Source organism: Ascaphus truei, chromosome 11 (genome assembly GCF_040206685.1).
Source record: "Ascaphus truei isolate aAscTru1 chromosome 11, aAscTru1.hap1, whole genome shotgun sequence".
Taxonomy (NCBI): Eukaryota; Metazoa; Chordata; class Amphibia; order Anura; family Ascaphidae; genus Ascaphus; species Ascaphus truei.
The window spans coordinates 20,350,526-20,422,614 of NC_134493.1; the positions used below are offsets into that span (position 1 = coordinate 20,350,526).

A 72,089-nucleotide genomic window follows, 5' to 3' on the forward strand; every position below is an offset into this window, starting at 1 on the left:
TGCAGACTTATCTGAAACAGGTGGTATTTTAAAATTGACTAAGAAAGATATGAAGGTGCTCCTGAATATGTGAATAAAGACCTAAAAGGTCTGTGATAAAATTAACAAATATATAGTGACAATTGCAAAATATATATTTATATCTCTCTCTCTCTAAAAGGGTAGACAGGTAGCTTGCGTGTGTGCGCAGGACTCTTCTTACCTTAGCGTGGTGGAAGTTTGTGTGGCTGAGCATACTGTAACGCGTAGCTCACCACAAACGAAGCGCGACCGCGGTGCTGAGGTAGGGAATTGGTTAACGCCGACCCGCGGGCGCGCCTAGGATGTAGAGTAGTCGTTCAAGCCAGGTCAGGGTTATAGATTGAAGAATAGTAGGAAATACTTGCCAGGTCAGGAGTGGAGAGTTGCGGATCATCAGGGTACGTAGCCAGGTTCAGGATAGAAGAGAATCGGATCGTTGGAGTACTTAGCCAAGGTCAGGACTGGAGACAGGAGAATGGTCGTTCTTAGCCGGATCAGGAGTTGAGAGTTGCGGATCGTCAGGGTGCGTAGCCAAGTTCGGGATTGGAGAGTAGCGGATTGTTGGGGTACGTAGCCAGGTTCAGGATAGGAGAGTATCGGATCATTGAAGTACTTAGCCAAGGTCAGGACTGGAGACAGGAGAATGGTCGTTCGTAGCCGGATCAGGAGAGGAGAGGTGCAAGAGTGATGCAGGCTCAGGCAACAAGAGATCAACAGGCAAGGCAAGTTTCACAAGATCTGGAATGCAGCAAGGCACGGCTTCACACTAGACTATGCTCAGCAAAGAGTGTATGCAGCAGGAAGATATATAAAGAAAGAACCTCCAATTGCCAGCCAGGGCGGAACCAGGAAGTAGACTCCAATAGGCTGCTGGTGCATAGAGGTGTGCCCTATGAAGCAGCCTTAATCAGGAATGGGGGCGGAACCGATCGCGCGCCGCCCCGCGAACGTCACGGAGGTCAGTGGACAGAGCCCGAGGCGCACGTCACTCCCACGCCAGTCCTGTATATCATTAGCGTGAATGGGGACGGAACCGACCTCGCGCCGACCTGCGCGCGTCACGGAGGTCAGGGAGCGGAGCCTGAGATCCGCGTCATTCCCACGCCGGTCCTGTCCATCATTAGAGTGGGGGCGGAGCTTGGAACGCACGTCAGCTGGGAGGCTGGACGAGCTCACCCATCGTGCATCAGAGCGGGGGATGGAGACAGAACCCGCGGATGGAGGATCAGGCTGTGCATCCTGAGTGTCAGTCACGGGAGGGTTATTGAGGTGAGGAGACAGTCTGCGACCACAGGATGGCGAATCCTCACAGTAGGACAGTTTTGCTAATGAAAATCTGCTCAAGAACGTCAAGAGAGGCAGTATAACCAAATGCTCGCATGAGAGTCTTCCAACCTGGGGACCAAGTGATGATGTTATTACCGACTTCGGAGAGCAAACTCCTAGCAAAGTGGCAGGGTCCATTCCAAATTCTCTGCCGCACAGGGGAGGTGAATGATAAAATCTCTCAATCAGGGTCCAGGACGGGTAAACAAATCTACTACGTGAACCTCCTGAAACTCTGGAAAACTATGAGATCTCTATTCATCCACACCTTGAAAGGGGAAATGGATCTGGGTCCACAGCTTCCACAGGGTAGTACTTGTAATGGCTGTCAGGTCCCTATGGAAGGTTAGTTAATCATGGACCAGAGTGCAGACCTACAGTATTGGAATTGTGTAACCAATTCCCAGATGTGTTTTTGGAGTTGCCAGGGCAGACTGATTTAGTGTCCCATAGGATTGACAGAACCTGGCGTAAAAGTACGGTCCCTACAGATTGCCAGAAGGCCGCAAAGCCTGTGTAGAGAGGGAAATATTAGACATGTTGGAATTGGGTATGATTGAGGAGTCCCACAGCGAATGCTGTAGCCCCATAGTGTTGGTCCCTAAACCAGATGGGAAGATGAGATATTGCGTGATCCTGCAAAAGGTAAATGCCGCGTCCAGATTCAATGCATACCCAATACCAAGGGTTGACGAATTGCTTGACTCCCTTGGTAAGGCAGAGCATATATCCACTCTGGATCTCATGAAGGGATATTGGCAAATACCTTTACCGGTGGAATCCAAATGCAAAACTGCCTTCGCCACCCCTCTCGATTTATACCAGTTCATCACTATGCCGTTTGGGCTACATGGATCTCCAGCCACATTCCAAAGATTAATGGACAAGATGCTATGACCCCATAGGGCATATGCTTCCGCCTACTTGGATTACATCATCATCTATAGTAGGCACTGGCAGTCTCATATAAAAATGTTAAGGGCAGTACTTAGGTCCTTAAGAGAAGCAGGGCCCGCTGCAAAACCAAACAAATGTGCCTTAGGAAAAGCCACTACCAAGTATTTGGGCTGTGCCATTGGGGGAGGGATGGTAAGGCCACTCGCCAGTAAGGTATCCGCCATAAAGGAAGTCCCAAGCCCGTAGACAAAGATGCAGGTTCGCTTCCTTTTGGGGTTAGCAGGGTACTACCAACGGGTTGTACCTAATTTTTCAGAGATCACAGCACCACTGACAGATCTGACAAAAAAGAGAGAAGGGATTGGGGGGAGAGAAGGTATTGAGAAGAGAGAAAGAGAAGGGATTGGGGGAGAGAGAGAAGTGATGAAGGAGAAAGAAGGAAGGGATGGGGGAGAGAGAAGGTTTTGGGGAGGGAGAAAGGATTGAGGGAGAGAGAAGGTATTGAGAAGAGAGAAAGAGAAGGGATTGGGGGAGAGAGAGAAGTGATGAAGGAGAAAGAAGGAAGGGATGGGGGAGAGAGAAGGTTTTGGGGAGGGAGAAAGGATTGAGGGAGAGAAGAAAGAGATGGGGGAGAGAAGGGTTTAGGGAGGGAGTGTCAAGACTTCAGGTGCAGGTTGGACCTCAATGACAGGAAACGTAGGGGCCAGGCAGAGCATAGTCTGGTTCACAGGCAAGGGTCCAAGGCAGGCGGCAAGAATAATAGTTGGATCACAGGCAGAGGTCAGCAGCAGGGAATTCACAGGGACAGAGGCTATGGCAGGGGCAGGACAAGAACAGACAGGACAAGCATGGTTGCAGGTAAGGACCTATATTGGAAGGGACAGGACAAATACAGGAGCAGTAACAGGTTTAGGCACAGAAGCCAGAAAACACAGGAACACCAAGCAAATGCAAAGAGGAGCAGAAAACAGGAGACTATAAAGGCAGGAAGGGACAGAGGACAGGAGAACCAAGAGGAAACAGACAGAGGAAACCTAGAGCAGATAGAAAACTGGGAGCAGGACATCCAGGAAGAACCTGACATTACTCCCCCCTTTTAGGAGAGTTCTCCAGCTCCAGGCTCTTAAGGGAGACCTTGATGGAAGGAAAACTCAAGGTGGACCAATTTCTCCATTGGGACACCAGAGCATGATGCAAGAAGCACAGAGGATTGGTTAGAAGCATACAACGTAAGTTTCAGCAAAGCAACTCCGCTACTCAGCTCAGCAGGCAGATGTTCATGAAGATGCTCTGCCACAGAGGGTGTCTGGCCATAAGACAGCACCAGCAATGACTGAGAGGGTTCAATGAAAGACTCAAATACTATCCTCTTATCAGAGTCTAGTCCATTTACACATAGCCATCTATTAGCGACAGGCGAAGTGACTACATAGTTCTCTGTCCTTGGATTGGCTGTTAGGAAACTAGTACCTTGGAACAGTTGAATGTAAGAAAGCATGAACACAGATGCCAGCTAATCCTTAATCAGTAAACTGATCTTTGCAGAGGGGGCCACAGACTCGGAAGAGGATGCATCCTGATGAGCAAACAGAAAGAAGTACGCTCGTCTTCACAGCAGGAACAAAGGAACCAGCAATGGGTACATCAGACTTTTCAAAAGAATCCGTGAGAGATTATTCTCCTTAACCCCGCAGAGGACTACTTGCTCAAACTAATCTTCCCCGGGTTTGGCAGCGAAATGTCCCAGGCATTGTGCTGTTATCTTTTTCTTGTTGACGCAGCATTATAGATCTCCAACAGCTCAGCCTTGGTGGGACTCTTATTAGCTCTGACTGTATCCCATGGCATCTCTCTTTCTCTGTGCATTCATTTCTTCAGACAAAAGCACCACTGAATACCCAGTGAAGCCCTTCTCATTCGAATCACAGACTGAATCGTGATGGTGGAGGCTTTCATAACAAGGAATCTGCTTTAGATCATTTGGGCAAAGTAGATTGACTGGGTCTGAATTATACTTCAGTCGAAGCCTGGTTCTTCTTTCCAGCATTCAGTGGAAAGCAGACCATAGCACTAAGATAGCATAGTGAATGCGCCTACAGGAATGCACAGCTTGCTTGGTTAGGACGCGTGAGCTGTATCCAGACTGAATCACAGTAGCAGCCTTCTTCAATTTCCTGTATCGACTTTGTTGCTGAATCCTTCTAACATTTCACTGCAGTACCATCACACATTGTTTCAAATGTTCATATTTCCTCCTTTGTTGTTGCATTCTCCAAATTGACTGAAGTATGTAGGCTGCTTTATTTTGGCGACAAAGCTGATGAACTTTCATCCCTCTATAGGCGGCCTGTATGATGACAGCTGCGGAGTGTTTGCACAGATAACTCTGTCTCTCCAGCCTTCTTTGGATGAGGGCTCTGTAGTATCTCTGAAGTGTTAGGATGCTTCTATTCTTTCTTTCAGATTCTGATTTGGTTTTAGAAAGTTCTAATTGGCAACATAGGGAGTTACCTCTTTCCTTTTCCAAGGCGCCCTCTGCTTCTTCCAGTGCCAATTGCATCCTTTACTTTTCTTGTACCAACAGTCTTTTCTCATTCTAATTCATGGTGTCTTGTATCTCCTTCACCGACCTGGACAGAGATAACTAAATTATTTTCTAGCAGATTCTTGCACTCTTGGTTTATAGTTTATAAACCACTACTAAACCCTTCGAAGACCTCTTTCCATGAATGCACCTCTGAGTCACAGTGGGGAATCCTCTCCTGAGAAGCTTTCAGCTTTGTACTAAGCCTGTGAACTTCCGTCTGAGATGCATCCAGCACTGCGCCAACTTGATAAATGAAACTCTGGTCCTTGGCAGCATCAGCGTATCCTTTCTCCAGCTTAATGAACATTATCACCATGTCACTCTCCCACTGACGCTTTTCTTTCTCCTTGAGTACTCACTTAGCAATTTCGGTGGACAGACACTTTTGTAGTGCAGCCTTGGCCTCTTGCTCTTTATCTAGTTGTCCCCAGAGGCAATCAATCTCATTCAGAATGAAGTGCCTGAGTTAAGGCATCTTTACCTCAGTTAAAGGCTTCCTCTTTCTTTTGCCCCACCTTTTTCTTTGCTACTAGTCCTGGGACAATACTGGTAGTAATCTTAGGCTGCAGCATCTCTGTTGCCTTCTTACGCAGGCTTTTCGGATGTTGAAGGGTCATCTTTAATTACTTCTGCAACTTCCACGTTAAGCTAAAAACCCCTCTTCTTCTTCCTCTTTAACTTGGAAGCTCAGAAACATCAGCGTACTGTACTCACACTTATTGCTCCAGATTTCTGTATGCTTTGTGTATCCATCATGCGTAGAATCAGACAAGGGTATCTTGTGCTCTGTACATGAGTCAGTGAGAGAAAATTTTAGGAGCGACGTAATCAGAAATAGGGAATTCAAAACCCCCAGAAACACCACTGAAAAGTGAGTGTGTCTTTGTGACAGGGTAAATAAAAGCCACCAGCTATATGCCTGGCAGACATATGTTTAGTCTGCAGTGCAGAAGTGACTAGGTTAACTTCAGCTGGGAACCTGAGGACAATTAGTTGGATCCCAGCTGCCTAATCAAGGTGTGTTAAAAACCCCAGGCTGTAGACACATGCGGCCTAGCTGTTGAGGAGAGAGGAGTAAGCTACTGAAGAGATTACTGATATAAGGTCTGTCTTTTTGTATGCTGTCTGAAGCAGGGAAATCCCCTGAAACTCTGGAGAGAGAACAGCTTGATTTAAGGTCTGTTTTGCAAAGTACATGTTTTATGGACTGTTGTGTTTACCATGCTGAAGCGAAGCTATTTTGTTTGCATGCTGAAGACAAGGAATTTTGTTTTGTCTGCTGAAGAAAAGCTATTTTTGTTTTGTGTGCTGTATAATTTAAGGCTAAATAAATAAGCCTTACCAAGACAACCCCGCGTGTGTAGTTGCATGTACCCTGCAACATATGGTGTCAGAAGTGGGATTTTCAAAAGGCTCCTGCAGTTAAAGGGCCACACACACACACACAAGAATGGAAGAATTTTTTTAAGAGTTTCTGACGAGCAGACCAGACAGCAGGGACAGTTAATGCAGGAGCAGACCAAACAGCAGGGACTGTTAATGCAGGAGCAGGCCCGGCTGCAAGCGGAGAGAGATGAAAGACTACAGGCAGCACAGGATGAGCAGATTGCCAAGCTGCTGACCCAATTCCAAGGGTCTGCCAGTCCAGAACTTGCAAGCAGACCCCCTTGTACTCCTGAGGAAAATGGCTCCGAACGAGGATCCAGAGGCTTTTTTACTGACATTTGAAAGAGTTGCCGAAGCTCAGGGCTGGGCTACAGATCGCTGGGCAACTGCTTTGGCCCCGCTCCTCATAGGAGAAGCCCAGGCCTCATATCAGGGCCTCCCAGCAGATCAGGCAATGGACTACCGACAAGTAAAAGCCGCCATACTTGATCGCTTAGGTCTGACCCCAGAGACCTACTGGCAGCAGTTCCGGAACATGAAGTACACCGCTAAGATGAGACCCCGGGTCCTCGCTCAGCAATTATTGGACTTGTGTACGCGCTGGATACAACCCGAGGAGTGCACTAAGGAGGCAATTCTTGAGCAGGTGGTTTTGGAACAATTTCTACAGATAATACCCCCTTCCGCACGCTTGTGGGTAAAACGCCACGCTGCTGAAACCCTAGCTTTGGCGGTCTGACTCGTGGAGATCTTCCTTAGGGCTGAGCAGCAGGCGAGTGTCCTGGACACGACTCCACCGACACTTGCGGACGCCTAAAGAGGGAGGTTGGATCAACGGGGAACCTACGGCCCGTCCATACGCAACCGTCAAGTCCAACGGAAGGAGCAGTCGTTCCAGCAAGGACGGAGTCCAAATACTGGTCCCCGCCGAGACCCTCATCTCCTTCTGATGTCGGCTCGTCGCAAAATGAGAGGAACTTCCAAGGACGTCGCCCAGAGGACCCACCAGATGCCTGGTCTCCAGTATCCGGTCCAGCGAAGCGCTATCCACAGCCCCCTCCTGCGAGGGAACCCTCTCCATGTTCCGCCTGCGGAGAACAAGGCCACCGGTATGTGGACTGTCCACTGATGGATTGTTCATTCAGCAGGACCGTCGCCTCGGCCTTCACTGGAGAAAATTACAAGCCCTGGCTACTTCCAGCCCTGATTGGGGGAAAACCATCCAGGCCCTTGTAGATTCGGGCTCTGGGAAAACTCTGGTCCTCCAGGAACTGTTACCGCCTAACGTGTTTTCTTTTGACTCCCCATGGAGTATAGAATGTATACACGGCGATGTAAAATGCTATCCGACGGCCAAAATCCAGCTACAGGTAAAAGGTCAGGAGGCTTACCTCGAAGTAGGAATCGCTCCTTGGCTCCCTGCCCCCGTTGTGCTCGGCCGGGACTGGCCTTTCTTTTCGGACCTAATGGCTCCAGTCTCTCACGAGGAGCCTCATTCTATGGCTCAGGAGAACCCTGGTAAACTGTTCCCTTCTCGGCAGACCTTTTTCCCAGTAGACACCGGGTTCAAAAGACTTGGGAGCAAAGAAGCTCTGACAAACAGGACTGGTTGCAGAAATCTGGGTCTCAAGGTGACCATTCGAGTAGTCAGAGGTCACAAGTGATGGCTGGGGATGGCCAGAGGGAGGGGATATGGGCCCTGGAGATTTACCAGACCTGTACCTCCCTGACTTTTGCCAGAGGCAAAGTGAAGACCCAGTCCTTGCTAGATAGTATGACAAGGTGGTGAAAATTGATGAGCAGATTTTAAATGCACAGGGTGTGATAGTATTCCCCCATTTTGAGCTATCAAATGATATCCTGTATAGGGTGAATAGGCAGACCCAAACAGGGGAGGTCACCAGACAGATATTGGTTCCCAAGGCATTTGTTAAATCTGTGTTCACTCTAGCCCATACTGTCCCTTGGGGTGGTCACCTGGGCAGGGATAAAACATTGGACCGTATTTCATCCCGATTCTATTGGCCAGGGATGCATAGTGATGTTGCTAAGTTATGTGCGGCATGTCCGGAGTGCCAGCTAACTAGTCCAAAGGGACAAAAACCAGCCCCTTTGGTTCCTCTACCCTTGGTGTCAGTTCCCTTTGAGAGGATTGGGGTAGACTTGGTAGGACCTCTAGAACCTTCTGCGAAAGGACACAGGTTTATTCTTGTAATAGTTGATTATGCAACAAGATATCCTGAGGCGTTCCCCCTGAGAACAGCAACGGCGAAGCAAGTAGCCAACAAGTTGTTGGAACTGTTCTCATGGGTTGGACTTCCCCAGGTTATGTTGACAGACCAAGGTACAAATTTTATGGCTAAACTGATGTAGGATGTCTTAAAGTTACTAGAGGTCAAGTCTGTTCGGACATCGGTCAACCATCCACAGACTGACAGATTGGTGGAAAGATTTAACCGAACTCTAAAAGGGATGCTGAGGAAATTTGTAGATTCAAAGAAGAGAACCTGGGATGAACTTCTCCCTTTTCTGCTGTTTGCAGTGCGGGAAGTTCCCCAGGCCTCCATGGGATTCTCTCCATTTGAACTGCTCTATGGCCGCCAACCCCGGGGTATCCTAGTCCTCCTAAAGGAGTCCTGGGAGGAACAGCGGTCCCCTTCTAAGAATACCCTGCAATATGTACTAGACCTTAGGAAGCGCCTAGATATGGTTGGCCATTTTGCTAGGGAGAATCTTAGATCAGCCCATGACAGTCAGGAGAGACATCACAATCAGAATGCTTGCATGAGAGTGTTTCACCCGGGATACCAAGTGATGTTATTGTTACCCAGTTGCGAGAGTAAACTCCTGGCCAAATGGCAGGGCCCATTCGAAGTATTCCGCCACACGGGTGATGTGGATTACGAGATCGCTCAACCAGGGTCCAGGAAGGGTAAACAAATTTACCATGTGAACTTGCTGAAACCCTGGAAGATGCAGCGGTCTCAATTCATCCACCCGGTGGAGGATGAAACGGACTTGGGTCCTCAGCCTCCACGGGAGAACATTGTGAGTGACGATAAAATCCCAATGGATAAACAGTTGTCCTCTGAACAAAAAGGGTACTTGTTAGCAATAATTACACAATTCCATGATGTTTTTTCTGATTTACCAGGGCAAACTAACTTAATTTCACATGCGATCAAGACAGCACTTGGGGTAAAAGTACGTTCCTGTCCTTATAGGTTGCTTGAAAGTCATAGGGCTCTGGTAGAGAAGGAGGTACAAGAAATGTTACACTTAGGAGTTATTGAGGAATCATGCAGTGAGTGGTATAGTCCACTAGTTATGGTCCCTAAACCCGATGGGAAGGTAAGATTTTGTGTGGACCTCCGAAAGGTCAATGCGGTATCCAAGTTTGACGCATATCCGATGCCAAGGGTGGACGAATTAATTGACGCCCTTTGTAACGCGGAATATATATCCACGCTGGACTTGACAAAAGGATACTGGCAAATACCCTTAGAGGAGAAGTCCAAGTGCAAAACAGCCTTTGCCACTCCCATGGGTTTATACCAGTTTGTGACAATGCCATTTGGACTGCATGGAGCCCCAGCCACATTTCAGAGACTCATGGATAAGGTACTGAGACCCCATAGGACTTATGCCGCAGCCTACCTAGATGACATTGTCATTTATAGTAAACACTGGCGGGCCCATCTAAATAGGCTGAAAGCGGTCCTCAAATCTCTAAGAGAGGCCGGGCTCACAGCCAACCCTAAGAAATGTGCCTTGGGTAAGGTGGAAACCAAATATTTAGGCTATGCAGTGGGAGGTGGAAAAGTAAGGCCACTAGCCGACAAGGTAGTTGCCCTGAAAGAAGTTCCGACCCCCCAAACAAAAACGCAGGTACGCTCTCTGCTGGGTTTAGCAGGGTACTACCGGCGGTTCATCCCCAACTATTCGGAAGTGGCAGCCTCATTAACGGACCTCACAAAAAAGTGTGCCCCTACACAAGTGGTATGGTCAAGGGATTGTCAGAGAGCCTTGGAGGACATAAAAAGGTGTCTATCAGAGGGTCCCGTCCTTAAAAGCCCAGACTTCAACAGCCGTTTTGTAGTGCAAACAGATGCATCAGAGATAGGGCTAGGGGCAGTGTTGTCACAACAGTTTGAGGGAGTTGAACACCCTATCCTGAGTAGGAAATTGTTTCCGAGGGAAAAAAACTACTCAGTGATTGAGAAGGAGTGCCTCGCAGTAAAGTGGGCAATCGAGGCTTTGAGGCATTACCTGGCAGGAGTCCATTTTACTTTGGTGATGGACCATGCTCCACTGAAGTGGTTAAATAGTATGAAGGATTCCAATGTTAGATTGACTAGGTGGTATATGGCCCTCCAACCCTTCTCATTTGAGATTCAGCACAGGCCGGGAAAAGAGAACACAAATGCTGACTTCTTTTCTAGAGAAGGGGTGGATGGTCGGGCTTCAGCCGTGCGTAGCCCCAGCCACACACTAACAGGGGAGGAATGTGACAGGGTAAATAAAAGCCACCAGCTATATGCCTGGCAGACATATGTTTAGTCTGCAGTGCAGCAGTGACTAGGTTAACTTCAGCTGGGAACCTCAACAATTAGTTGGATCCCAGCTGCCTAATCAAGGTGTGTTAAAAACCCTAGGCTGTAGACACATGCGGCCTAGCTGTTGAGGAGAGAGGAGTAAGCAACTGAAGAGATTACTGATAGAAGGTCTGTATTTTTGTATGCTGTCTGAAGCAGGGAAATCCCCTGAAACTCTGGAGAGAGAACAGCTTGATTAAAGGTCTGTTTTGCAAAGTACATGTTTTATGGACTGTTGTGTTTACCATGCTGAAGCGAAGCTATTTTGTTTACCATGCTGAAGACAAGGAATTTTGTTTTGTCTGCTGAAGAAAAGCTATTTTTGTTTTGTGTGCTGTATAATTTAAGGCTAAATAAATAAGCCTTATCAAGAAAACCCCGCGTGTGTAGTTGCGTGTACCCTGCAACAGTCTTTAAAACAGAAACATTGGCATTAGAATTAAAAATATCACACATTGCGGGGAAACCACAGACAGAGGAACTTGATTATACATTTGAGACTTTAGAATCAATAGTAGGAATATAACACATTGCAGGGGAATCACATACAGTAGTACAAGAAAAACAATGGGAAGTACACTTGTTTTTTTTAAACACGGGAACCAGTGAGTCAGCAGTGTGGTACTAGGCAGTGCATTGGAATCAGGGAAAAGCAAGTTTGACTTTGAAGTGGAAATCTGAAAGACTGCAGTGGTTATATCAGGTACTGCAGAGGAATTAGGGGAAAATATACTTGTCTTTGAAATAGATTCTTCTAAACCAGCAGGGGTTAAATCAGGCTCTGTAGGAGAGTCAGGAAAAATATTCTTGTCTCTGAAGTGGTAGTCTGAACATCAGTGATTGCAATAACAGGCACAGCAGGGGAACTTGTCTTTAAAGCAGGAGACTTAGGGCCCATGCTATAAGCAGCAATAAACCCCGTATCGCCAGCTTATCGCCAAAAAAGCTTACTGCTATTCAGTAAACCCCGATAAGCTGGCGATAAGAGCAAAAATCGCACCTTCTTTTTGCCAAAAAAAAAGCCAAATGTGCCGCGATAAGACAGCTTCTCAAACTAACTTCATTCTAGTAGCCGCGATCAGCTTATAGAGGCTGATCGCCGTTCTAGAATGGAGATTTCCCACGGGTGTCTGGGGGCCCTCGGGTGGTTATCACGGGTGTCTGTGGGCCCTCGAGTGATCCCTGCGGGTGTATGTGGGGTACTTCAACCAATCATATTGTGAGAACTATATCCCCAATCTGATTGGTTGTAGCAGACCACATGACGGCAGCCATGTTTGATTTGGTGACATCATATAAAAGGGAAATGAAGCACAGCCATTCTGATTGGCTGTCTTCAGCCCCTTTCATGACGTCACATTAAAAAAAAAAGGCCATGGTTTTCATAGATGGCGTGGTTCCCACGCCCGAATGTGACGTCACAGGCCATATTTAAGGCCGTGACGTCTCATTTGAGCTCAAAAAGCCATCGGGTCAACAATGTGGATTAAACATGGGGTTATTGGATTAACAGATGAAGATAAAGACAGAAGATAAAGAAAAACAAGACATAATCACAGATGAAGAAAGAAGATGATGGAAGATTACAGAAAGAAGAATTTTGTTACCTGTCCTTGATCTTCACGGTGGATGGCGTTGGATTGTGTTTTGTGACGTCACAGTAAGTGTAAGGTCTACAGACTTGCAACCGTCCCGCGCATCCTCCCGAGCACCACTGCGCACGTGCAGGTTGCCAACAGACTGCATTCCTTACCAAACGCACGCAGCATGCACGCACACCAAAGTGGCGTCATCTGACGCCGCGGACTCATGCTCCACCCCCGGATCGTGCCGCACACTGACTGCGCAAGGAGCTCGCACGTGACACGTGCGCCACGCCCCCAAGCCCCGTGTCAAGATCCACTGGCTGCCAAGCAGCTACACCTGCTCAAAGAAGCATTCATTAGCGGCACAAAAAGCTGCACCTGCTCATAAATGCATTCATTAGCTGCACAACAGCTACACCTGTTCTTGGAAGCCTTAGACCTATCACGGGTGCCGTGGGGGCCGCTCCCCCACTCCACCCCTTTAGGGGCTGGCTGATCCTGGCTATATATGCTCACCAATGTCACAGGAACATTGGCTGAGCATAGATTCTTGTTACCTGTGTTCACCCATGCTGCTCCTGCCTTGTTCCTGTCCTGTTGCTTTGTTCCAGTTGATCTTCTGTGTACCGAACCGGCTTGCTTTGACTACCCCAACCTCTGGCTCCTGATCTTGGCTATCTCCTTCTCCTCGCTCCTCTCTAATCCTGAACTCGGCATTGTACCTCGACCACTCTCCACTCTCCAACCCTGACCTCGGCAAAAGTACCTTTTACGCTCCGGATATCTCCTACGTTGAACTCGGCAAGTATAAAGACTACTCTGATCTCTACATCCGTGACCCGGCTGTCAAGGCAAACCTACACTCTGGACGTGGCACCCGTGCCTGTGGCTGGTGTTTGTTACTACTCCCATCTCAGTACCCGGGTCTCGTCTTGTTTATGGTGAGCACAACGTGACAGTATGCTCAGCTCCACAAACATAGACCCTGCTGAGGTGGGAGATGTGGTGGCATCTCATGCCGCCATGTTCTCTAAACTGGAGAAATATCTTGATCAGTCCGACCGTCACCTAGACTCCCTACAGAAAGACCTCCAGACCCTCTCTATATAAGTGAAACAATCCAGCACACCCACCTTCCCTAATCCACAACCCACACCACTGTCTTGCCTCACACCGTCTGGACCACGACTCTCGACGCCTAACCGGTACTCCGGAGACCCTTTAGAATGTCGTGGCTTTTTTTGAATCAGTGCTTCATTCAATTTGAGATTACACCCTCCCGGTTCCTGACCCCAACGTCAAGAGTGGCATACATTATCTGCTTGCTCACGGGCGATGCATTGGCGGGGGCCTCTCCTATCAGGGAGCAGAGAAGAGACCTTACTCAAGACATCGGACAATTCACCAAGGAGTTCAGACGTGTCTTTGACACCCCAGGGCGTAAAATTACTGCAGCATCTTCCCTTTTTCATGTTTCCCAGGGCGATCGTCCGGTGGCGAGATACGCCTTGGAATTCCGGACAATCGCCTCCGAAACAAGATGGAACGAGGAGGCCTGCTCTTCCGCCTTCTGGCAAGGACTTTCGGAACCCCTGAAAGACGAGCTCACCGCGCAGGAGCGCCCAGCGGACCTGGAAGAGCTCATCGCAGTCTGCATACAGGTAGATCAACGTCTGCAGGAGAGGAAAGCCGAGCGTTCACAGAACCGTCAGGTACCCGCCAGGTCTTCACTTTTTCACTCCTTCGTTCCAGAGACACCTATGACCGAGGTCCCAGAACCCATGCAGTTGGCTGGCAACAAACTCTCCTTCTCTGAGAAACAACGTCGCCGAACCTTCGGCCTGTGCCTCTACTGCGGTAATCCGGGCCACCTAGCCCTCCGCTGCCCACTCAAGTCGGGAAATGACAAACTCCCACAGAGGTCTAGAGGAGCCCCCATGGGAGTACTTTCCAACTCCTCCATCACCAAAGAACCCCTACCCAACAGAGTCCTGATTCCTGTATCCCATCAGGCTCCAGGCCTCGCGGTGAGCGCATCCGCCTTCATTGACTCTGGTTCTGGAGGAAATTTCATAGACCGGGAATTCGACACAAGGAGCAACATCTCATTGGGAAAAAAAAACCCTGGTGGGATTGGAGGCCATTGATGAACGTCAACAAAACACAGAACCCCAGCAAGCTCGTTTTGGAAACCCCTGAGCCCCCCCAAAATATATATATGTATATGTGTCAAAATGGAGTGCTATTGAGCGTGGCATATGTATACAACAGACGACAGAGAAGCCCAATGCTACATCCAACATGACAGAAATACACAGTAAAATACTTATATATTCTCTTGAAATAGGGTCATTTAGTTTAACCCTTTGGCCAAAGCGTTGTAAGCTTGCGAGCCACGTCAAGGCAGACACCTGTTCACAAGTCCTAACACTACCAGATAAAATACTAATATACCTCTATTAGGATTAAAATTCTCATTTACCTCTATTAGGAGGGAAAAAGACCACAGTGGGTCTATATCCAGCAGAATGAGGAACTTGCAAACTAGGGAAGTGGGGAGGGGCGGGCTTAAAACCTGGGAAGGAGGAGCCACAAACCTCCATCAGCTAGAACAGCTGAGAATGGGTTAACAAAACACAGAACCCCAGCAAGCTCTTTTTGGAAACCCCTGAGCCCCCACAAAATATATATATGTATATGTGTCAAAATGGAGTGCTATTGAGCGTGGCATATGTATACAACAGACGACAGAGAAGCCCAATGCTACATCCAACATGACAGAAATACACAGTAAAATACTTATATATTCTCTTGAAATAGGGTCATTTAGTTTAACCCTTTGGCCAAAACGTTGTAAGCTTGCGAGCCACGTCAAGGCAGACACCTGTTCACAAGTCCTAACACTACCAGATAAAATACTAATATACCTCTATTAGGATTAAAATTCTCATTTACCTCTATTAGGAGGGAAAAAGACCACAGTGGGTCTATATCCAGCAGAATGAGGAACTTGCAAACTAGGGAAGTGGGGAGGGGCGGGCTTAAAACCTGGGAAGGAGGAGCCACTAACCTCCATCAGCTGGAACAGCTGAGAATGGGTTAACAAAACACAGAACCCCAGCAAGCTCTTTTTGGAAACCCCTGAGCCCCCACAAAATATATATATGTATATGTGTCAAAATGGAGTGCTATTGAGCGTGGCATATGTATACAACAGACGACAGAGAAGCCCAATGCTACATCCAACATGACAGAAATACACAGTAAAATACTTATATATTTTCTTGAAATAGGGTCATTTAGTTTAACCCTTTGGCCAAAGGGTTAAACTAAATGACCCTATTTCAAGAGAATATATAAGTATTTTACTGTGTATTTCTGTCATGTTGGATGTAGCATTGGGCTTCTCTGTCGTCTGTTGCATTGATGAACGTCCCCTGCAGCCGGCCTTCATCATCCTACAGACCGCGGAAATCTCCCTGGTGTGCGATCAGACCCACAGTGAGAACATCACCTTAGACGTGATCTACTCACCATCCGCCGAGATTATCCTGGGCCTTCTTTGGCTACAATGCCACAACCCACTCATTAACTAGGTCAATCAAAGACCCATCTCTTGGAACCAACAATGCTCCGCAACATGCACAGTTCCACCTCAAAAGATCTACAGCATGAAGACCTCAGAGGAGCCACAAGACTTTTACCAAACGTATACACAGAATTCAGAGACATATTCGACAAAGCCAGGTCAGAGGTACTACCCCCCTATCGATCCTTCGATTGTCCTGTAGATCTCCTGCCCAGTTCTACCCTGCCTAGAGGGCGCTCTTACTTTCTTTCCCTCCTATAGACCAAAGCTATGTCCGAATACATCCAGGAAAACCTCCAAAAGGGTTCATCAGGAAATTCTCGTCACCGGCAGGGGCTGGATTTTTTTTTGGCAAGAAAAAAGATGGTACTCTAAGACCCTGCATCGACTACCGAGGACTAAACAAGATCACCATAAAAAAACGCTACCCACTACCATTGATATCGGAGCTGTTCGAACATTTCCAGGGATCCACCATATTGGATCTCCACGGTGCCTATAACCTAGTAAGGATCCGTCAAGGAGACGAATGGAAAACGGCATTCAACACAAGAGACGGCCACTACGAATACCTGTGTTACGCCGGTGCTGCCCGCAGACCAGACCCGTCCCTTATACTGAGGTGGGGACGTATATGTGCACGCACCCTCAGCAGAAGGAGTGTGTCCAGAGTGTGGTGATTTGGGCGTTGCCAGGCCAGGTGGAAATAGCTGAAGCAATACTTGCCGGTACCGGTGAAAGAAGAGACGTAGTCGTTGCCGTTAGCCAAGGTCTGGGAGAGGAGAGATCCGGAAGGTCGGGGTCCAAGCTGAGGTCAAGGGGCGTGAGAAGCAGCGAGGTCAAGTGAGAGCCGGGGTCCAGAGCCAGAGAGTGAAGTCCGCCAAGCCAGGTCGTAACCTGAATAAACGAAGACAAGACAGAGAGCCAGAATAGACATCCGCTAGTAGAGACTATATCGAGCGATGTGGGAATAGCAAGACAGGCATTATATAGTGTGGCTGGCGAATAGAAAGAGGAGGTAGACCTGGAGGAGTGCATGGAGTCGTCCTGGATAGGCTGCCTTGAGGAGCATGCAGGTGAGCAGCTTTGGGGCATGATTGCAGCCTGTGTGTGAGTTGGGGGCGTTAAGAATTGTAAGCCTGTGAGCCACGACAAGGCAGACCCTGTCCACAGGTCCTAACACTACCAGATAAAATACTAATATACCTCTATTAGGATTAAAATTCTCATTTACCTCTATTAGGAGGGAGAAAGACCACAGTGGGTCTATATCCAGCAGAATGAAAGGAACCCACTGACTTGGGAAGTTGGGAGGGGCGGGCTTAAAACCTGGGAAGGAGGGGCCACTAACCTCCAACTGCTGAGACAGCTGAAATTAACATATGGTGAGTCGTTCAAGGTTGCCTTTAGCCGGAGCTAAGTGCTGGTTACCCTGCATACATAACTGCATGTGCTGATCCGCTCAGGAGGGGCCTTCAGATGGGAACGGTTGCCGGTATCACTGCATATACAGCTGCCTGTGCTTGTTCGCTCAAGGTAGCCTTCGTTAGAGCTGATTGCCGGTGCACTAGAATCCTTATCATTCACCCGGATCCATATGTTTGGAATTGTTGTCATGTGTCACCATCATTGGTGATAGCCTATACTGGTGTTCAGCCACGATCAGCCACTTAGTTTATCCTTGCATGATTATACCTTTATTTAGACTTCTAGATAGCGGTTTGCGTGCACGTTATTGGGACTTTCGTGTCGTCTCCTCTCTTTAGGGGAGCTTTTGCCAACAGGAGTCCTTTCCTTTGTTTAGCTTTTGTTATACTTATACTGATCAGAACAATGATATACAGCACACACTAGAAAGCAAAATAATTTTTGCAGGGTGCAACGGACTACGGAGGACCCAATACCTCCAATATACAATATAAATAACACAAAGCCCAGCACACACTGTCTATAGATAATAGAACAAATGAAAAGGGATAATGCCAAGAAGAAATGAAATGACATTTAATATGTAACACAAACCACCAGTATAAGAACCTAAATCCACTACATCAAAAATTATAACATGCAATAATAAAACAGGCAAAAACAGAGGGAATAATGGAGGGGGGAGAGGGCAGTGAATAAGGTACAAATACAATAGGGTCAAGACAACACATAGGTGGGTACAAACAATGGGGAAGCAGCAGGGGGGCAACGTTTCGAGGAACACCCCTTCGTCAGGCCCGTTCCCCCTCTCTCCAATGGAACAGAGGGGTACTTCCCTGTCCCCCATACCCACAATAAAAACTTCAAGTCCCACAAAGAGACTGAAAAGGGGTTATTCAGTCTATTTGTGGGACTTGACGTTTTTATTGTGGGTCTGGGGGACAGGGAAGTACCCCTCTGTTCCATTGGAGAGAGGGGGAACGGGCCTGACAAAGGGGTGTTCCTCGAAACGTTGCCCCCCTGCTGCTTCCCCATTGTTTGTACCCACCTATGTGTTGTCTTGACCCTATTGTATTGTACCTTATTCACTGCCCTCTCCCCCCTCCATTATTCCCTCTGTTTTTGCCTGTTTTATTATTGTATGTTATAATTTTTGATGTAGTGGATGTGGTTCTTATACTGGTGGTTTGTGTTACATATTAAATGTCATTTCATTTCTTCTTGGCATTATCCCTTTTCATTTGTTCTATTATCTATAGACAGTGTGTGCTGGGCTTTGTGTTATTTATACTTATACTGATGTTTTGCTGATCCTTGTAGGTACGGTGACCAGGTGTCCCAGTTTTGCCGGGACGGTCCTGGTTTTTTATGAGGTGCCCCAACAATTGTCAAAATGTCCCAGTTTAGTCGGGACAGTCCCGATTATTAATGAGCCGGTGTCCTTCTGGTTTGGGTGGGTAGGAGGAGATCAGAGGATGCGGCGCCGGCTCCTGATCACAGAATAGCTGTAGCTGCTCCTCTCTAGATCACCTGGTTTCGTGTGTATGTGTTGGTGTGTGTGTGTGTATGTGTGTCTGTGTTGGCAAATGTGTGTCTGTTAGTAAGTGTGTCTGTGTTGGTACGTGTGTGTGTGTGTATCTGTATTGGTAAGTGTGGTGGTGTGTGTATTTGTAACGCATTTGTGTGTTTCATGCATTATGTGCATTTATTTGTTGTAAATTTAGTGTTTGTATATGGTATGTGTGTGTGTTACACTAATGTTACATGTTTGGTATGTGTGTATATGGTGTAGTGTTTGTGTGTATATATAGGGAGGGAGGAGAGAATGGAGGGGTGGGAGGGGATGGAGGGGTGGGAGGAGAGGATGGGGAGAGAGAGAGGATGGGGGAGAGAGAGGATCGGGGAGAGGGAGTGAGAGAGGATGAGGGAGATAGAGAATAGGAATAGGGTGAGGATGGGGCAGAGGGAGAGAGAAATGGGGAGAGATGGGGAGAGGGAGGGGGAGAAAGAATGGAGAGAGGATGGGGGAGAGGGAGGATGGGGGGAGAGAGAGCAGATGGGGAAGAGGGAGGAGAGCAGATGGGGGAGAGGGAGGAGAGAGGATGCGGGAAGAGAGAGTGGATGAGGGAGAAGAGAGGATGGGGAAGGGACAGAGGATGGGGGAGAGGAAGGAGAGAGAGGATGGGGGAGAGGGAGGATAGAGAGGATGGGGGAGAGGGCGGAGAGAGGATGGGGGGAGAGAGAGGAAAGAAAAAAAAGGGGGAGCACAGTTTGAGATTTAATTTGTTTTCTAAATATTTTTTAATGTGTCCCGGTTTTTATATTTGAAAATCTGGTCACCCTATTGTAAGGTGATGTCAGACCATGGGTCCTATTGAGTGCTGTCTCTTACAATTTTTTTTAAATATTGTTGACTTTTACAGCCAGGGTATTCTAGACTAGAGACAAGCACCAAATGACATTTGTAAATATTTTGTATTAACGTTTTCCCATTTGATAGTATCTTTTTCACTTGTTGTAGAGGACTTGGCCCACATGATAAAATAGTGTAAATGTAAAATACAGCAGGAGGCAAAGAACACTGTTATTTATCATATATGCTTTGTATAAACCTTCCCTTCTGTTCCAAGTAGTCACTCCCAAATCCCCGGTATGCAGTTAACAGTAGGAGTATAAGTGCAAATTAATAAGGATTTTTTTCCCCATAAATGCTATGTAACAACAGGTCACTGTCAGATTAAGGGCTCACTAACTTCTGGACATATTAGCCAATATTGAATGTGCTTGCTTTGAATTGGACTAAAATCTTAACCTAGCAACAAGAAGAGGGACTCGCAGAATAATGAATAGGGCAAATAGATCCATGTATGTATATCTTTATTTATATAGCACATCCATGTACACAGCGCTTTAAAGCAGTAACACACGTGACATAATAGGAATAAGCACTTGATACGTAAAAGTAGACATTAGGAAAGAGTCCCTGCCCCGAAGAGCTTACAATCTAAGGCTGCGTCCAGGGTTGCACCAGCCGTACGGAGGCACGCTGAGGCTGAGGGAAAGCGGGTGATTTCCCTGGCCTTGGTTAGCGCGCCATCCGTGGGCGTGTCGGGGGGCGGGCCAGTGACGTAACGGAGCTGGTTCGCCCTCATTGGGCGAACCGCTCACGTGACCGGCCCTGCGCTCCCTTGAGCGATTGAATCTAAAATTCTCCTAAGACCCACGCTTCCGTACGCCTGCGGAAGCGTGCGCGAGCCCCTGCTAAAGCCACTCTCATTGCGGCTGCAGGGGCTCACTGGTAAGCACCAGCGCGCCTCAGCACGGGTCAGCGCTTCCCGAGGCCTTAGTCACAACACAGCACCTTATAGTTTCCATTGCATTGGGTTGCAGTATATTTGCATTCAAGCATGCAAGTACACATACTCCACTTTTACCTACCGTATTGTTCAGACACTGTACATATCTTTAATCTTACACATAACCAGCTGAACCTATCCCTGCCTGTGTGTGAGAGCAAAGGAGCCTGCTTATCTCCATAGGTGGAAGCTTGGAAGGAACCTTAAGTTTATCATACTGTAGCTGCTGGAAGATTGATGATGATTTCATGTGTTTCAGCTTGTAAAACTAGCTGTGTATATAACACATTGCTTGTGTTACAGGGCCTTCACAGGAGGCCTTTACTTGATTGTAATCTCCTGTAGGCCACAATGACAAAGGGACTGAAGTGTACCTATTGTGGTGTGCCCAGACTTGAAGGGTCTGTAAGGATTGTCATAGTTATTGTGGATGAGGTCATAGTTATTGTGGATGACGTCATAGTTTGGAATGCAACCTGTGACATAATTACAGAGGATTGCAGATGTACAAGGACCCCTCCACTGGTGGAACTCGAAGTCTCACTCCCATCATTGTTCATTTCCTGACTCCTTATTCTGTCCATCATTGTTCATTTCCTGACTCTTTATTCTGTGACTTTCATCCATAACATTAGTGTAAAAGCAACAAGCACCCCCAGGCCCCACACAACGCGCATGCGCAATGCCAAACCAGTCCCCCCCTCTCCCCCTTCCAACTTGCTTACCCAACCAATCTTGACCCACCTACCCATTGTGACGTCATTTGACATGCACCGCAGCTCTCCAACCCAGTCCCCCGTCTCAAGTTCAAACCGGTTCCAAAGAGACAGGCCAGCCAATGGCAGCCGCCGCAGCAGGGCGGTGGGCGGAGTCTTCCTGCCAGCATGCACTAGCAAGCTTACACTTAGTGTCGGGTCAGCGGCGTCACAGGTTCAGTTTGTTTGGAGTCAGCGAGGAGGCAACATGGGGGCGCGGTAGAGACGCCCGGTACTTTTTAGTTTTTATTTCTTTTTTTTAGTGCGATTGCATTTGTTATTTTTTCATGACGAGGACTCTCTGCCGAGCGCCTACAGCTGTGACCCGAAAGCACCCGCAGGGCGGCGAACTCGCGGTGACACGCGCCGCCCCCTTCCCGGGAGTGGGGAGGAGAGACGGGGGAGTGAAGACGGGGGGTGGCGGAGGGAGAGAAGGCGCCCGGCGGAGCATGGAGGACAAGAAGGAGGAGGGCGAGGCGGAGATCCAGGAGCACGGGCCCGAGCACTGGTTCACCAAGTGGGAGCGGCAGTGCCTGGCCGAGGCCGAGCAGGAGGCGCAGCCCGAGGAGGAGGCCGAGCAGGGCCCGCAGAAACTCTGGCACCTCTTCCAGAACTCGGCCACCGCCGTGGCGCAGCTCTACAAAGGTCAGGGGCGGGGGGTGGGGGCATGGAGGAGAGGGTGGGTGTATGTCGGGGTAGGCGGGCGGGGGGGGGGAGGGTTGGGGGTATAGGGGGGAGGCGGGTGGGGGTTAGGCTGAGGCCTGCTTGGGATCCGCGGGGGCTGGTGAGTAGGGGAAGCTGTTGTTGGGAGAGCCGCAGCCTCGCCCAGCAACAGAGGCGGAAAACAAAATGGCGGAAGTATGTACCCAGCAAATCAGCACAGTGACAGGACCCCGTCTCTCCCCGCGGGCTTCGGGGGCCGGTTGATCTCCCCTTCCCTTTTGTGGGCCCTTAACCCCTTGTGAGCACGAAGGGCCTGCAACCAAGTCCTGTGTACTGTGCGCGGTGTTGCCCCCGTACCTGCTGCTGCAGGCAGTGCTCTGTGTATTGCGCTCCTGCCACGGGGCGGGGGTATACACACACCTGGCAGCCTCAGCTGGGCTCGGGGACCCGGTGTGTTGGTATGAGGGGCAGTAGAAGCACAGGTCGGGGTATCCGTGGCACCACCCCCCCCCCTCCCTATGTTGACGTGTGGGGGGACATTTTCACGGGCCCTAGTAACAGGATGTTACTATGTAATTACACGTTCTCCTGCATTGGGCGGATCTGGGGGGGGGGGGGGGGGGGGTGTTTATACCGTATTGCAGGAGATCACCCGGATACAGGAAATAAATGGCGATCTGACAGATGTTTATAACCAAACATCTCCGCCCTGGAAGTGTCGCTTGCTCTCCCCCCCCCCCCCCCGTGGAAGTGTCACTTGCTCTCCCCCCCCCCCCGTGGAAGTGTCACTTGCTCAACCCCCCCCTGGAAGTGTCGCTTGCTCGCCCCCCCCTGGAAGTGTCACTTGTTACCGCAGTGTGTGGCAGACCCTGTGTCTGGACACTGACATGTGTTAATTTTCAAAGGGTTGCTCTTGTAAAACAAAATGGCGATTGACTTCTTCTATTGTGAGGTATCCGGCTAAGCCTCCCCTCTCCTCCTCCCGATCCCTGTATCAGGGATGGGGAGGGGTCTCCCTCCCGTAACCGATGTCACCCCCACTTAACCTTGCCTCCCCCCCGCCCGCACAACATGCAGGGTTTAATGAAAGCGATTCCCACCCGAATTAACAAAATGGCGAAGTCAAACATGGCCGATCAGCCCAGGATATGATTACATATGATTTTGTGTTTACATGTCACCCTTTCTCCTTGTTCTCTCACTTGTAGATCGTGTGTGTCAGCAGCAGGGGCTTTCACTCTGGGTACCTTTTCAAAACGCTGCAACAGCTGTTACCAATCTATATAAAGGTATTTTTTTTAGTACACTGTATGTTGAATTGTAGTCACTATCATATTTATGTGGAGGTGATGGATGGGGGTGTCAGAGACCCAGTATTGTGATGGCATACTGGGTCTCGGTCACCAGCTAAGGGTGCAGTCTAGGGCAGTGTCAGTTGTTCTAAAGGGTCCCCAAATAGTTCTGCCTGAATGTTCAGGAATGTGTATCATGCATTGTTGATGACACCAAAGTGCCTGTTTATGTTGATACAATATAGGGCAGCAGGTTGCAAATCCAGGTCACAGCTGACACGTTTTGTTTGAAAGTCACTCACTGTGGAAGACATACTTGGCACATGTGGACTGGTGATCTTTATTTGTTAAGGGAAATTAATGTGCTAAGAAGTCGCTACTTGTACTTTGTATTTAACACTTAAAAAAAAAAAACACTAATTTTTGCTTCCTTTTTTTGCATTCTTAAACCATATATTATTTTTCTTGCACAGTTTTGCTTGCCTAGGTTTCCTATGTATCTCACACTTTCAAAGCTGCATAAGTACTCTGTTATACAAATTTTGGTTAATTTCAAGGTGCTTTAATAGCTAATGTTCAAACCACTCTGGCCATATATAAACTGTACTGTAGTTGTCAGATTAAAAGAACATGGCGATTTTCATGGCTAAATGTATCCAATCAAAATGACATAACTTCATACCCCAGAGATATGTCTGCATGTTGATGGTAACCATTTTCAGACATTTTGTTAGAATGGAGGTGAACTGGCGTTGCACTTATTATTTTTTTATATATATAAATCGTGTGTACAGTCAGACCCATGTGCCATTTTTAAATTATGGAACCATGCAAAACCAGGCCTTTAAAGCAGCATTCTGTGCTTTTTATTTTAATTATATATTTTTTTTTATTATTGAGTGGTTTGTTTACCTTAGAGATTTGGGGGTGGAGGTACAGCAGAGCTCAACCTGTCCTGACTGCCCCTCAATTTACCCCTTAATCTTCTGGACTTGTTCAGAAGGGGGCAATATGGCCACTGGGTTGGCAAAAACCCCCTACCAATAGAAAGCTACAATGATGATGATACCACAGCTTTCTATTGGTTACTCTGCGACCATATTTTTAATTTTTTTGCAAGAAACTATAAACATATATATATTTATTTATTTTAATTGGCAACCATGGGTCCAAACAAACAAACACTGCTCTTGAGCTTTGCAGGATTAAGGTAGAAAGATGGCTTGTGCTGCTGGTTGCAACTTGAGGCTTGACTAGAATGCTTTACTTGTAGCTCAACAGTTTGCCTCGAACAGAAATGAATATTGCAGTAATTTGAACTTTTCAACTATAAGGTCTTCTACAAAGCAGTGAAGTCATATTGGTAGCCATTTTTAACATTGCAAGAAAAAGTGCCTCCTTCTTGAACAGCGTTTAATGGATAAGCAGAAGGCAGTTCTTAAGATGCAGAAGTCTGCAACGGAGGTACCGTACCTTTTCAAGCCATTGTTCCACTTGGTATGTTCAAAAACGTTTCAAAGAAATGTCATCCTAATTTATTGAGCAGTGTAATTTTGAAAATGTCATATCTTGTGTTGTACAATAAGTCGGTTTGCATATGTTTGTTTTCATACAGACTATGCATAAAGACAGTGGTAGTTTAGGGTTCCAACTTGACTCTTTGGCAACTTATCTTGTGACCAAGTTACCTTAACCTGTTCAGAACCATGGGCATTTACATTGTCGTTTTCTGTCCACCCTGGGACAAATCACTTCAATGTCTCATTTTTTTATTTTTTATGTCTAGATAGAACCTGATTTGCGACGATGCAAAGTTTTTAGCAGTTCCTATTCTTACAGGCGTGTGCGTCAGAGCGGGCTAGTGCTGGCAATGGAGCAACTGAATGATTCAGCAGTATACAATGCAAGGAGTTGGCAAATAGCTTGGTATAAATTAGTACTCAAGGAAATGTTTTGGGTGGGTTTTTTAAAACTTATTTTTTGCCATATGAAAGTTGATCTCATACTTGAACAGCGTCTAATTAGAGCACATGCATCAAATGTTTCTCCTGCACGTGCTTTTGTGTCTAGGATGAAGGGTTTCACCTATTGGGTGAAATACTTCTGTAACCTGTTTTAGATTATATTTATTAGTCACGCTTAACTGTATATAGACTGATTTGCCTATGTCCAAGGCTATGGTTGAGTTCTTCATTGGAGCAATATTTTTCTACATATATTAAGTGTATTTTGAATTTTTTTTTATTATATGTTGACCAATTCTGATTTGTAACAGATACATTGACTCAAAGATCAGTCCTGTTTAGCAATTGTGTAGAGGTTGAGAAAGTTAAGGCACTCCATTTAATTCATTTTGCTACGATTTTGTAAGGTTTATTGTGGTTGAGATGTTTAATTGCTCAAAAATTATTACTATTACTTACGAGTCCATATAAATAAGCTTCGAATATATAAAGTGCAAAAGACCCTACAATATGTTTAATGACAACTCGAAATAAAATTATATAAATCAATTTACTCACAGACCGGTGTTGTCTTGAGGTAGCTCAACTATGGGTCCTGGTGACGTCATCGAGTGGGCTACAGGTGCTTCAATCGACCAAACAACCCAACGCACGTTTTTCAGACTTTTCATCCGCTTCATAAGGCCGTGCTTATAGCGACGGCGATGCAAATTCGCCCAAAAACAAAGGCATTGCTGCCGCCGACGGAGTGACGCCGCCGCCGTGAAAACCAGCCGACGGCAAAATGTGATTTTTCATGGGCCGTCACGTGGCGGTCCTTGAACAAATCAAATTGCGGGAATCCTGCGATGCAGCCGACCGGCGAAACATAACTTGCGACGGGTGACGTCACCCATCGTTTCGTTGTCTGCGGCACTATAGGCAAAGCCTAAGCGGTATAATGGTAGTGTTGCTTCCTTGTTACTTGCATTGTAGATCCTCAAATAGCTGCTTATCCCTTATTGTACCTCAAATGCACATGTGTAAAATCACTGACGTACTCGGCTGGGTGACACCACCCAGGATTACTCGGTAGTACTCCACAGGTATGTAATCCATACATATACATATAAAACTATATAATATACAAATAAACTAGAGCAGTAAGAAATGATTGCACATATTACAATGTAACACAATATAGCAATAAATTGATGTGTAAATATGTAAAAGCTTCACAGAAGGGGGAAGACAATTGTATTAATCTTTGGTTACTGCATCCGACGAGAAGCTGGGCTTTGACATGTAGTTAAACATATTACACTATTGGAGGATTTTTTGCGCTTTTAATATTTGCCACTTTTTTCTTCTGTGAAGTAGACGAACCCTCCATCTATAAAGAAGCATCTGAAGACCTTCATAGTACTGCATCACTAATTGTCATATTGGTTATGAAACCTTTTGGATTGGTTGCAATTGCATATAGTATCCTTCATTTTTGGGTCAAGAGCCTTTCTGTCATTTATTAACAATACAGCCATGTTTTTTCGATGCCCACTCAGAGCGCTCGTTAGTACTATGTTTTTGTAGACCATATAATTGTCTGTAGTTATGGGCTGTTCGGGGAAGACTAACTTGGAGTAAAGTTGCAGGTATTTTAATGGTGTAATTGGGCAGTTGATAAAAATCAGTTATGACTCGTTTGTGAGAAACACAAAAAGTAGTTAAGTTGGGGTTAAGCAATAAATAGTTAATGACAAAACCGTTAAGACACGGCAATAAATATCGTGATGAGTATCTGAATTGGAACAGTCTGTAAACCGCTGATGAGCTCTTGTGATTTCTTATCATGGTATATTACTATCATGTTGGTATATTGCCCAACTGTTTTTAATTTGTAATGGTAAAGCTACATTGTGGTCGGATGGAAAACAACCCTGTGGTGATTTTCTTTAAAGAAGTGTTTAAAGTATTAACAAAATATATAATAATAATTCCTCTCTGCAGACCCACTGCCACAAAAGGTGCTGCTGGTTGGTATCTATCCGAATGCAGGTTTAAATGTGACGCAGGCCAATAGGAGGCCGTTGGGGATGGCATTGCTGCTTTCTGTTGGGCTGCTGGCCCTTTTTAAACAGCTGTATTGCTTGCCCAACGAGGGCTGCTATCGACAGCACCTTGAGAAGTATCTCGGGAAGCAAGGGATCCCCCGGGCTGACATTAATGTGGTTCAGTTCAGGAGACCCCCTACTTCTCACATAGGTTAAAAAAAAAAACCTCCCCCAGTCGGAAATGCCTCATTTAATCTTATGTTGACGTTCACTTGTGGAGCAGAAATGTTCAACGGTATTATTGGCACCAAGTACCCTAAAAAATAGTTGCCTAAAGATTTTTAAATGTTCATTGGAGCTGTAAATTTGTGGCAAACAATTTGAATATCATTTCTTTAGTAACAACGGTAGGAGCTTCCCTTTTTTTGTTTTTTAAATTTTATTTATTTTGTCACTGACCTGTAATCTATCTATACAAGGCTACTGAGCTGACAGGTTGACAATAAAAATGTCTTTAAATAACTTGATTGGTGTGAGTAAGCATTAATAGATGGCCTCGAAAGCGTCCCACTGAACTAGTGAACTTGAGTATTCTCAACAAACTACATTTTATGCATCGCTGGATGCTTCCCAATTCATTGACTAGTATACTCTGATTTGCATGTAATCTTTATGTATACAGGTAGTCCTCGCTATCCAATGCTTCACTTTACAACGAATGACATATCCAACGCTTTACAATGCAACCCTATGGGTCGTTTTTCGACGCCTGAATGCGTTATCCAACGCTCACCGCCACTGATTAACATGGGATTCATTTTACAACGGTTTCACTATCCAACGCAACTTCCAGAACGGATTCTGTTGGATAACCGTGGACTGCCTGTATATGCTTTACAATAGTTGGCAGTATATAATTAATAACCACATTATGAAGTGTGCAATTGTATTAGAATGGCGTGATTTTTAGCTGTGGTGCTGTTGCTGTTCTAGTGGGATTTCATTATAGATTTTTAACTGCCGCCAAACCCGTACGTGCTGTAAAAAGTTCCTGTGTACTGCGTACCATGCGCTATACAGTAATTGTGATGCGCTTTGTCCCATTGGGGAAAAAAGCGCTATATGAAATAGTTTAATTATGTTTGTAGGTTTGCTGCAGAGCCATAGAAAACGTTACTGCTCTGGGATTTGTTCCTTGGGAAACTTAACTAAATGGCTTCTGCCTCAATTTAGCAGAATGTATTGGTTGCAATATGAAAATTGTTGTATTTCATGCCCAACCCTTTCCCATGCTTCTGGATGTAACTGCTAAATTCCTAGGAGTATAAATTTAACAACAAGAAAGTACATTTGGGAGTGCTATAAAACGTCCATTGGGCAACCGGTTAGTGTTTGTACTAGTATCATGTGCTCTATTACTTTGATTTTCTTATTTGTGCCATATGAAATGTTTTTTGTTTTAATTTAATGATTAAGCGGCACTGCAACTTTCTAATCGCTTTTTCCAATCTGTTGAATATTTTTTTAAATTTATCTTTTATCTTTATCATTTGTTCTGTACAGTAAATATTTTGTACTGGAGTATTTTAATATAGTAATTCCCTTAATCCCAATCTACCTAATTATCATTTTGGAAACAAATATATTCAAGGTGCTGTGAGCAAAACCCAAGATGGCAAATGTGTGAATTAGAACTTCAGTTTACGAAAAAATTTGCCAGATTAGTAAAGTGTTTCTTGTAGGCTAGTGAAACTATTCCCAAATTAAGGATTTGTATCTGCAGTGCTACATTAGAAAAGTACTTATTACTGTATTGTATTTCTTTCTTCCATTCTGACACATGGGTATAATCACTGATATTCAAGATTTTGGTTAGTCATTTATTTTAACAAATATCATTCCTCCAAATGATGTTTCTGGTATTTACAGCTAACACGAGACCTGACTTAACTACCTAATGACTAAGGGTTCTTTTTGAAGCAGTTGGATATCTATGTAGTACTAATTAAGAGGTCTATTCATGCATCAGATGTCTGTCAGCTTGGTACATGCCATTCCAGCATACTAGACTCGCAGAGCTTTTGGGCTAGCTACCAAAGTTGCAGTGAAAAGGTTGGAAAAATCCCCCCCGCCCTACTAAATGTCCTAATTATCTTGGCAGTGGCTCAGTGTTGAGAACAGACAACAATGTACTTCTCAAATGTGCAGAGTCTGCACATTTACAATTCAAGAGGTTAGAAATGCTGAAACATTCTATTCAAATCTATATATGGTTTTTTTTTAACCACCATTTTATGCTGAGTAAGAGAAGGAATAAAAAGGCTTCAAGGTAGTAGCATTATGTTCCATTCAGATTTATCAGGATGTTTAAACTCAGTTACAAAGTATCAAATCATTCAGCCTTTGCTATGCAGTATTACTTTTTTATTTGTAGCATCCTGCAGACTTTTATAGGAGCTTTTAAATAACAATACATTTTGCATTATGGAATATTTGCAACTTGTTTTTATGATTAGAGTTTAGGAATGTTATCACCTGTGAAACAAATCCACCATTCCTTCAGTAGTTTTATATAGCTGGATGAGTCATGTTCTAAACATTGAAAGTCCTAGGATGGGCTCCAAGCTTTAACTCATGCATGGGCTAGTTATCCAAGATTATATATCCCTATGCTAAATTATCAATGTTCTGTTAAACACACGTACAATGTTAATGTCTTTCTCAAGTGAATTTATTCGATTATCTTTTGTGTGAAATTGCCAGCCAGATAGATGTACAATATAGACTCAATGGGTTGCAAATTCTTAATCTGCTATTGGTTTTATGCCTGTTAGTGCGTTGGAGCAGTTTTTAAGTTGGTTTTACATATTGTACATCCTGTTAGTGTCTTCAATATCATAATGTAGATATTTAGCTTCTGCATTTGTCACAAACTAATACATCCATTTGACTTAATTTGTTGGTAATTAATGTTTTTGTTTACAGTAACTTTTACTTTATGTAAAAAAGGGTGTCATTTTGATCTCTAGTTCTGTTTAGGGTACTATAGAAATTACACATGCATTATCCTAGTAGTTTTATATTCAAAACAAGTGTGTGTGTGTGTCACATGCAAACCTATGGGTGTATGTGTTTTGATTATATAGCTATATATTTGTGTTCATTCTAATAAGTAAAACACTGATACAGAAGACGATAATGAACCATAAGTAACGATGTTCAGCAAATGGGGATTCTACTTTAAATAGCCTCAAGTGTTGACCAAGGGTCATAATTCTGTCTTTGTTCAGTGTTTTAATGCATAGAAAGTTTTCTTGCCATTTGTGCTCCAAAGCCTAGCTAACTTTTTTTTTTTGTTTTTGTTTTTGTTTTTCTCTCGCGTTACAGAAAGCGTGGATGCCCATCAACGGAGTTTTGACTTAGGAATTCAAATTGGCTATCAGCGACGCAATAAGGACGTGTTGGCCTGGGTAAAAAAGCGCCGACGAACTATTCGCAGAGAGGATTTGATCAGCTTCCTATGTGGGAAAGTTCCACCTCCACGGAACTCACGTGCTCCCCCAAGACTGACTGTTGTATCCCCTAACCGAGCTACTCCGACGGAAACTAGCTCATCTGTAGAGACTGATTTGCAGCCCTTCCGCGAAGCGATAGCTCTCCATGGTAACTCATCCTGTTTATTTTTTTTTTATTTTTCCCTCTAATATATTTTTTTAGGTTTGCGACATTCCCCATTGCCTAACAGTGTTAGTATTGTGCAGCATATGGGCAGTAATTTGAAATCGGATATGCTTTAAAAATTGTGTGGGTGGGGGTGGTGTATTTTTTTTTTTTTTTGGAAGCCAAATGAGACTGGAATAAAACACCAATACTAGTATTTACATGAGACTATTAGAATCCTTTATTTGTATCGGGTAATGTTGTAACAAAGTTGATATTCTAAAAGATCATTATGATTTGCGTGAACTTGGGACAAACTTTGGCAGTGCAATTACCCGCAAAGCTATCCCTCCTGATTTAATTCTGCTTTCTTGGCAATATGATTGACCATGAATTTAGCATACTCATAAATGCCATAAGAATTACTGGAGTTCACGAGAGCTGTGTGTCATTGGACTGTGGGATCAGGTTGATAAAACCCGTGTGTGTCCCTTTACTTTCCGTTGTGGCTTTCAATTGGATGGCCATTTAAATCCCCTTGCCAGGAAGCGGTACTGATTGTGTCACCCGTAGGTATCTCTGGAGTCAGTGGGTGAGGGGGAGCATGGTTTGTTCCGGAAGACCCCTCTGTTACAATCTTGAGGGGGGAAAAACTGTCGCACTTGGTTAGGCAGAATTTTGTTAACTTTGGTTTAGGTGACATAAATGCCTTCAAATTAGCCCATTTGAATGTTTGCACCCTCATTATTCGATTTTTGAATGCAGTTGCACATCTTACGTATAAATTCTATACACATCAGATGTTGAATTGGAAATTGAACTATCTTTTGCTTCTCTTGCATTTTATGTTTAATACTACCGCATGGTCCTTACACTTGATATTACAAACACGTCATGAAGACGTGCAATTTGTATGAAAGGGGCACTGAATTAAGTTGCCATTAATGCAACTACATATGAGAACTTCATGGATTGTAGGGTTTTGAATGCACTAGAGATACTTGAAATTTTTTCCTCAGAGCCTGCAACAGTGATTTTTTCACAGCGGTTCCTAGGAACCCTTGGGTTCCCTGGGCATCCCTAAAGGTTTCGTTGCAATTTTAAGGTCATTTCAAAATTGTACCACATACATATGAATTTACAATACATCTCAGACACGCTATTAGAGAGCGTTGGAGGTCTTCAGAATGTCAATATATAATCAAAAAAAGTTACTCTGGCCTACAGCAGGAGCTGTCTTGTGTTGATTCCTGCTATTGAACTGCAACTGAAGGTTCTCTTTAACCTTGGTTAAGGGAGATGCTTATTTGCATACATTTTTAGTATTGGTCCATTAAATAAATTAACGTGCTATGTTCACATAGTGAACATGTTTGTTCTTGATGGAGAGTAGACTTCAAGCCTAGTTTTTTTCCAGTGCCCTCTGTTGGAATGTGCATTTGCTACAAAGACTAATGTTCAGCTGAGTCAATGATCATGTTACAGAGCGTTGTATTACTAGCTGGTTCTAAAGTTCATATACTGTTACATCTTGCAGTTATGATTAAGTCATCCCCTAATATGCAAACCATATGTATCTGAAGTGGCCAGATTTTTTCCAGGGGCCAAATATTCTTTGAGGAATATTTATCCAATCCTAAATTTGCTTCAAAAGGTTTATGAAAATGCATTGCAGTAGCTTTAACAAAACCCATTTAAATTAAGGTTTCTAATGGTGAATATATCATTTTGCTATCCACAGATCTTTTACGTGTGTCATTAATACCAATATTCACCTGCACACTGTATGCCATGTGTATTGTAGCGAATGGTGACACTTACAAAAAACTGATTTTTAAAGCTGATAAAAAAAAAAAAAATCCCAATTCAAAATGTGCATCAATACAATGTGCACACTGACAAGTGATTAGCTAAGCTGCAGATCGATCTGTTCTCCTATAATCGATCGCTTGCTCGGGCTATTTCAGCATTATGGGAAATGTTGTTCCTGGAATATGATTGACTGCAGTCACCAGAGCCTATCAGAAGGGGCTGTCACTTTGGCAATGCTTCCTACATTAGAAACATTACAAAATATCATCGTTTTGTTTTGTTTTTTATCATTTTAAATGCTATAGGTATTTTCTCATGGTACAAAACTGATTTATTAAAAAAAAAAACACTTTTATGATTTTGCTTGAACTGCTGCTTTAAAAATCAGTTTTTGAACTGTCACCATTCACTACAATACGCGTGGCATATACTCCGTAGCAAGATTCTGCTCGGATTTACATTGGCCTTGCACTCATCTTACATGGTATGGGGAAGTCTTGTGGTTGGCGTCTGGAGAGTTAATGCTTCTAGCTTGCCTTAGATTCTCTGGCAGCATGTTTTCAGTAGGTAAAAAAATAGTAATTCTGACCATGGTTTTGAACTCAGAAAATATATATTATACAAACGCACTACTCACCAAAGTAGTCTGTACTAGTGCGTGTAGGAACTTACCGAAATAAACCGTGTAGGGGAACGACGAAGACACACAAAGGGCGGGAAACATGGGAGCAGGAAAGCTGGCCGCCAGGTATTGGGGTCTGTTTGCAATGCTTTGTTTAAAAAGGAAGGTTTTAGTTCTCTTTCTGAATGGATGTAAAGCTTCCCGATTTTTCTTAAAGCAGCAGGGAGCTTATTCCACAGTCTTGGGGCAATGCTTGAAAAAGCTCCCCCACCAGCTTTAATTTATCTTTAAACTGGAGGGCGATGGCAGATTTACGGGCCCGATTTTGGGGGTGTTGCTGATTAGACAGTTCTGAAGGTAAAGGGAAGCTAGTCCATGGATAGCCGTAAGGGTCAAAATCTTAAAATTATAACCAGTGCCAATCTTGTAATACTTGTGAAATGCCTGTTTTGCTGAATACGTAAAGAAACCAGACACTTTGGCTATTAGGAATCTTTTTTATTGATATTGGGCTGGACTTTTTTTCCAGCATTGTCCATATTTAGATTTGGTGCCATTGTTGTATGTTTATTTCCATAATCCAATGGATAAAAAAAATTAAAAGGTTTTTTTTTTTGTACTCCATGTTTAGTTCTAATAGCTGTTCGTTGCTGAACTCCACATTGTCCTCTCAGGGGAGCGCAATGTTTTCCCCTGTGCCCCCTGCCGACAGTCCTGCTCTACGCGCGCCCCTCCCTCCTTACCGTGGTTCTGGGCGTCGTGACGTCATTTGACACAGCGTTGCCATAGCGGCGCGTCTCCGGATGCTGGCTGAACCACCGTAAGTAAGGGATACAGAGGCCTTCGCCACTTCCACAGCACTTAATTTAAGAGCCTTCGGGAAGCGTGCAAGGCCTCTGTAAATCCTGCGCCCCCCAGTTTGCGTACCGCTGTCCTGTGTAGTGGTAGGATATTTTAAAGCAGCTTGTAATGTTTAATGTTTTGCACAAGGAGGCCTAGTTTCTCTCGTAGTGCCTAGGTTCAACACTTGTTTTTTTTTTGTTTTTTCTTTCACCCCCCTAACCTACAATATTTTCCTGCAATGTTCTTGTTACTGGTTGTATGTGCGACGTGAACCCACATTGTGATACTGGACGTACGGTGTAGGTTTTTTTGAGGTAAGATGGATGGTGGCGCTCCAGGAGGTCCTTGGAATAGGGTAATAGATTAGTTTTTGGGAATAGACAGTGCCCATATTTGGTTTGGGAAGCTCTATGGCTGCGCTTCCAGTGCTCGACGTCACGCCAAAACAAATACATTGGATCCGTCGCATGCGCTTATAGTAAGCGCGATGGAGCTACAAATTTTTTTGATGTCATTGAAATTTGATTTTGGGAGACAGTCGCCACGTGACTACACCAATCACAGAGCGCCTACTGCACTCTGCCTGCCCCCTTCGTGACCGCGACGTCACTGGCCTTGTTGCCATTGACACCGCTCCTAACCTAAGTGCAACTTTCGCAAGTGGCGAAGGGTGACATCATCGGTCGCGTCGCAGTCACTATAAATCCTGCCTAATGAAGCACCGAGCTCTTCATAGATATTATAGTGTACAGTGCTTATCATACTTCAGGTATCTTATATGTACTGGCTTTACATAAGCTCAGTAAGGTTGTGTAACCTTCACCATTACTCCATACAAACAGTTGCTTGTAGGTGCAGGCAATTAGTTTGGGTGTCAAAATCCTATGAAAGTGACAGCTGTAGTTGGCATTCACAAGGAGACATTTCATGCATTTAACATTCACCTTAAGGTACCTGACCTACTTTCTCATGTCTGTCTATTGTTGATCCAGGACATGATTGATTTTTTTATTTTTTATTTTTTGTGTGTGTTAAATGCCTGAAGTTTAGCTTTTTGCAGTTTATAAATACTACTATGCTTTTTCAGATGCACCTGATGGGCTAACTCTGCTTACCCGACTATACAGTTTATAAATACGTTCGAGTATTTACCACTAACTTTATGAAAAATGTTTTTCAAGTATGACCAGATTTCAAAATGTCTTGGCAGCTGTACTGCTTATTTCCAACAGTTAAATGATTTACAGCTTTAATTCAACAAGCCAAGAGCTTTTGTTATACTTGCTATTTTTGGGTAACAAAATGCAGCTCTTAGACATCTATATGCGCAAATGTTTTTTGGTTCAAATATTGGCTAATGTTTAATTAGCAGGTCCTTTTTTTTTTTTAATCTAATGGTAGCAATGCCTACATGTAATGTTATTATGTACATTAGAGGAGCATGCTTGGTAGGAACAACTACTTGTGATTTAGCAAATGTTTGTCTAGCATATTCTGTTTATTTTTTCTTTCTACCTTGTGCATTTTTGCAGCTAAATAAAATTGCAGTTTTAAACAATGTGTTTTCTCAATTTCAGGTCTAAGTGGTGCCATGGCTAGTATAAGTGTTCGCTCAAGTACTCCGGGCTCACCCACTCACGTAAGCGGCAGTTCCAACACTAGCCGTAGGAGAAATGGACTCCATGATGTCGATTTGAACACTTTCATATCAGAAGAAATGGCACTCCACTTGGACAATGGTGGAACTAGAAAGCGTACCTCAGCCCAGTGTGGCGATGTCATTACAGACTCACCAACCCATAAACGCAACAGAATGATCTAAACTGCAAACATTTAAAACCCCACCATGCTGCTTGAAAGCCACTTGATCCTCAACATACTGTTTAAAAGGAACCATGAGGCCATCTTCCCTTTTCACTGTTTTAAGACAAGTGAATTCAATAATGATTGCCAATAAAGGAAGTTCTAGGTATTACAGTAGATGCCTCTTGTAACTATGGCTTTCTTAACCTATATTCATAGCAGAGGACATCTGATATTGTGTAGTAGTTGGCAAGATCATCATAGGTGAACATTTATCCGTTCAATGCAAAGTGACCTTACTTGTATTCTCAAAGGGAAAAAAAAAATCAGATGTTTATTTGGTTATAGAACTATTTTTTTCTTTCAATATTTCCTTTAGTTCCTGCTGTATTGAGTATTTTGCTTCAACAGTATTGCCATTTTGATTGAAATTGCCTAAAACATGACTTGGCATCCATCCAATCTACAGGCTTCCATTTTTCTCCGCACCATGCACCTAGTTTCTATATAGTTACAGTGGGCAACTTATAAATATTGAACTGTTTGTTTTTGTTTTAAGTTGATTCTGGTGATTGTGTGATAATGTAAAGAGGTGCTATGATGGTCATGCAATTAATACTTAATATTGAATCAATACAAGGATCTTTATTGGATTCACTTTGTGTGTTTTAGTGCTCTGAAGTAACAATATTAAATTTCTCCCCAATTAACCTCCATAGGCTTTTAAATTTGTCAGTTTAAGCATATGTATGCACTTATCTACATGCCGGTTGTATCCTTGTGAGGTAAATGTAAACTGGACAAGCCGCACTAAACTCTAAAGTACACTGAACATTTTTATAGCTCAGTAGGCTCACTCTGTTCAGTACTAGGTAAGATGAGATATTTATTTGCAGTTGGCTCCATGTATATTTTCCCTATCCTCCACTATCATTTATTTTGTATGTGCTTTTCTTTCCCCCTCCTATGGGACGTTTTAGTTTTTCAAAATACCTGCCAAGACATTCTAGTCACCACATTGAAATGGGGCTTAATTCATTCCCTTGTGGCGAGATACATTTTTGAAGTGGCTGGAAAGCCCAATAAAACTGGCCTATGTCCTGGACTTCCTATACATGTGGCATGCCCTATAATCTATTGAAAGCTTGCTGTGATTTCATCCTCTGCCCCAGACTGCAAATTATATTTGAATTAATTAGATTTGCACTGTGAGTGAATTTTTTTTTTTTTACACGTTCTATCCCTTTTCAATATTACTCAAAGCCCTTTCTTACGACACCAAAAAAAGTTTCTCTAGCATTTATCAAATATACCTGTTGAAACATCTCAAGCGTTGCAAAGTTAACACCAGTAATAGATGCTTTCTGTTAACCGCTAACACTACTTTAAGCCCTTTTTTGGAAAGAAGGGCCTGCAATGCTTACTCGCCGTATGGCTCCTGCAGTAAAAGGGCTAGCAAACACATGATTCCTTCAGTAATTTGGTGCACAGTGTAAACAGACATTGAAGTTGTTCCCGGCCACTTGAGAAAATATCCTGCTTTGTACAACATGTTAAAGACATTTTGATCTGTAATACCTTGTGTTCATGGGAATGTGTATGAATAGAACATTGTAAATGATATTGAATCATTGGACCTTAATCGGTTACCTTCAGACTCCTTAATTTTGTTTTGTGAACCAAGCTAATCTGTGACCTTGTGCTAACTAAACCTTCATTTTTAAGGCACTCCTGTGAACGGCAGTGGTGACATGGCTTGAATAGTTGGATTACAAGTAAAATGGGGAGGGGGGAGGAGAGAATCACTGGAGTGCCTTGTTTAATTTTATTGGGACATTTCAACTGCTAAATAGCGCACAACCCTTAAATGGTCAAAATAATTGCATGTAAATTAGGATGCTGCTTGACATTGATTTTGTGGTCAACACGCAGTTTTGCCATCCTGGTATCCATCAGCAACTGAAGCAATGAGGCAATTGGAATAATTAAAAGCTTTATTTATAATTCTGTGGAGCTTTCCATTAAGTATTTTTTAATTTTTTTTGATAATTATGGTGATGGCCAAACAACCCATAAAGGAAGTGGATCACTTGCACTTTTCTAGCAAATTGGAAGTAAATATGTAATTTAAAGGAAAACCCAGAAATGATGCCTTGAATGAGCAGGGTTTATTTTTTTTATGTTGCATACCATATAATAAATGCCTCATACTTTTGTTTAATAGTGCTAAAAAATCTTTTTTTTTTTTCTCCATTTAATCCTTTAAAGTATTCAACTGTTAAGGTGAAGCTGATTAACCTTTTTTTAAGGTCTTTCACAGTTAACTTCTTAATCATATTTTTCCAATACATTTCATTGTCATAACATGTCATATGCTGATAGTTATAGAACTGATGTATGCCACTTTGTATTCGGGTAGTGGCAGGATTATAGTCGCCTGGCCGTAATATTACTATGGTCATCACTATTTAACTGGTTCTTTGATTTTTGCCTTGTGCAGTTGCCAAGGAGGGTGTCTAAATGTCATTGTTTTTAACAATGCTTTATTTGGTGTTTACAAATCGCTTAAAGCCGCAATCCCCTGTAGTCACCATAACAAAAAATACCGTATTTTGCAATGCCATCTGCTCCCCCCTCCAATTCTCCTGTTGGCAAATGTAGGTCTCCCAGAATCCATTCACAACTTAACACCTTGCCATGGTGATACCTGGAATGAAGGGATGGATGAACTCTGCAAAAACTGAAATGGAAATGGTTTATGTAGAACTGATTTAACAATCATATTAACGTTAGTGTTTTTTTGGGGGCGGTGGGAATTGCTGCTTTTAAGATTGTCTTAACTTTTTTTTTTTTTGGACCTGAAACACTTTAAATGAGAACTTCACTGTGGCAGATGTAGAATTTTCTGAGTGTTGCCTTCTACCTTCATCCTGATGAGGCCAGAAATCTTTTGAACACGGTGTTGAAGCCACATTTAACATAGTGAGATATGCGGTATATTGGTGTGTTAGAGAGGCTGGTAAATTTTTTAGTAACTACATTAATATTTTGGTTTCCTCTGCAGCTTGTCATGAGGAACAAGTTGAAATAAAAGGTACAGTAAACAATTGTGTGGCAAGTTCTTACATTTTATGGAATGATGTGGATCGTACGCCTTGCCTTTGTGCCTTCGTGCCTTCACGCATACGCATATTACAACTAGTGTAAGAATGGACAAAAGACTTGTGACCAGCTCTCAGTTATTAAACTTCAGTTACCATGAACGCCTTCAATTTTGTTTTATACGAAGACATTTGCCCAGCAGAAGTCATCTTCTAGGTAAACCGAAAACAACATCAGGTGGAGAGGCAAGATATAGGTGCTTTAGTAGCATTGTAAAACAGGTTCCTGTATGTGTATGATTACTGGCACTATATAATAAAAAATGTAGTGACCTCTATAGTGTTATACTGGTGCTTTTAATCTGAGATGCCACATCAATTTAACATTGAAAAAACATTTTTAATGTGGACTTTGAGTGGAGTCATCTCGGTATTTTGCACACAGTGAACTTGTTTCAGAATGGCACCCTTTTAGACACACATTTAGAAGAGCTTGTGTGAGAGGAGTGATTTAAGCTGCATTTCCATGGTGGGGTGGACATGTAAGAGGCTGAAAAATATATGCAGTCACCAACTCTCTGATTAAAAAAAAAAAAGGTTTCTAATATGCAGATTGATATACATTTATACACGATCGACAAGTGAGGTTAATGTAGTCTGTGTAAAACTACTTTGCCCATCCACTGCATTTAAACATTTTGTCTAGCAAACTGTAAAAGGAATTCTTGGATGCATTATAATGCGTGTGCTCATTAAACTTATTTCCTTATCACACATTAAATAAGTTATGATAGGTAACAAAAGTGGCACTCTGCCTTACGGCAGACTTTAACCCAGGCTGTACTGAAAAGCTCGGTAATACAACAGACATAAGCTTATAGGGCTCCATGTTGAAATGGATTGGAAGCATGAGGTGATGCTTGTTCATGTGAGTAATTTCCCAGAATCCCTGGCTGCAGTAGAAGCACTGTATGCTACAAGATAATGGGGGGAAAAGTAGGGTTACAGATCTGAGACATGTGAATGTGCTCAGTGATCTCTTTATTTGCATAGTCTTTTATAGAAGGATTTCCCTTTCATGACTCATTCCGCCCCTGTTTTTTTGCTTTCTTCTTACCTGCCATTTATCATCTTTTGACTGGTTTCCTGTAATGTATTAATTTCATATTAGGTGATTAGTCTTTCCTACATGGTGTAAAACTTTTGAGCAGCATTTCTATTATACTACCATGCAAACATACAGAGACTGACATTTTGCTTATACCAAGTATCTCCCATTTATTAGATATATTTAATTAAGTTATAGTTATTTGACTGTTCAGATATAATAAAAGCATAGGTCTGTTATAGGTTTTGGCATTTATAGTTGCAAAACAACTTATTGGGTTACATAAAATAGTATATGGGCACCAGTGTAATTTTAAAAATAGATATTTTTTTAAATTATAACAAACACAAAGAATCCACATTATACTCAGAGCAACAGTTCTAGATGCATTTTTTGGGGGAGCACAGAAGGGACATGAAGAAGCTTGTTTGAATGAGGCCCTGAAGAAATTGAGGCATTGTGAAATATTATAAAGGTGCTTTGATGGGATGGTGGGATCATAGGAAAGATTTCTTACTTAGGCACCAATGATAGTGATTTTTCACTGGCCAGGTGTGGGAATTCCCCATTAAACATACCATTTATTGCAGGAATCGGGCTTGTGGCCTGTGAAGGGCCTTGAAGGATTCGGCTGCCCAAGCAACTAGAAGGAGCAAAGTGCAATGTTTTTACTCTAAAATTCACTTGTAAGTTAAGGTAATATAAATATATGCTTATACATGCTTGCAAAATTTTGAAATATTCTAACTTTAATTTTTTTTTAATATCTAAAATTATGTTCCATTTAAAGATAGTGGCTCTTCAATGTGTTCTGAGTTTGGCCTCTCTTGGAGAAGTTATTTGAAGAGCACAGATTTATTGTATGGACATTTTTGTTTTCTGTAATTTCTCTTATTTTGTTATGGAAAACTATCTTTTATTCTCATCCCCCCCCCCCTGTTTTTAAATTGTATAGCATTCTCTCTGTTCATTTATAATATAGCAAGTAATGGTTATAGAAATCACTTTTCCAAGGGTGATTTAATCAATCAAGAACATTGGTATGCAACAGGTGGCCTAGGGGCCTCATTTGAACTTCATGGTCTTCACCTGTGGCTCCCAGGAGTCCAGCAATAGGTCCCCAGAGGTTAAGCACGGACAGTGAAACATGTAGGGACTGCCGTGCAGAAGTGTTTATATCATGTTGAGTTGTGGATACTGCTACCTGAGAACAACATTCTGACTGAGAAGCCTATACCTACTTCCTTTTACACCTCTCTTCCCAGTCTATTTATATTAGATGTTCTGCACTTTCCCCCCCCCCAATTTCTGCATCCGTTTCTAAGTTAATGCAAGTAGACCACTATGTTGTAGTCATCAGATATGTTTTTCTGTCTGTGTACAGGTCTAATCTAGTATTTAAAATAAAGGGAAAATTTCTTATCGGTAGTAAGAATGTTTATATTTCAACTGCGGTTGGCGTCCTTAGATTTACATAAACTTCAAAAGGTCTGCCACACCAGGCAAAATACATAATATCCAAAATATTACAAACTATTAGAAAATGAGGTGAAGATTATAAAAACTCCACTGAATTTTGGTGGTTATACCAGCATTAAAAGTATGTGTCTACAACAAAGTATGTGTCTAATTGTCTTTAAAGGCGCTTATCACTGATTATCTCCCCCCCCCCACACCCCCCTTTAATTGTAAAGTCACAGAGCTCTACAAATACGTCAACATATATTTAAATTGGTACTGTACTCTTTATTTGCCACCTGATGTCTTTAACAACTGTTTTGTCTTATGATGGCACCATGGTTACTTCTCAAGGAGACCAAAGGGGAAGTGACTTTTTTTTTTTAAAGGAAATTCCCCAATTGGCCTTAGATTAGATACAACATGTACACAATCTTTAAGGCATCTGGTTGCCAAGGAAATGTTTTGTAAACTAATTATTCCCCCCTAATACAGCTCCATCGATTAACTTTTAAATCCTTAACTGGTCCATTACACCTATATGGAGCTGCCTCTTTACCTTACCGGAGCCCTTACTCCATCATGTGAACTTCCGCCTATGTTTGTTTTTTCTAAGGAAGATTGTGTTCAAGGAGACCCTCCTCTCTTCCGTTCGTGTTTATAATGGGATGTATCTTGAACCCAGACGTCTGGTACTTTGGTGCCAACAGACATTCCCATTGAAAAGTTTTTTCAAATCTTGAATTGCCCTTTAAAACTAAAATCTTAATTTATATTAAAGGGTACAAAATATATACTTCTTTTCTTTACAGAAAAGAATAAAGCCAGACGGTATGGATTAAGCATTTTCTTTGTATATACAGTACCTGGTTCCATAAATTGTCTTTATGAATGGGTAAAAACCCTCTGAAGCATTTGGTTAACACACAAACCTGGCATTAGTTTTCAGAACACTTACCGTAGTTTATGATTTAACACACTTTCTGCTATTTGTTCTCTGGTCATAGGTGGGGCTTCCACATTTCATCTCTGATTTGACTTGCAGTATATCAATCATGTTCTGCTTAGATGCTGCTAATAGGATCTATGCTTTAAGTTGAAACCACTTCTCATGTGTAGACTAACGAGAATCAAGAAAAGATAACAACAAAAGGATTTATCGAGCCAAGTACGCTAAAAAAAAAAAAACCACGTGCTTAAGATTTTTAAATGGTTATGTGCAATTGTCAGTAATTGGCTATGCATGCACTTGTGGTGGTCCTACATTGTGGGCAAAGTGCTTGATCAGCTGAGTAATACCCGCTCTGCATTTGCTTCTCAGCTTGAGGATGCATTGACATCTCTTAATAAATTGTCCTTTTAAAATCTCTCCATTCTTAACTTTGTTGACAAAAATAATCTTGCCAACATCACATAGGGTTACGACACACTGTTCCTCTGTTTTTGTTTAAAGATGCAAGACAGGATATTCTTGGTGCAGGACATTTGTGCTTAGCTTAAAAGGCCTCTATTAAATATGTTGTGAATCGGCTCCCCAGTGCTGGAAAAGAGTTCAGCAAATGAATGCGACTAAACATGTTCATTAGGGAAGCAACTTCACAGCATAATGATGAGTATCGGGGTTAGAGGAGTTCAGTCAACACTTCAAAATCGTGTTTGTTCTTTGTTGGATCATTTCTCTTGGTAGAAGTTGCTTTAAAACTCTTATCCATTCTCATTGACTTATCAGTTTTGTACATCTGCTATAATGTTACTATGCCTCAAATAAAGCCTGTGCTGCTGTGAGCTGCTTGTTTTATGACCATATCACCATCTACACTGAACATCCATAGGTTCCCTTTCTAAAGTGTCTTTGCTACACCACCACATTGTCTCCTAGACAGAAATGGAGCTGCATATGTAAAAGAAAAATGAAGTCTTGTGTGGAATTTGTTTCCCAGTACTTTCACTGTATTTTTTATGAACCAACTTCCCCTTTCTTCAGTTATCCATTCTACTAATTTCCCTTAGCATATTATTTTTCCTTAATCTTCCAGTCCGACTGTCTTGATTTTAAATCTCACTGTTGACATAAATCTATGATCGCTCACCATTCCTTTTTTTTGTTTCCAAACACCATAAATAATGCAAATGTATGCCCTGTTCCTTGGCTGCCGCCGCCTTTTTATTTTTCAGACTTCCAATGGTCTATTTTTTTAACATTTAAAATGTCTCTGAAATGCAAAAAAAAAAAAAACCAGATGGACTACTGTTTCTCCAGGAGCTTTGTGAGAATGAAGGCTGCAAATCCCACTGTCCTTTTTTTATATTCGTTGTTTTAAAAAAAAATGTATTGACAAATACTGGGGGTCCAACAGAGATTCAATGTTTTATTTATTATCTGCTCCTGCTTTCTGAGATACTCTGCTGTTTTAGTTGCTCGTGATTGTTTTCCCTTTAAGGAAATCAAAATGACCATCCAATATTGCAGGACCAATACGAGGCATTTTGGGAAAAAATTAGTTAAATGGAGTTAGTCTGGTTATTATGGCAACATTTTCAATCTCGATGGGAATTTTGTATATCAAAAACATTGGTTGGAAAAGTACTCAAATATGTTTTCTGAATGGGTTCCTTTCTGTAGCAAGATAATGTAAGATGCAGATAGAAATTTGAAGATTGGTTATTAGAATGTTGGTATTTTAAACCTTTGATCAGAATAATACCTTCATTACTACTTTTCCCCCCTAGATTGATACCTTTTTGTTTAATGAAAATTGTGTTCTGATTATGACCATTGAAGACCACAATTATCTATTTATCATGATATCTTTAAAGTTCAGGTAAAGGTACTTACTGGTGCATCATTTATTCCGTTAAGCAAGGTAAGTTTGAGCAACTAGAAGACTAGGAAATGTGAATGTTGGGGGAAGGGAGTGTTGCAATAAAAAGTTACAACTAGCCGAATGTCTTATTAAAATGTGAATGACAGTAATATATATATATATTTATATTTTATACAACTGAAAATAAACCATAAAACCAAGCAAGCAGATTTATTGCTGCTAAAGGGATGAGAAGACAAGGCAGCCCTCCGAGGATTGTCTGCTTATTTGATCATTCTGGGGTCATATTGACAGGAATGACATCTCAGACTTGCAAAATGTAAAACCAGTTGTACATGGTGTGAAATAAAGCCATGCAGCAATGTAATAGGCTGTCCATTTTCTGTCCACATTCCAGGTTTAAAGAGCCAGAGCGCGGACTGAACTTTTATTCTCTCATCTTGGTGCGCTTTTGTGTTTTTTCTCTTCTGTCCATTTTCTAAATATAACTTATTTTGCCGCTTTTCATACTGATTTTCCAAGTTAATGAGACCAGTATAGCAAGAGCTCATACCTTTTGGCGTAAAACAATTGAATGCTATCAATTCCGAACCGCCCCCCCCACCCCCCGGCCCCCTCTTAATGTATCAAGTAATAGGAACATTTTGAATGACGGATGCATATTCTTAAAGCTGCAGTTGTCTTTTTTTTTTTTTTTTTTTTTTTTTTTTTTTTACATTTATTTTTTTACTTCAATAGTTTCATGTGTGCAATCTCTAATTAGCTAAAGAACAGTATAGCTGCAGGTCAATTTGTTTTCCATGTATTGATAGGTCGAAATTTGGTGACATATTAAAAGCTGGCATTTGTTTATAATCTGCTTGACTGGCAGTGGAAGCTCATGAATATTCATGAGCACTCCTGCACTGACATGTGCTAGAGGGAGGGCAGGGCTGACAGAGGTGTGCCAGGGCTTGTGACAGGACATGAAGGGGCAGTGCCTTAACAAATGGCTGTTAAAATAGAATACAAGAAAATTGGTCTTTCAAAGTTGTTTTTTTAAAAACAGAAAATGCTAAAAGTATTTTTTCTTACTACAGAACTGATTTATTAAAAAAAAACACATGCAGGATATTGACTGAACTGCAGCTTTAACAAGATAATGTCTGTATTGGTACTTAATGTCCGATATATAAATAATATTTTGTGAGTTTGGAAACCACTGCATTAACTATAGAAGCTGCCATCTTGTGGTTGATTTTGGAAAAGTTTTGTTTCTGTTCAGCTGGGTGCTCTATTATCCAAAATTACTAACATACATTAATGGGATGGAACTTCAGCCACAAAATAACATATGGATGAATATATTGATATTAATAAGATTTGGTGCCTCTATTTTTAGTATCCTCAAGCTTCCGCTCCTTTATTAGGTCACCATGTAATTATTTAGAGATCCTCCATTGTATATGTCCTAATCATAAAATCATTTATTGAGGGTGGCGGTATCCCAGAATAACAAAAGATCATTAGCAAAGATTAGATGACAATTTCAATAGATCCTGAATGTGTTGCAATAATCTTAATAGCAATGGGGCTGGTGTTAGGAGTTTACATTTTTTTTTTGCATCTATTGCATTTTTTTTCTGTGTTCGTCTGTATTAACTAAACGGCACACTTCATTTTTTTAATTTATACTACAGCAATTGAGTATTCTAGTCTACATAATTTCCTCTCTCAAAGTCATAAGTAAACATGCAACATTGGTTTATAGTAAATATTAGAAGTATTAAACGCCCTATGATCCTATTTTATTAATCAGGATCTAGCGGACTGACATAGCTAATCCAGACACCTAAATTTACTTAATCTCCCATTTTCTTGCTCCTGGTTTCTTAAACGTATATATTTTTTTTTAGAATCAAAAAAGCGCATCAAATTTTAATCTGTGCTGATGGTGTGATCATGTTAATGGATTCATGTTATTCCGCATTAATCTGATCTATAACAATATTAAAAAGGTCTCTTCTTGATACATAAGAAGAAAAGGGGAGGAGCAAGAACAATTTCAGCTTGGTGATTTGAGATCTCTAATTAAGCCTTCCCCCCCCCCCCCCAAAAAGAAAAGAGATCTTGAGAAGCTGATGCAGCTGCTGTGTCGAAGTCTAATTTATTTGAATAGCTCTCCTGGGATAATTTTTCACAACAATTTGAATAGGAGTCTGAGTGTAAACGTTTGAAACATGGAGCTGAAATGTTGGCAATTCCAAATGAAGGTATAAGGCAGATGTTTTGTACAAGTAGCTTTTGTTCCTTTTTTATACCAGTAGATCTTCTAGTTTACACACAAGTAAACTGACTCAAAGGCAGGTGGGGCTTGGGCATAACCGAAAGGAAAGTGATACAGTAAACACATGATATACCAAATGTCGGTATTGCGAAATTGTTTCTGTGGTCTCTTGTGCTTACAAATGCATATTGTTGAACTATTTCATTATTTTGAAGCCTTTAAGGGGCCATTTTTAAGTTAATGAAAACTAACGAGATCCTGGCACAAAAATATACTGCATACAGCCTTTCCTATTTTTGGCACACAAAACAAAGTAGTCCACACACACACACACCACACACACACTTCTATAGTACACGTGTGTAACATAAAGCTTTTTACATTGTTAACAAGTCCAATGTGACTAGCATAAGGCTGAGTTCCTTGTGCCTCTGACAGCGCTCATGCTTGGAGAGCGGTGATGGCACCAACTCTCCAAGCATGAGCGACGGGTGTCCGCGCTAATTTGCAAACATGAGCGGGGGGTGTTGCAGGCAAGCTTGAGCGCTGTTCCAAGACAGTTTTTTGTTTTTGTTTACGCAAGCGTCAATCGTGGGTGAGCGTCCGTGCAGGAGCGCGTTCCGCGCGGACATCTAAATTTAAATAGCGAGCATTAACCTCGTCAAGCACCGCACGGTCAGCGGCACAGGGGACTCCGCCTAAATCCTAAGCTAAAATCTGTATCAAATATAGGAAATATAATCAAAAAGTTATTGGACATGGAAGCACACACAAATATATTGGTGTACATGAAATCACACTTAAACTTTACATATTTCTTTCTTTTTCTTCTCTCTTTAAAAAAAAAAAAAAATCTGGACGAACCTAGGAAGGTTATGCAACTATCCAAATATTGAACACTTTCACCCATACAGATGTGCTTCAAGCGGTAAAGAAAAAGGATCTGCACAATGGAATATTGCAGCTGGGTATTTATTTAAGCTATACAGTATATGTCCATTCATCCTTAATATAATAATCCATGAAGTCCTTGGACTTGGATTCAAAGCATGCGTCCATTTTAACATGCAGTGGAGAACCAAAATTGCCTCTAATCCATCACTCAATTTAAAGATGACTATACATGTTATGCTTATTTGTTACCCTTCATTGTCTAATTGGCTTACTTTAAATTATTGTAACTATAACGTGCTGCAGCCCCCTGTAAAATCACAAAACTACATACACACTCACACCAAAAGACACTGCAGTCCTCTTCCACTCTACAGCCACTGACACACACACGCACTGCAACCCCCTCTATACACACACACATTGCAGACACAAATCAACAAAAGACTGCCACCTCTACATCCACAAAACAAACACCAGCAACCCCCTCTACACCCACTGTAGCCTACTGTAAACCCACACACTGCAGACACATCAACAAAACACTGCACCCCTCCACCCACAAAACACAGCAGACACACCAACAAAATAGACTTTCCAGCCCCCTCTACACCCACAAAACACACAATCCTTTCCCCTCACTCCTGTGCGGAGCTCTCTGCAGGCAGGGTGGGGGAGGAGTCGGTGCGTTGCTGGTGCCTCCTGCCCAATCACCTCCCCTGTCTGAGGTGACCTCACTCTGTGAATGAGAACTGAAAGCTGATTGGCTGAAAAACATGGTAGGGTGCCAAAAATTCCAGGCCATTACTGATTGGTTAAAATTCCGGGCATTATCCAATTGGGGAAGAGGGATTTCAATAATGCCTGGAATTTAACAGCTTTAGCCTATAATACTGTTTACAGACGGTCTGGATACACTTATTTGAGACCTACACTTTTTCTAAAATGAGTCGACAACTATGACCACTAGAGCGAGCTGTGGAGCTGTAAACTAATATCTTCATGCAATGGTGCTGTATATACAGTAATAATACATGATGCAGGGGTTCTCAACTCCAGTCCTCAAGACTTCCCCCCCGCCCACCCCCTCAATAGGTCAAGTTTTCAGTATATCCCTGCTTCAGCACAAGTCAAAGGCTGAGCCACTGATTGAGCCACATGTGCTGAAGCTGGGATATCCTTAAAACCTGACCTGTTGGGGGTATTGAGGACTGGAGTTCACAACCTCTCACATAATGCATATTATACATACTCAACCTCAGGAAAGTATTACCTTGCATATGCTCCAAACATTGAGAGGAAATGGAGATAATGGCCTATAGCCAGTACTGATTGATTTCAAATACATATTTGGGACTCCTTAAGATGTTTCAGAGATGATTTAAAAATACAGAGCCAAACAGCAAGAATTTGAACCATGTTATGGATGGATGACAGATATTTATTTTATACCAAATGGTATCTGACTATTGAATTGCAGAAATCGTGCACTTTACAAGAAAGAACTCGTGGGTGAAACATCTATGTCTCATGGCTGAGGACATTATAAATTTGCACTATACTTATGAATTGTGAGTGATTCCACTCGATCACTTTGTTTTTATTGGATATCAGTTAAAAAAAATATATATATTTGTACTGATGGTATTTGGTGAATTTATATTTCAAATATATGCGCAAATAATAAAGATGTATATTTTTTTTATGGAGCAATCACTTCTCAATAATATTTTGTATTTTTCTAAAAGGTTTTGGTATTTTATGTTGTGTATTGTTCCAGTGCAGGCCCCAGATGTCTTTGTTGCCTTTCTCTCCATGTAGCTAGATAACTAGGTAACTTCTGGAGGACAGGATAGGTTTTTGGGTATGTTTTTCAAACGGACCTAACCCTACTAAAAACAGAGTTTGCTTAACTGAACTAATACACTTTGGATCTATGGGAATTATGGACCTGGCGAGGAGGAGATATGGGCCTGGGGGGCTGGGAGGGGTGAGCAGAGTGTGCCAAGCTGCAGCTTCTGAGGGTGGAGGAGCCTGTGGGAGGGGGTCGTGGAGATACCTTGCAGAAGGAACCTACCTTACACTGGCTTCCAGCAGATCTGGCACCATATGTTGGTCGCTCCTTGACTTACCAGGCTTGGGACAGCTGTACCCCCCTGCTGGCAGCCCTTAATGGGCACTGGGCATCTGCCCCTTTCCCCATTGGATAAAGGGCTCTACACATCCTTGTTTTTTTAGCCTTCTTCTCAAATGATATAGATATATTTTATCTTCTTTATTTTAAATAACTTGTGCAGGTTTAGACAATAATGAATCATGCAGCTTTTTTTTACATACTATAAATGTTAAACACATATACTATCATTTTTATCATCTGAAATCTCCAGCAGAAAAATACTTTTACCCCAATGCCTTTTGTTGTATATCTGTGAGTAGGACAATGAGCAGTCTCAACACAACACAGCAGAAATAGACATATTCTTGCCATGCACAAGAGACCCTTTAAAGGAGCAATGCCTCTTGGAACCAAGGTTGTGTCCAAGGTAACCAAAGGCTTCTATGGATTTCATACAATGTTGTAATACCTAGGTTCCCCAAGCAGTGATGAAGCTTATTGGCCACAATCACAAAAAACTATTTTCTGGGTGATCCTGGCAACACACTTCACACTGAACCCTTGACACAGTACAGCCCAGCTGCATCTAGTTAAAACAAATGACAAAGCGCTTTGAAAATGTGACTAAATTGCTAAATATAAGTATAAGATTTTGTATTGAAAAAGCAAAAAAAGTAAACTGGTAAACATGATGTAAATAAAATGTTCAGTAATATTGTGTGTGCATCAATTGAAATAGACAATTCAATAAAAAAAAACAATAGCTGAAATCAAGAACAAACAAAAAAATTGTGATTTATGCTAAAAATGTAGTCTGTTGAGAAGATTCCAGAGTAGTGTAAACCCCTTTGGGAACTACTAGTTGGTGTAAAGGGTTAACAGAATTACAGGGTTTAATGTGTGTGGTCATAACGCCCCCTCACATGATACTTGGTAGAAACAAAGCCATGCCACTCTCTGCATGGTGATAGAACGTCAACGATAGTGTATATACACGGGGGAGAAGGTTCTGGGAGAAACTGCATTGTGGAGATGTATATAAGTTTACATGCATCGATAAGAGTATATTTGATCTGTCCCTGGCTATTGTTTTACGGTGAGGGAAAGTACCCCACTAAGATAGTACCTATGAAAGACGACCCCTAGAAACACTGCGTATATTCACGAGGAAGCCTATGCCCTATAGAGGCCACACAGATAGGAAACAGAGGGCTTAGTAGGATTGGCCCACGGGACTGGTCCGTAGCTAATTCAGACCCAGTATGTTCAGAAGTGGCAGTCAGAGCATGGAGCTGTGATAAAGAGCCCAGAGCTGTGATAAAGAGCCCCTGAGGGATGGATATGAATTGAAGCTGGAAATGGGTCAGCATGGGTGTTGCCAAGAGGAGGGATAGGTCCTGTGTACTATACAGAAACACACTATACAGTTCTTCCCTATGGATACAATGAGAGTAACTATGGAAGATGTTACTCAGTACAAGCAAAGTAGATGTACATCATATATGTGTGTAACAAGTGTAGAGACCAACCACATGATGGTATAATAAAGATTGTTGTTTGTACTATAAAAGTTCCTGGCGCCCATCATTTTCCATCATTGCTTGTATCTTAATATATAAATCTGAAGTTTGTGGGGTTGTAGATGTGGCCAATCACATTTGTCCGTGGGTCTGCCCGCCCACCCACGACTCTCATTGGCCAAGAGGTAAGCTCCACTGTGACACACACATAGGCACACACAGACATTGGTCCCTGTGTCCGCCCCCACACGACTCTCATTAGCCAAAAGGTACAGTGACATCACTGACACACACCTGACTGTCACACACTGACACACCATACCCCCAGAGAACCCCTGGGGAGTCCAAGGTAACTTTCATCCATCTCACACTGTCACCCCTGTCTACACACACACTCATGTCACCCCTGTGTACACACACACACACACACACACACACACACACACACACACACACACACTCACACCTGAGACCATGCTTCACACACACACCTGAGACCATGCTTCACACACACACCTGAGACCATGCTTCACACACACTCACTGTCACCCCTGTTCACTCCCATGTACACACACACACACACACACACACACCTGAGACCAATAAAAACGGAAAATACGCCTTCTTCACCTAATAAATACGGAAAATACGCAACCTAATAAAAACGCCTTCAGCTCCGCCCGCACGGACCGCACACACGCCTGCCCGACACTCCCTGTAGCCGCGCACACACCACACTCCCTGTAGCCACGCACATTTTACTGTAGCCGCGCACATTTTACTGTAGCCTTGCACGCCATAGCCTGCACCCGGCCGAAACTCCCTGTGCCACACACGGCCGCACAACACTCCCTGTAGCCGCGCACATTTTACTGTAGCCACGCCCGCCATAGCCTGCACCCGGCCGGCACTCCCTGTGCCACACATGGCCGCACCACACTCCCTGTACCCGCGACCGCCACACCAAAAATCCATAATCGCATTCACAATGTAAAACACCATTGCACAAAATGTCCGAATTCAACTGCCTTTCCCCCTTCGCACTCTGAATTGGCATTACAAAATGACCGCCCGTCTAGCCACGTTCACCTACGCAGTGTTAATTTACATTCACATTATAAAATGGCCTGGCTTACATTCGCATTGGGCCTTCATGATTGCCTTCACGTTCAGTACACGAGACTGTGGGGGTGCGGGGCCTGTGTCCGAGAAAGGCGCCGCAGTCGCACGGGACTGCGGGGGGCGGGGCCTGCGCCCGAGAAAGCCGCTGAGCGCTGCACGGGACTGAGACCTCTGTGTGTGTGTCTCTCACTGTGTGTGTGACACTGTGTGTGTGTGTGTGTCTCACTGTTTGTAAGTGTGTGTGTGTGTGTATCTCACTGTTTGTGTGTGTGTGTGACACTGTCTGTGTGATACTGTGTGTGACACTGTCCCCCCCTCCTGTCCACTGTACCCACCCCCCCTCCTGTCCACTGTACCCACCCCCTGTCCTGTCCCCACCACCCCCTCCTGTCCACTGTCCCCACCCCCCCTCCTGTCCACTGTACCTCCCTCTGGGGGGGGGGAGGGGAACGGAGAAAGGGGGAGCACAGAAATAGGGGGAGAGGAGGGAGCGGGAAATGTAACGCACTGGCAACGCCGGGTATATCAGCTAGTTTATACTAAACCTTTATTTTTAAAGTTTTTTTTTTTTTAAATCCCCTAAAACGAATGTGTAAAGAATACCATAAAAGATACCGTTTGATCAACACTGATAAAATAAAGATTGGGTCTGAAATGAGTCGCAGGGTATATTCAGACTGATATATTGCTAATAACCACAATATTAGAGGCCACAGTCAAAATATCAGGTGATCTGTTAATATCAAATATCTGATTAATTTAGGAGGATTTAGTACTAATTTAACTGTTCCTCATCTTTACTAGAGAAGTCACTTAAGGGTTTCAAAAGTGTTGATTTTCATATGAATATACTGTATCTAGGTTTACAAAGAGTTAAAACTGCTAAGGGTCACTATTAGCGAAAAAGATAACCCTTTATTTATCATTGAGCGTGTAAGTTAATAATTAAAAATTCCTTTATGTACAATATCAAAATTATGTACTAGTTTGTCCTTCATTTGCTAACTTTTCTTCCTGCTCTTGTTCCTTCCTTCTCAACTCTGTCCCATACCACTGAAAATGCCCCTTTTAAATTCCAAAAAGGGCCATCTGTCGCCCATATAAATATCCAAAACCTGCTGACCACACTGGATGAATTAAAGGCATAGTGCCTTTTGCAAAATCCTAAAGCCATCATTCTCACTGAAACATAGTGAACTCCTAAAACCCTTGCTGTATCTCCATTTCTAGGAAAGATAGGTCAAAGAGAGGAGGAAGGGTGTTACTTGATATTGAATACTTCTTACAATTTATGCTGCTAAATTGCCCCCCAAGCCCACCTTCTTTTGAATTCCTAGTTGGTAAAATTTGCCTCCCCTTCTCTAAACCGATTCTTATTGCTGACATCTACCGCCCCACTACAATCCCTGGCTGATATCACTAACTTTCTTGGCACAATTTACTCTCTAAATCGGAAAGGTAAGTTGTTCATTTTTTGGATTTCAACCTCAATTGGTTCGATCATAAAAACACCAAAATCCAGACACAACTCAAGTCACTAAACCCAACCCAACTAATTTCCCAACCCACTCAGAGGAACCTAAAATCTCACAACTATTCCTTGCTAGACTGGATTCTATACTCTTGTCCCAACAGAATCAAATCCTCCAGTATCCTACCTGACATTTTCAGTGACCATGCAATAGAGTACTGTGTAAGGAAAATCAGACCACCCAAATCAAACCGTAGCGTTTTACGCACTAGAACATTTAGAGACTTAGGGTATCATGCAGTAAGCGGCGGAAAAATGCATTAGCCAGTTTAGCAATTAGCCATGTTTTTGGCGTGTTAAACTGGCTGTATGCTGTAAGGGGCGAATCCCTGGCGAATGAATTAGCCACCACCATTTGATGAAATGGCGTGTAACCGGTGGCGGGACGGCTGCCTGGCGAGAAACTGCCGAGAAGCCGTCCCCTGCCGAGTTGTGTTTGCAGCAGAGAGCGATCCGCTGCTCTCTCAGCGCAAACATCAGCACAATAAAAATTATTTTTAAAACAACATTTATTCATAGTGTACATGTGCAGGGTGTCTCCGGGGCTGAACCGCATTGGTTTCAGGTCGGGGGACCCCCTGCTTCCCGAGATACAGGCCCCTTTATGAGGTGCCGTTATCCCTCTGCATTTAAAGGTCCCGATCACGTGACCGCGGAATGTAAACAAAGCAGAGGGATACTGGCACCCCATAAAGGGGTCTGTATCTCGGGAAGCAGGGGGTCCCCGGACCTAAAACAAAAGCGCTTCAGCTCCGGAGACCCTCTGCACATCTACACTATGAGTAAAACACACATATCAATAAAGACTCGTTCCTTACCTTACAGGTTATCTGCTATGGTAGCGAAGCAGCATTAATATTTATTTAATAATACTGTACAGTGAGCAGCGGGTCCCCCGTGCTGAACCGCATCACTTTGTGGACCAGGGACCCCCTGCTTCCCGAGTTACAGGCCCCGGTATGTGTGATCGGATGGGCAGTGTCGCCACCATGTTTATAGCGTCCCATACGCTACGTGCCCGCAATAAATATGGCGTCCACACTGTAACCAATGCCCAAAACCGGGGCCTGTAACTCGGAAAGCAGGGGGTATCTGAGCCACAAAAAAATGCGGTTCAGCTCAGGGGGCCCCCTGCTCCCGCCCAATATTATTAAAATACATTAATGCTGCTTCATTACCATAGCGGATAGCCGCTAAGGCAATGAAGGGGTTAACGCATAATAGCATGTTTATTGGGGACAAATGCCCCCAATAAACATAGCAGCAATACACAACATACAATACAGTAATGGGCAACATTACTATTATTCACAAATGGATAATAGTGCGTGTCCATTTAAAATACATACAGAACAATAAAGACATTAAATACATATAGCACTCACCCATGTGCGGCTGCCACGATGAAGGCCATCCTCATCTTCATCCTGCCCATGCCCCATCTTCATCCTGCCCATGCCCCATCCGCTTCTGCAAAACAGAAACAAGAATAAAAACATCCAATGTAATGTCCCCTAACCCCTTAATCACCATAGCGGTTATTAACCGCTACAGTCATTAAGGGGTTAACCCACCATCACCCACATACCCTCCCCCACTAAGCCCCCCACCCCCCTGAGGCCTAACCACCCTTACCCACTACCCACAAGGGAGGCCTACCACATACCCTTGGGGCCAATACCCCCTCCCCCCAACACATACAGTACAATAATGTGCCAAATAACTATTATCCACATAGGGATAATACATTATTTGGCCATTATTAAACACATTAAATACCGTAGTAAAATAAAGAAAATTCTACTAACCTCACCAATAAGAAGGCTCCGTCGCCAGCATCATCCTTGGGGTCCGTTGCCAAAATAATAAATAGCCAATACATATCAATGACATTAACATACCAATGAACCCCTTAATCACCTTATCGGGTACTAACCTCAAAGGTAATTAAGGGGTGAAGCCATCCTGCAATGGCAACACCACTTATGCATAACATCCTCAATGAATTAAAAAGCAATTTCCTAAACAAATCTCATGTAATCATTCAATCTGAAGCCTCAAATGCCACTTAAAACATTGCATTTACAGTGTATACATGTAGCATAACATGTAAAATACATGTACACGCTGCAAATCAATGTTAACAATACAATAATCCAACTAAAATAGCCTGACATCACAAGAAGTATATTATGTAATCCAATAAAGTCACCATCAATGAATTAACAGACATGAATTACATCCCTAAACAATTAAAATACCATCCATACCAATTACACAATTAGCTATAGCTATCGTTACAGAGAACAAGTTCAAAACATACAAAAAAGGACACCAAAAATTACAATATACTAAAGCAAGCCTCTCCATAACCTACAGTACAGCATAGAAGCCCAAAAATTACATCTCTCTAATAATAAAATACATTTAACACACATCTATGCATAGCAGCATAGCCACAATCATTTACAATACAGTAAATCAAGCTTTTACAACACTATCATTTCTTACCCTGTATGTATATATCTCTCTAGACATACATACATACATACATACATACAGTGGCAAGAAATGATATGCATAAAAAAAAATAAACACATGAAAAAGCAAAAAAAAACACAGTTACATTAAATACATTTCTTTATTTAACTTACCATTACTTGACCCCACCGACTCCCGTTGATCAGCTTACTCACGAAAAGGAACCCATAAAATAATAAACCAGAAAATAATAAACATTAAAATAATAAAACACGACAATCCAGGGGTCTTCTAGTTGTAATCCATCTTCATCTGTATTCTTCTACCTTCTTCCGGGGTCTTCTTCCCGTCTGGTGCCACGCCCTGGTCTTCTTTCTTCAGTAGGAGGTCCTTCCTCCTCGGCGTCTGGCTTCAAAATGAGACGACATAGGCTTTTAAAGGCCTATGACGTCACATTTTCGTCATATGGTTCCCACGGCCCTGATTGGGCCGTGAAAACCATGTGTTTTGGCCGATGTAAAAAAAATGATGACGTCACTTAAAGGCAAAGAAAGCACAGCCAATCAGAATGGCTTTGCTTCAATTGCCTTTAAGATGACGTCATGAAAAGAAACATGGCCGGACTCACATGGTACGGCAGCCATGCTCTGATTGGTTCAAGTACCATGTGACAGGCTTTCAATGACGTGATATCCGTTTTTCCCCAAGCCTCTGTCACATGGTCTACTAGAGCCAATCAGAGTAGGGATAGACTTCCCACGCTCTGATTGGCTGCCGTACCATGTGAGTCCGGCCATGTTTCTTTTCATGACGTCATCTTAAAGGCAATTGAAGCAAAGCCATTCTGATTGGCTGTGCTTTCTTTGCCTTTAAGTGACGTCATCATTTTTTTTTACATCGGCCAAAACACATGGTTTTCACGGCCCAATCAGGGCCGTGGGAACCATATGACGAAAATGTGACGTCATAGGCCTTTAAAAGCCTATGCCGTCTCATTTTGAAGCCAGACGCCGAGGAGGAAGGACCTCCTACTGAAGAAAGAAGACCAGGGCGTGGCACCAGACGGGAAGAAGACCCCGGAAGAAGGTAGAAGAATACAGATGAAGATGGATTACAACTAGAAGACCCCTGGATTGTCGTGTTTTATTATTTTAATGTTTATTATTTTCTGGTTTATTATTTTATGGGTTCCTTTTCGTGAGTAAGCTGATCAACGGGAGTCGGTGGGGTCAAGTAACGGTAAGTTAAATAAAGAAATGTATTTAATGTAACTGTGTTTTTTTTTACTTTTTCATGTGTTTATTTTTTTTTATGCATATCATTTCTTGCCACTGTATGTATGTATGTATGTATGTATGTATGTATGTATGTCTAGAGAGATATATACATACAGGGTAAGAAATGATAGTGTTGTAAAAGCTTGATTTACTGTATTGTAAATGATTGTGGCTATGCTGCTATGCATAGATGTGTGTTAAATGTATTTTATTATTAGAGAGATGTAATTTTTGGGCTTCTATGCTGTACTGTAGGTTATGGAGAGGCTTGCTTTAGTATATTGTAATTTTTGGTGTCCTTTTTTGTATGTTTTGAACTTGTTCTCTGTAACGATAGCTACACTGGCGACACACTTTATTCGAGCTCGGCTAGTCCCACGAATTCGGGTATACCCGGGTGTATTGAGGTTTGTGACTGTTTTCTGCCCGAGTGCATTGAGGTATTTTCCAAGCAGGGATTGAAGCATTTTATTCCTGCTGGCTGCAATACTGCACAGTATATATATATATATATACTGCATTACAATTCATGAATTTATGCCATCTGGTAGACACGCGAAGCATTGCAGCCTATTAAATCCTAATCATTATCATTTAACAGATCAGCCGCCCGTCAGCCAGGCATGAACCCAGGCTGGAAAGGCAAACGCAACGGGGCTTGTCAGAGGTGAGGAGCGGCGCATTGCAGGTATCTGCCAGGTACATACTGGGTATTTGCTCGAATAAAGTGTGTCGGTGCAGTATAGTTAATTGTGTAATTGGTATGGATGGTATTTTAATTGTTTAGGGATGTAATTCATGTCTGTTAATTCATTGATGGAGACTTTATTGGATTACATAATATACTTCTTGTGATGTCAGGCTATTTTAGTTGGATTATTGTATTGTTAACATTGATTTGCAGCGTGTACATGTAGTTTACATGTTATGCTACATGTATACACTGTAAATACAATGTTTTAAGTGGCATTTGAGGCTTCAGATTGAATGATTACATGAGATTTGTTTAGGAAATTGCTTTTTAATTCATTGAGGATGTTATGCATAAGTGGTGTTGCCATTGCAGGATGGCTTCACCCCTTAATTACCTTTGAGGTTAGTACCCGATAAGGTGATTAAGGGGTTCATTGGTATGTTAATGTCATTGATATGTATTGGCTATTTATTATTTTGGCAACGGACCCCAAGGATGATGCTGGCGACGGAACCTTCTTATTGATGAGGTTAGTAGAATTTTCTTTATTTTACTATGGTATTTAATGTGTTTAATAATGGCCAAATAATGTATTATCCCTATGTGGATAATAGTTATTTGGCACATTATTGTACTGTATGTGTTGGGGGGAGGGGGTATTGGCCCCAAGGGTATGTGGTAGGCCTCCCTTGTGGGTAGTGGGTGAGGGTGGTTAGGCCTCAGGGGGTGGGGGGGTTAGTGGGGGAGGGTATGTGGGTGATGGTGGGTTAACCCCTTAATGACTGTAGCGGTTAATAACCGCTATGGTGATTAAGGGGTTAGGGGACATTACATTGGATGTTTTTATTCTTGTGTCTGTTTTGCAGAAGCGGATGGGGCATGGGCAGGATGAAGATGAGGATGGCCTTCATCGTGGCAGCCGCACATGGGTGAGTGCTATATGTATTTAATGTCTTTATTGTTCTGTATGTATTTTAAATGGACACTTGCACTATTATCCATTTGTGGATAATAGTCATTGTGCCCATTACTGTTTTGTATGTTAGGGGGGTATAGGTGTTGTTGGGGTCATATATATATATATATATATATATATATATATATATATATATATATATATATATATTTATTTATTTAGTTAGTGTGGGGCTGGTGTGTGTATTTTTTTTTATTGTGGGTAGTGGGGGTGGGTGAAGGGGGTATTAGCCCCAACGGTGGTTGTTTAGGGCTTGCGGGTGGGTAGCGGGAGGCCTTAACCCCTTCATGACCGTAGCGGTATTAACCGCTACGGTCGTGGGGTTAAGTGCACCCGCAACCCCCCCGCAAGCCCTAAACAAACAACAAGGGCTAAATACCCCCTTCACCCACCCCCGCTACCCACAATAAACCTGGCACGGCTCTTTAACCCCTTCATTACCTTAGCGGTTAACCGCTAAGGTAATGAAGTGGGCTTTAAATGCATTTTTCCTGCCTCGGATGCATGCCAGGGGGGTCCGGTGCTGATATTAATGGTATCAGCTCCGGAACCCCCGGCATCAATCCCAGCCAGGAAAAAGGCCTGCATTTTTTCTAAGTGCCGATCCGCCACTCATCCGCTGCCTCTCAGCAGCAACTTGCCATCTTTTTCTTGCGTGGCTGATCCGCCAGCAAAACGGTATTCTAGAGAGGCGAATAGCTCCGCTTAGCTACTCGCCTCTACAAGAATACAGCATGGCGGAAAAAGTTGGATTTTTAGGCAGAAAGTGCCTTCTCGCCCCGCCACCGGCGGAAAAAAAAAACCGCCAGCCAAACTGGCGTTTTTTTTTAATCTCGCCACTTTCTCGCCCCTTTCTGAATACGGATAGGCTTTTTAGGCGGGAAAGTGTCGAGAAATGCCTTTCCGCTGCTTACTGCATAGAGCCCTTAAACTCACAGCGGTTTCTGGTTGATCTTACCAACTGCCCTTGATACATAATCAACTTTATACCTGGCCCTGATTCTGAGTTTGATTATCTCCAAATAGAGTTTTTAAAACTCTTGTGATACCTATGCTCTGTTAAGTCGAATAAGAGTACACCTTCCATGGGTTACAACCAACCTTATTGCACTTTACCATTTTATGGATGCCTTGTGGAAAAAATACAAAGTAACTGTCACTGCCAAGGACCTTAATAAATACAGATGTATGTGAAATACATGCACAAAACAAACAAGACTTGCAAAATGTCAATATTACTCTAGTTACATAGTTACATGTTACTCTGACAATCTTCACCAAAATACATCAAATCCAGCAAACTTCTGGAAGGTCATCAACAATATATTCCAGCCTTCTAGCCATTAACAACCATCTAAACCAAAAAGGATGATAATACTCTGACAAATCCCACCGACATTGCAAACGCTTTTAATAAATACTTTGTGGGTTGTGCAACTTCCCTACTATTAAAGCACAACCCGCACTACAATCATGAAGCTCCAAATGGGAGAAACCCTGTAGCTCGACCCTCTCCCAACAGTGCTTACAATTTTCAATTTGTTCCAGTATCTGAAGAGAAGATTACACAAAAGCTTCTCAAATTAAAACTAAGCAGCCAATGTGGACCTGACTACTTTAATCAAAGTTGCTATGACTTGGTGCCCCTGCCATTGCCAAACCGCTTGCTTCCCTAATCAACTCTATTTTGACTAAAGGCCATATCCCAAAGACCTGGGAAACTGCCAGAGTTGTACCAATCTTCAAACATGGGGACAAAAACACAGTCTCCAACTACAGGTCAATCTCTCCCAATACTATCCAAGGTCAAGGAAAAATGTGTCCACTCCCAATTATCGACTACTGTTCGGCATAAGGTGTTTTATCTTAATTAATTTAAAAATATTTTACTAGAAAAAAATACATTGTATGTTCTGGGTACAAATGAATACGTTAACAACATTATAAGTTACAGTTCTAAATATGTTTAAAGAATGAAGCAGCTGAAGTCGTGAAAGAACTTAAAAAGGAGGCGGTTTTGAGAGACTCACTTAAATTGTTCCACAAGTGGCATAAATTTACATAGACAAGGAAGCGCTATCAAGATATACAGTAGTGGTCTAAACTAAATAAGTGAGTGCTGCATGAATAAGAACTGTTCGCAGTTACAGGGAAGTAGTGTCCAGGAAAAAACAGCGCACCTCAAAAAATGAAAAAGAACAAGAGAAAACACAATAGTGAAGCAAGGTCAAAAAACGAAGCTCATATACTGGCAATGGTGAGATATGCACTTACTGTACATGCAAGTGCTTGTGGATTTCGTGGTAAATATGTGTAGCCAGGTCACCCTTTGCCCCCTGCGACCTCCCAGGGAGCCTCCGTGGCGAGGACAGATGTCGAGTACTGCCGGAGGCCAGCGGCAGACCCGACAGCCATACCGGAGGGTGGGGGCCGAGGAGGGAGCAGCGCGTCTTCTCCTGCAGGCGGCCGGTTGCCGGGGACGTGATCGGGCCATTGCTAAGGCCGCGGTCGCGTCGCTAGGGTCCCGGCGGCTAGCAAGGAGGGAGCCGCCATTGCTGAGTGACTCGCGCATGCGCAGTGGTCGCGCATTCGCAGGGAAGCCCCTAGAGCCAGGGAGAAGTCGCGCGAGTGCGATACCAGGTAGGGAAAGGTTGAGGCAGCATCAGGGAGATCGCGCATGCGCAGTACAGCGTAGGAAAAGCCCGCGAAGCCCTAGCCTACCAGGGAAGGCTCTGAGCAGGGACTACAGATCCCATGAGCCTCTGTATGCCCCATGTGACACCAGGGAGCCAATAGGGCTTAGGATCTCCAGGCAGGCAAGTGGATAAATTTGGCGGGCTTGGAGCATGTTAGTCAGTCAGAGACCGGAGCAGCCCAGGGAAGGAGGTAGGGTACAGGAGTCAGGGACTCCCTGTACTAGGCCAGTATCCCCAGGGCCCGAGATAGCTCAGCTCCCCAGTAAAGTGAGTGTTGCCAGGGACAGCCCTCAGGTTAGGACCCTGTCACTTGCATTAGTGGGAGCTGGGGAACAGAAGGTAAGAAAGGCAGCAGCGGACCTAGTGTTAAGTTGCAGGGTGTTGCTGCATGCGCTGATAGTGATCAGTTAAGCGAGTTGGAGTCAGGGAGCTGTGAGGGAAGGAAGGGTGCGGGGAGCGAGTGCAGTTCCTGCACCCATATAGGTACCCACACCCCAGGTAGGCCCCAACTCCCCACTAGATTAGTGGGTAAGTGCTGAGGGAGGCCCAAGATAGGGACGCTGCCCTTAGTGTTAGAGTGCTGCCTTGTCAGAGTCACGGCTGTTAGTGCTGTGAGGTCTGACAGGCAGACACCTTGTGGTGTAGCACGTTGGCTGCAGCATCCAGTGGGTCACAGCTTGTGGGGGGCGGGTTGTAAATATAATAATACTTACACGGCCATGTGTAAGCAACCACAATTAGTGATCACCTCCTTGAGGGTGAGCTGTGCCTCTCCCAGCTAGATATAGCTGTATGTTGATAGGGTTAGGGGAAATGATATATAATCTATAAGGCTATACTCACACGGCCCTGTGTGAGCTGGTGTAGAAATTGGTTACTTTGGGGTTAAATTTAACCCATCCACATCTATTCGTCACGTAATGGGGGTTTTCTCCAGTATCCAGGGCAGCACGAAAATCAGTGCTAACTCCCAGGCGTCAGCCAGGCTCTCCCCGCAGGTGTTATGATGCGTGGGGGGGGGGGGAGGGGTTGGGTGATGAGAAAAACGAGTGAGGCACGGTTCCAGTTAAATATTCACAAGAAATCGCATTTATTAATTAAAACAGCAAAGGGACTCACATACATATAGAATGGACCCCTGGCCTCCTCACGCAGTCCAGGATCGAGTTTGAGCAGCTTTGTGCGCCCTTCCCGCGTCCGGGATGCAGGAAGAAAAACTATCCTGCTGGGCTGCAAACACTGCTCCACGGTCTGACTGCGGAAGCCTCCTTATTTGAGCCTGAGGAAGTCGATGTGTCGACGAAACGCGTAGCTCTAAACCACCAGAAGATTTTGACCTAAGGAGGCTGCTCAAACTCGATCCTGGACTGCGTGAGGAGGCCAGGGGTCCATTCTATATGTATGTGAGTCCCTTTGCTGTTTTAATTAATAAATGTGATTTCTTGTGAATATTTAACTGGAACCGTGCCTCACTCGTTTTTCTCATCACCCAACCCCTCCCCCCCCCACGCATCATAACACCTGCGGGGAGAGCCTGGCTGACGCCTGGGAGTTAGCACTGATTTTCGTGCTGCCCTGGATACTGGAGAAAACCCCCATTACGTGACGAATAGATGTGGATGGGTTAATTTTAACCCCAAAGTAACCAATTTCTACACCAGCTCACACAGGGCCGTGTGAGTATAGCCTTATAGATTATATATCATTTCCCCTAACCCTATCAACATACAGCTATATCTACCTGGGAGGGGCACAGCTCACCCTCAAGGAGGTGATCACTAATTGTGGTTGCTTACACATGGCCGTGTAAGTATTATTATATTTACAACCCGCCCCCCACCTTTGGAACTACTGTCAATATTCATCACCATTATTATTGTATGTGACAGTGGGTGGGGGAGTGGGGAATGTGGATGGACTGGGTGCTTCCCAATTACTATTTGATTGGTGTAATAAGTGAAACACCTTAGATACACACAATAAACCTTACACCACAAAGTGATAATAAAAATAAAAGTGTACAAGTGCAGCTCAACTTCCTCTGGTGGGACAGTTCCAAGTCCCAGGATGTAGAATTTTCTTTTCTTGGGGTTGAGGAGGAGCGCAGGATAATTTCAAGATATGTGAAAAAATAAAAATATATATAGTGCAGATGGTAGATCACTGCTAAAAAGATAATCAATAAATGAAATGAACTCACAATAATCGTATTGTATTACTGCATGTCAGAGATCCATCTCTCTCTGACTAGAGCCCTTTGTGTAGCTGGGGTCAGGATGCCTCTCAGTGGAGTGGATGATATGCAAGTGAAAGAGACCACAAATAGTGCATACTGTATAAACTATAAATATGTATTAGTCACAAATATTAAGGAAACTCACATTTTCCATAAATTCAATGGGTGGTGGAGAGAACCGCCGATAGAAGGGTGGTGAAGTGTAAGGCTGCTGCCCGGTGTTTCCTTTCACTTACACCTCACAGTGTAGTTCCGCATCAGTCTCTGCCGTCGCGTCACTTCCGGTTTCGCGTCACAGGTGAGGGCAGGAAGCCAAAATGGGTCTGGTGTCAGCAGTAGATTGCCATTCCTTCAGTGAGCAAATTCTCTCCAAACTCTAACTCTACGCGTTTCGCACACTGCTTCATCAGGAGTATTTTAGTAATTATTGTATGTCTTTCTAATCCCATGCTCCCACATTGTTTGTTTGTTCCCATGTTTCTATAAGGGCTCTGGATTAACCCTTTTCTGGGGTTGAAGCTGAAGGGATCCTACTGTTTGCTCCAATTATTTGTAAGAGAGCTATTGTCGAATTGACCGCTTTACTGTAAGCACACTTTTGTTTCTAATCTGAGGTAAGCGCCTGTTTTTTTGCACACAGCTTGTTGCTGCAGGCGCTGGGATTAGTTAAGTGTAGTCAGAATACAGGGACGAGTTAGGGGAGTGGGGTAGGTTATTAACCCCTGTAGGCCCCTAGGAGCTTCCCCTAAAGCCAATACAGGTTGCTGTGTTATAGGGACGGCCTATAGTATAGCGCGTGTCATTTAGTGCTGTAGGGACAGGTCCTATGTTAGGGATCCTGTCACGGTAGGGATGATTAGATAGGGACTCAGCGGACGCTGCGGTTCCTGTGAAACGTTTCGGACCCACGTTGGGGTCCACAGAGACTATTCCAGAGTGGGATCGCCCTGGCGGTCCGTGTGTACAAAGGAGTCCGGTGTAGGATCAGACGGAACCATCACACGACGGACCCTTTGTGAAGTGTTGCTGACCCGAGCACCGGAGTGCTCGGCAGGTATCATACAGTTCTAAGTGCACCAACGGGCCCTTAGTGTAATTGTGACTGCGCAGTCACCCATTGACTCTCTCTGCAAGAGTGCGGGACATTGGGTGGGGTTCTTTGGACACTGGGTGGGATCACCTGGTGTTGGGGAAGCGTCCTGCTGGACGTCGCAGTAAGTGTCTCCTCGAGAGAGGGACACCTGTTCTGATATGTTATGGTATTGATGTGATGATGTGTTATATGCTGTTCCCAGTAAATGTTATTAGTTAATATATAAATCACGGTGTATGGTATTATTGATTGTCCTGCGATGAACCACTCCCCCTCTGGTGGGAGCCATCGCAGGTGGAGGCGCTGCATCGTTGTAAGTGAGTACCCCTAGTATAATTGCCCCAGGTTCCCCGTGGCGGAAGCTCAGCCCTCCTGCGAGCCAACAGGTAATGCACCACACCTATGGTAACACCGTATGTTCTCTTGCACCCCACACTATATCTGCGATTGGGGGGGGGGGGGAATACCCGTTACATATGTGAAATAAAAAGATACAAATAAGGCCAGTCGTGAAAGTGAACTTTTACCTAAAAAGATGTGTTGGTTCCACTCACCTATTTCTTATGTTTAAAATGGCATATCAGAGATCCACCTCTCTCTGATGGGAGCACTTTAGTGGACCTTCCTCTGGAGTGTATGTCTTTAGATCCAATGTTTTCGCAAAAAGCAAAGAGAACTCACAATGGTTTAGTATATCAAAGAAAATACAAACAACAAATATGAACCGGCGCCTTACAAAATGTCCATTGAATGTCCAAATCTCCATTGAATGTCTGGAGGGAGCATAGACTTAAGGTTAAAGTTCAATCTTGCACCTCTAGGCCAACTTGAGGAATCCGTGGAGATGCGTCTCACAATATGTGGACTTTAAGCACAAAAGAAAATCATAGTGTATACTGCTTGAAAAAATATATAACAAATGACAAAACATACAAACATGAAACTAACAGACAAACATACAATAAACAAAAAAGCAACAGACTATAAAACAAATATATGGCTATAAATGGTTAAGCTAATTTATTAAAAAGTTAAAAAAACAATAAAATTGAACAAATAGAGATGCGTGATGCAGCTGGTCCAGTCAGAAAAAATGGAACCCAACTCACAACAAATAGGTAGTAAACAGGCAAATCCAACTTGGATAGAAACTGGAACTAGCTCATCCGTTGCAGAGGGACATCTGCAGATGTACTCCTGTGCTGTCCGTGCGCTCACTGGGCCGTGCTACGTGTGGGGGTGGATGTCGGGGAGAAGAGCCTTTTACTGCTGGATAAGGAGATGGGTCACCAAGCCTGAAAGCTGCATGTGCTGCTCTTGCAATTAGCTGTGACCTTTGAACCCTAGGCGTTTCATGTGCGTCACTTCCTCAGGGGTTAATGATCTGTTAGATGCTTCCTTGCTAGAAATACTGATACAACGGCTGTGATTGGTCCGTATTAAGCCAATAAGCGCCAACACTTAATACAGCCGATACAGATGTAAACAAACAAAATGGCAGACGGACTACAATGCTACACATACAGATAACAAAACACATGAAAAGGCACTTAAAAACGTATTAAAACAAAGCAGTACAAAATCGATTAACTAATAATACCTTGTCCTAACTTCAAATAGGATTTGGACCTGTAAATAACAGATAAACTATATATATATATATATATATTTATATATATATATATATATATATATATATATATATATATATATATATATATATATATTAATTAGCTGGCTCAAATGTGTAAATATAAAAATAGATATTAGAATATATATTACAAAATAGAGACCATAGTCAATATAGCAAATACAATAGGTGATATTACATTACACATAAAGCTTAAACTTTATTGTGGAGATAACCATAACCCATGTCACTGGGACAGAGTAAAAGAAAGAGAACAACAATTCTGAGGTGGAGATTTAATCGTCAAGAAATACTCCCAACTCAAAATCTATTAAGTTCAATATAGAAGAACCCCGCTTCAGCTAAGTACAAAGTAATAATGTGGGGGTAGGGTGCTAATGGATGACGTATAAGGTAAGTAATAAAGAGGCAAGAACCCACTATAAGCACTCAATACCCCCTGATGTATAATGTGAATGTTAAAAATAATTTTTAATGCTATACTAATTAAAATAATGGGTGTTAAAATTCAACAAATGACACACATATATGGCCTTGAGAAAGCGTTTCCAATTGCGAAACACGCGTGTCGGCACCATCTGGGACCTGTCTGACACCTGAGACAGGTATTGAACAGCCCCTCACTGATACCAGCATACACTTAATTAACCACTCATAGGAATTACTGTATACCGGCTCCCTGGGACAGTTTGATCCAATTAACCTCAAATTGTCGCCTTATTTAGTTACCCGGAATATCATATATATTCATCATAGGGTATCATATATGTGTGTCATTTGTTGAATTTTAACACCCATTATTTTAATTAGTATAGCATTAAAAATTATTTTTAACATTCACATTATACATCAGGGGGTATTGAGTGCTTATAGTGGGTTCTTGCCTCTTTATTACTCAACTCAAAATCTATGTTAAGTCCATTTGGGGAGAGAGTCTTCAACTCATAGATCCAGTAGGTGTAAGGCAGGCCTGCCCAACTCGTAAAGTGAGAAGGGCCGAACTGCTCCAAGGAAAAAAAAATTGGGCCGCACGGGTTAAATCATCATCATCATCATCATCATCATCATCATCATCATCATCATCATCATCATCATCATCATCATCATCATCATCATCATCATCATCATCATCATCATCATCATCATCATCATCATCATCATCATCATCATCATCATCATCATCATCATCATCATCATCATCATCATCATCATCATCATCTCTCCTCCAGCACCTCTCCATCATCATCATCCTCATCTATCTCTCATACCCCCATCTCTCCCCCTCACCCACACAATACCACCCTCCACATCAAAAACACAATACCCCCTCCACATCCCCCCAGCCCATTCCATGTCAGCAGCCCCCCCCCAAGTCAGCATCCCATGTCAGCATCCCCCCCATGTCTCTCTTCCCTCAATATAACACACTCTCCCCCTCCCCTAAATCACACTCTCTCCCCCTCCTCCCAGTGACACTCTCCCCCTCCCCTCAATATGACACACTCTCCCCCTCCCCTCAATATGACACTCTCTCCCCCTCCCCTCAATATGACACTCTCTCCCCCTCCACTCAATATGACACTCTCTCCCCCTCCCCTCAATATGACACTCTCTCCCCCTCCCCTCAATATGACACTCTCTCCCCCTCCCCTCAATATGACACACTCTCCCCCTCCCCTAAATCACACCCTCTCCCCCTCCTCTCAATATGACTCTCTCCCCCTCCCCTCAATATGACACACTCTCCCCCTCCCCTCAATATGGCACTCTCTCCCCCTCCCCTCAATATGACACTCTCTCTCTCCCTCCCCTCAATGTGACACTCTCTCCCCCTCCCCTCAATATGACACACTCTCCCCCTCCCCTCAATATGACTCTCTCTCTCTCTCTCCCCTCAATATGACACTCTCTCCCCCTCCCCTCAATATGACACACTCTCCCCCTCCCCTCAATATGACACTCTCCCCCTCCCCTCAATATGACACACTGTCCCCCTCCCCTCAATATAACACTCTCCCCCTCCCCTCAATATAACACTCTCTCCCCCTCCCCTCAATATGACACTCTCTCTCCTCAATATGACACTCTCTCTCTCCCTCTCTTCAATATGACACTCTCCCCCTCCCCTAAATGACACTCTCTCCCCCTCCTCTCAATGACACTCTTTCCCCCTCTTCTCAATATGTCACTCTCTCCCCCCTGCAACTCACATCATACACCCCCTGCACATCACATCACTTCCCCCCCCCTGCACCTCACATGTCAGCAGCCCCCCCTCACATGCCAGCAGCCCACCCACCCCTCACATGCCAGCAGCCCACCCACCCCTCACATGCCAGCAGCCCACCCCCCCTCACATGTCAGCAGCCCACCCCCCCTCACATGTCAGCAGCCCACCCCCCCTCACATGTCAGCAGCCCACCCCCCTTCATGTCAGCAGCCCACCCCCCTCACATGTCAGCAGCCCACCCCCTCACATGTCAGCAGCCCCCCCCCTCACATGTCTGCAGCCCACCCCCCCTCACATGTCAGCAGCCCACCCCCCTCACATGTCAGCAGCCCACCCCCCCCTCACATGTCAGCAGCCCACCCCCCCTCACATGTCAGCAGCCCACCCCCCCTCACATGTCAGCAGCCCACTCCCCCTCACATGTCAGCACCCCCCCTCACATGTCAGCACCCCCCCTCACATGTCAGCAGCCCACCCCCACCTCTGCACCAGCCCGTTTTTCACACACCCCCACCTCTGCACCAGCCCATTTTTCTCTCTCTCTCTCACACACACACACACAGACACACACACCCCCCGGAACTAAGCCCCGCCCCCAGCATGCTCTGACCTCCCCGGCATCCTGCATCCTCCTCATGCTGCTTCTGTCCCCGCGCACTGCAAAACGCGGGGTGGGGGGGGGGGGGGGGGGGGGGGGGGGGGGAGGGGGCGCTGGAGATGGGGAGGGGGATGAATCGCCGCCATTTTTTAAAACTTTTTTTTAAAATTCACCGCGGGCCACACAGAGAGGCCAGGGGGGCCGCATGCGGCCCGCGGGCCGTATGTTGTGCAGCCCTGGTGAAAGGATTCTGCTTGATCCGTGCCGGGTTTCCACTTCGGTCCAGGTTTTCTGAATCCCTTGCCCTTTCTGCTCCCTGTGGCCATTTTGGGTACTGGCAGCCTGCTTTATAAGGCTGCAGTTACCATAGGGGGTCGCCGAGCAAAGTTCTGTGTGTTTGCAGCTCCTGTCGGTCTTTGCAGTTACGCCTCATCCTCTTGCTTGTTTTGAGTTCCTGTTGCTGACCCCGGACCGTGACCCCGTCCTCACTGCCTTCCGTCTGCCCTGACCTCCGCTTGCCTCCTCGACTTTGCACCTCTGCCGCCAACCCCGACCACTGCTTCCATACGGATTACGGATACTCTTACAGGACTCTGTCCCTGGGTTGTGGTCGGTTTATTTGTATCCCTACCTCAGCCCTGCGGGTCCGCCTCCTGATTTGAGACGAACACCGTCACAGTAGGCCTCACGCCTACTGATCTGATTAAGTTTGTTTCCCCCTCTCCAGCTGGACGAAGCAATCTCTATTGCCAGACACAACAAACCTGCTGGATTCTGGTTATGGTGTGTCAGGAAATGATGGGAGACACTATGCAGAAAGCTCCAAAAAAAATTATCGGCAGGGGTTTGAACTCGCATGTTTTTACAGAGTTGCTCTCACGGTATGCAGGAAGGCCCACATACCTGTGAGAGCAACCTGAGCAAATATGGCGAGTTGCCGGCGACGAGACGATCTGCCCTGCGAGAAGGTCTCCCCTTGCGAGATCTGTCTGCTGCAGAGAGATCCATCTCTCTCAGGAATAAAAATATTTAAAAAAATAAAAATGTTATTCATAGTATAGATGAGCAGGGGGTCTCCGGAGCAGAACTGCGTTGTTTTGAGTTACGGGGACCCCCTACTTCCCGAGATACAGGTCCCGTTATGGGGTGCTGGTATCTCCTATGCATTGAAATGTCCTGGTCATGTGATTGGGACATTTACATGCATAGGAGATACCGGCACCCCGTAACGGGGCCTGTATCTCGGGAAGCAGGGGATCTCTGGACCTCAAACCAATGCAGTTCTGCTCCAGAGAACCCCTGCACATCTAGACTAGTCTCAAAACACATATATTAATAAACAATAATTCATTACCGTATCGGATAGCCATTATGGTAATGAAGCTGCATAAATGTCATTTTTATTAATAGTGTGCAGGAGCAGGGGGTCTCCAGAGCTGAACCGCTTTGATTTCTGGCTCAGGGACCCCCTGCTTCCCGAGGTACAGGTCCAGATATGGGGCATCGGGTGCCAGTGTCGCCGCCATCTTTATAGCGTCCACATCGCGTGACGTGTGACATGTAAACACTAGGATACTGGCACCCCATATCTGGGCCTGTAATTCGGCACGCAGGGGGTCCCCGAGGCTGAAATCAATGCGGTTTAGCTCAGGAGATGCCCTGCTCCCGCACACTAAAAATACATTAAAGCAGCTTCATTACCTTAGCGGCTATTCGCTAAGGCAATGAAGGGGTTATGGCACAATAGCATGTTTATTGGGGACAATTGCCCCCAATAAACATTGCAATATACAAGACACCCACCCCCTATGCCCCCAACAACCCCTATACCCCACTAACATACATAACATATCTTAATTTTTTGGGTGATGCACAAGAATGATACTATAGGCTGGCGGTGGCCCTCGGGTGGTCCCCGCAGGTGACCAGGGATCCCCGCTTGCCGGCAGTACCAATTCTCTGCCCCCCAAAAAATAAATAAAAAATACATAAATTCTTTTAAAC

The 72,089-nt window shown here is 43.6% G+C and overlaps 1 protein-coding gene across 1 annotated transcript; it reads left to right on the forward strand.

Annotated features, from left to right (window-relative positions):
• The first annotated feature begins 21,593 nt into the window (after positions 1 to 21,593).
• HAPSTR1 (HUWE1 associated protein modifying stress responses) lies at positions 21,594 to 36,929 on the forward strand. Its single transcript, XM_075565329.1, has 4 exons — positions 21,594 to 22,171; positions 23,398 to 23,478; positions 30,863 to 31,138; positions 35,990 to 36,929. Exons 1-4 carry the CDS (start codon positions 21,814 to 21,816, stop codon positions 36,232 to 36,234), a joined length of 960 nt encoding a protein of 319 aa, XP_075421444.1. The 5' UTR covers positions 21,594 to 21,813; the 3' UTR covers positions 36,235 to 36,929.
• The last annotated feature ends 35,160 nt before the right edge of the window (positions 36,930 to 72,089 follow it).

What these genes read in the sequence shown, in the direction of transcription:
- HAPSTR1 (XM_075565329.1), top strand. Translation starts at nt 21,814, where the DNA reads ATGACGAGGACTCTCTGCCGAGCGCCTACAGCTGTGACCCGAAAGCAC. An exon ending in CGTGGCGCAGCTCTACAAAG is followed by an intron (nt 22,172 to 23,397) that starts GTCAGGGGCGGG and finishes TCTCACTTGTAG; the next exon opens with ATCGTGTGTGTCAGCAGCAG. An exon ending in TGTTACCAATCTATATAAAG is followed by an intron (nt 23,479 to 30,862) that starts GTATTTTTTTTA and finishes CTCGCGTTACAG; the next exon opens with AAAGCGTGGATGCCCATCAA.